Raw genomic sequence first — 70,961 nt, 5'->3', positions numbered from 1 at the left:
GTCTTTCTTGTAGTGAGGGGCCCAAAACTGGACACAGTATTCCAGGTGCGGCCTCACCAGCGCCGAGTACAGGGGCACAATCACCTCCCTGCTCCTGCTGGCCACAGCATTCCTGATACAAGCCAGGATGCTGTTGGCCTTCTTGGCCACCTGGGCACACTGCTGGCTCATGTTCAGCCGGCTATCTACTAACACCCCCAGGTCCTTTTCGGCCAGGCAGCTTTCCAGCCACTCCTCCCCAAGCCTGTAGCGTTGCATGGGGTTGTTGTGACCGAAGTGCAGGACCCGGCACTTGGCCTTGTTAAGACCTTCAGCTGTCAAGATCTTGGCACTGCTCTAACCAGATGTTTCTAGCCCTTTCCAAGCTCGCAGCGGATAACGTGGCAGGCTATATAAAATCATCGTCTTGCAGCCCACCCTCTAAACAAGTAATTCAATACCAGCTTTCCTCAGCAATTTAAAACTTCTCTTTAAGAAAAGGAACTCTGGACTGGCTGCCAAAATGTCTGTTAAAAATGACCTTGAAGAACGGCCTGGAGTGAGGGGAGAGTGTAACTGGTGGTTGGTTTGTTTGTTTTTTTTTTTTTCCCCCTCGTGCTGTCAAGAGGGAATGCGTATGGAATAGTTGCTTAGGAAAGACTTTCTGAGAAATAAAATCAGATGATCCTAGTTTTATTGGGATGATCATCAGTGATGCTACTACTTTATATTATCATTCACAGCCCATAAATGAAAATAAATAAAATCCCCTAAGAACTTAAACACTGTCAGATAGTTACTATTTTGAAAGCCAGCACTTGTCAACAATTACCGTACGGTGTTACTGGAGAAGCAGTGTCACCCATATATTTAGAAACTGTGGCAGCTGTTTGCAAATCTGGTAGTCATTTTTAATCACCAGTGGTTTACAGACTGGAGTTTTGTTACACCTAATACAAAAGCATGACTTTCTCCTACAGTCATTTGAGACTCACTTGAGTCTCTCCCTAACCTTTTCTCTCCCCGAGCTTTGCTAGAAAAGAAGAAATTAAGAAGTAGGCAATAGCAATAAATGTATTTCCTCCTGCCCCAAACCTTTTGCAAAAGGAGTAAATTTTGAAGTCTCAGGAATGTAAAGGAGATTGTCTTGTAGTATCTTTGCATTGTGCTTTGTACACAAACATACTAGGGCCTTACTGTAGCAGTCACTTAAATAAAAAAAAATAATAAAAAAAAAAAAGTTACGTCCTGCCCCTGTTCTCAGACTGCGCCCTAGCTAGGCTTTTCTATCCAAGAAGTCAAGTCTGCTGCAGGTCAGGATCTGGGAGCTAGAGCTACTTACTGCAGCAATAAGGAATGGAACTCCAAAAGAGTCTCTAAAAGTCAGTGAAACAGCAGGTTGATGAACACTGCTGGAAAAAAAAACCCTCCTTTTCTTTCTCAGGTAAAGACTGTGCTAATTACTACCACAGGCTGGACTGTGCAGTGACAGAGCTGAAAATCCAAAGCAGTTAATGCCCTGTTAGATAAGGAAATGTAACAGAACCAAAAAAACATGTGCACTACTCCCCGAGGGGAAAAAAAAAAAGGCAACCTTTATCATAACCAGGCTCTATGATATTATTTGAAAGCATTAGAAAGGTACAATTGTACAACAAAGTTGTGCCTAAGACCTGCTTCAGGACAAAGTATGGTGTAAGACTACAACTGGGTTAAGATTACTTTTGTTTTGGGTCTTCTCAAAGAACCAGCGTCTCTTTTCTCTTTAAATTAGGCAAAAGAAAATTATCAAAGTACAGCATTCAAATTAATCTTCAATGTGTATAGGAGCAACAGGATTAAAAATTGGTCTCTCCTTCTTTGATTGTATCTTACCATAATTGACTTCAAAATCTTTCTTAGTACCATTCAAGTTTTCTAGAGTTCCACTCTTTATATCATATCCCAAAGCAGAGAGTTTTTTAATTCGGTACTGAACAATTTGCGTTGTCAGCTCCAGCACCATTGGTGTGTCTCTGATCTGCGCTACAGAAATTCCTTCCTTCAGTAGTCCTTCAAGTCTTTCTTCCAAAACTGGAACAGAATAGTAGAGAAGGGCTGGGCATTTCAGCACTAGCTGTTTTAATTCTTGATCACTGCACTTAAAGACATTTTTGGAAAAAAGCATACTCTTCTGCATAGTACTAGATGTAAGTTGAAAAATGAAACCTTTAAGTTTGGACAGGAGCTGTAGGACTTCGTGGTCAGTGAAATCATTCTTCTGGAGAAATTCCAAGTTCTCCTGGATTGCGGTGGAGGTATTTAATAAAATAAATGGATTTTGGCTCAACAGCTTCAGTATCCAGATCTTCATATTTGCATCAGAACCTCCTAAACTTAAATAATTTCTTTGTAATGTCTCTATCACGTTCTTGTTTTTCTCAACAGGATTATAGAAAATACTGGGTGCGCTTGTCAAGAACCTGGTGATTATATTATTTTTAAGTCCCAACTCTTGAAAAAACAGTATGTTTGCCTTCTGGTTCTCCTGATACTCAGTAGTAAAAAAAGACTCAGGAAATTGCTCTATTAATTTAATCAACTGTTTTTCATTCTGGCATACTAATTGCCACAGAGCTCTTTGAGAGTTTATCTCTGCAGGGGTATGGAGAATTGCCTCTGGGCAACGTTCTAAAATGTTGGCTACAGCGGTCTCATCTGCTCCCATTTCTTGTAAGATACCAGCAATTTCTTTAACATAGGCCACATCCTGGAGAAGGACCCATTCCTTTAGTCTCCGTATCTTCTTAATGTCAACTGACAATCTGTATAGGCTCTCGATGGTTTTCTTATTTTCCTCTCTTGATTTTGTATCAGTTGTGTAAGTGGAATGTATTGGCAAGGTTCTGTTTGCTACTTCAGTCCATACTGATGAAAACTTCAATCCTGGGTTACAGTACTGAGATCTTGCCAACAGAAGAGCAAATGTATCTTTTGCACTGTAAGCAACTCCTCTCAACATCGTGGAATTCAGCCCTAGGGAGAGAGAACAACTATAAGAAAACACATTTAAGGTACAAGTTAATGCTCAGAGACATTGCTATTTAGACTAAGCTGGCATAAGAAATTACTCTCAACAGTGTTGTTATTAGCACAAAATTCAGCTTTCATGCAGAAGTGGGGGGGAGGAAATACTTTTGAAAGGTTAATGTTCTGTCGGATGCCTCACTGGAACAATAACATGCGGATGCAACAGACCTGATGTGGGGGCAGCGCTCTGTCCGTATAAATGCTTGCAGTCATACAAGAATCAAACTGTCAGCCGTTTCCTGCAGCTAACACTGTTAGTACATTACAGCTCACTCATAGTATACTAGAAAAATGTTTCAGGCAATTTAACTTGACAGTAATTCTACTAAATTAATTAAAAAAAAAAGGCAGCTTAAATATCTTTCTTAACCCATCTGAATGTATTTGCTTAACTTCTGAAGCATTGTTTGGAGTGTGACTTGTTCCTTCATGTGTCAGAGACCCCGCCTGGTGTTCCTTTAGCAGCAGCTCGTAGCCTAACTGCATTCTGAAATCATTCTTGTTATAATTAAGGAAAAAATCATCAAAACCTTTATGTATGTGTTTTTCGCTAGCTGAGTCTGTTAATTGGGTTCTGAATAAGCATGCTGGTATTTTGGGGGAGGAAGCAAGTACGCTGTAACATCTTCAGGCCTTCTCCTGCCTCTTCCAGTACCTACTTCGCTACAGCTGCCCTTTGCACTGCCGCCTTATTTCTGTCTCCAGGTCACTTCTCTCACTGACAGCCACTCCCCCGTAGGCAGAGTCCTCGTGCACCCCATCGAATAGGTGCGTGGCGGTGCTGGGGTCCACACAGCAACCATGGGGTAGTTGTGGGTAACCCCAAACCTCCCACCTTTGCTCAAACTGACTGCCAGGTACCGCCAATAGCGCGTGCGCTGCCACCTGCCCTGCAATGGCCAAAGGAGCCGCAGCGGTCAAAGAAAGATACCATCGAGTGTATCTTTAACTTCCTAGGTGCTGTTTTCATAATAACCTCTTGGAAGCATACAGTGCGAAAGGGAGAACTGCCGGTCTGTGAGATACTTGCACAAATTGCTGCTGCTGGTAACGTGCTTAAAACTACTCAAACTGAAAATGAGAAAAAAAAAAAAAAAAAACACCCCACAATTTGTGCGTTTGACAGTTCTATTTATACACTTGCTTTCACCTCTCCCAAAGTATAGCACGCTTCAAAAAGTACCTATGTGAGCATTAAATTAAATTATTTGGGTTTTTTTTTTTTTTTAGGAGAGAAAAGACTGTTAGGATCATGTAGTCTAATCTCCTACATAAGAGACCAAGAAGGCTATTGCAGGAATAGCTATACGAGTCCCCTAAAATCTTCTTTATAGCCCATCTTTGAAGAAAACACGTGGTTTCTTTAAAGAACTTAAGTGATAGAGCCTCTATCTAGTTGCCAGGTAAGGTTAAAGATTTTCCAGTAGTAAAATACTTTACCTCAAGAAAGTGTACCTTTGCTTTTAAGTTGATGTTTTTCAGCTTCTAAAAGCTGGACTCTTGTTAAGTTACATCATAAACTAACAGAGTAAGACATAATTTCCTATATGCAAGCTTATGTTAACAGAAGCTGTTTATCGGTAAACTTGTTTTTTAATATTATTTCCAATCTCTGAGGCAAAATCTGATTGCCTAATGAAGCTGCTTGTGTCATAACCCCACGGCTAATGATTTTATCTTCATAAACTCTGTGACTTGAGAAGCTGTCCAGCAAGCTCCGCCACAGAACAAGCGATTTTTCCCAATAGCCCTGAAAGCACTGTTAGTGTAGGTAAGTCACAGACTTCTTCTCTGCTGACCTTTCTACATCCTGAAAAAGTGACTGTTTCATGGGGACTGCAAACTAACGCCTCTCCTCCACAGGGAGTGAAACAACCGCCTGTGTCTGAGTACTGAGTAGTTCTTTTGAATTTAGTGGGTCCAGTCAGAGTAAGTAAATCTCTGGAGGATCAGGGCTTTCTTCATTAATGCTTCAGCTCAGCTGGAAACTGCCAGCAAAATATTGTTAAAATTGTTTGGGATGTCAGACAATACTTCCAGAGTACAAACTGGAAAAATAACTAACCATGACTTTTACTTCAATGTGTAATCCTGCTGTTAAAACAAAATTGCCTTGTGAGTAATGCAGTCACTTAAAATACAGTCATTTTATCTATTATAGAGCTTTTAAAAAATTCTGATGTAGTAAATTGTGCTCTTCCAAGATCTGACATGGAAACGATTGTTCTGTTCACTTAAAAGAAGCTTTATGTTGTCTGAAAATGTTTGACATCATAGTCAATGTTTTTTCCTGTTGTTAGTGAGGATCATCCATGCAGAAACACAGAATACTATAAAAGGAAGGAAAACTTTATTTGCTAAACAGCATTTGACTGCGGTCAGGAGCATTAAGTAAAATATAACATGCAAAATAAGATGAATGCATTTTAATGTCATGGTGTTCTACAGAAACTGAGAAGATGATTAAGAGTTGTGATCTGGTGTTTTTCAGAGCCCATAGATGACAGTATCACAGTTGCAGGGTATGTAACCTATTCCAAGAGTTCAGAGTTCTCTTAAAGCTCAGGCTGGACTGCTGTCCTAATATGCAGGACCCCACTGTAACTTTTTACATACTTATATTGCTGTGAGGCTTGTAAATCAATTGAGAGATTAAGAAGAAAACAAGCCAGCTTAGACGAGGTGCCTGCTCTTGCTGCCAGCAGCGCCCTCTTATCACCAGGTGTCGTAACAGCAATGAGGAAGTGAACTAATGTCTACCTGGATGTTATCTGTGATCCTGCTTGCTAGCACACTCACAGCGACCTGTATCTACAGACTAAAAGGATGTTACAAGTTTCATTATTTAATGAGGGCTCCCATATATATCTTCTATAGGAAATGGATACTAGCATCAACTGGCTGATTCATCCCTCATTTCATTCAGAAATTTTGAATTTCTGAATGTGTATTTTGAGACTCATCTCACTTTTTGAAAACTAGCAAACCAACCTCTTCCTCATGTATTTTTCACAAAATCTTTCACTAAAGAGAGCAGCAGTATGACTACTACTCTATGCTTGTCACTACTATTCTCATTACAGCAAACTGTAGCTGGGTCTTAGTAGGCTGTAGGAAAGTTTGCCGTAGGACCAACTGGCGGGGAAAACGACCGGCCTGGCTGAATAGGGAGCTTTTGTGGGGACTCAGGGAAAAAAGGAGAGTCTACCGCCTTTGGAAGAAGGGGCAGGCAACTCAGGAGGAGTACAGGGACCTTGTTAGATCATGCAGGGAGGAAATTAGGAAAGCAAAAGCCCAGCAAGAACTCAATCTGGCCACTGTTGTAAAAGATAATAAAAAATGCTTTTATAAATACATCAGCAATAAAAGGAGAGCCAAGGAGGATCTCCATCCCTTGCTGGATCGGGGCGGGGGCAGGGAACATTGTCACCGAGAACAAGGAAAAGGCTGCGGTATTTAATGCCTTCTTTGCCTCTGTGTTTAACAGCCAGACCAGTCATCCCCAGGGTACTCAGGCCCCTGAGCTAGAGGATAGGGATGGGGAGCAGAATAGAGCCCTCATAGTCCAGGAGGAAGCAGTTAATGACCTGCTATGCCACCTGGATGCTCACAAGTCTATGGGGCCAGATGGGATCCACCTGAGAGTATTGAGGGAGCTGGCAGAGGAGCTTGCCAAGCCACTTTCCATCATCTATCAGCAGTCTTGGTTAACAGGGGAGGTCCCTGATGACTGGAGGCTTGCCAATGTGATGCCCATCTACAAGAAGGGCCGGAAGGAGGACCCGGGAAACTACAGGCCTGTCAGCCTGACCTCGGTGCCAGGAAAGATTATGGAGAGGTTCATATTGAGTGAACTCAACAGGCAAGTGCAGGTCAACCAGGGGATCAGGCCCAGCCAGCACGGGTTTATGAAAGGCAGGTCCTGCTTGACCAACCTGATCTCCTTTTATGACCTGGTGACCTGCCTGGTAGATGATGGAAAGGCTGTGGATGTCATTTACCTGGACTTTAGCAAAGCTTTTGACGCTGTCTCCCACAATAGTCTCCTTGGGAAGCTGGCAGCTCATGGCTTGGACGGGCGTAGTCTTCACTGGGTAAAAAACTGGCTGGGTGGCTGAGCCCAGAGAGTTGTGGTGAATGGAGTTAAGTCCATTGGCAGCCGGTCACGAGTAGTGTTCCCCAGGGCTCTGTTTTGGGGCCAGCCTTGTTTAATATCTTTATCGATGATCTGGATGAGGGGATTGAGTGCGCCCTCAGTAAGTTTGCAGATGACACCAAGTTGGGTGGGAGTGTCGATCTGCTGGAGGGTAGGATGGCCCTGCAGAGGGACCTGGACAGGCTGGACCGATGGGCCGAGGCCAACTGTATGAGGTTTAACAAGGCCAAGTGCCAGGTCCTGCACTTCGGTCACAACAACCCCATGCAACGCTACAGGTTTGGGGAAGAGTGGCTGGAAAGCTGCCTGGCCGAAAAGGACCTGGGGGTGCTGGTTGACAGCCGGCTGAACATGAGCCAGCAGTGTGCCCAGGTGGCCAAGAAGGCCAACAGCATCCTGGCTTGTGTCAGAAATAGTGTGGCCAACAGGAGCAGGGAGGTGATTGTTCCCCTGTACTCGGCACTGGTGAGGCCACACCTGGAATAGCGTGTCCAGTTTTGGGCCCCTCACTACAAGAAAGACATTGAGGTGCTGGAGCGTGTCCAGAGGCGGGCAACGAAGCTGGTGAAGGGTCTGGAGCACAGGCCTTATGAGGAGCGGCTGAGGGAACTGGGGTTGTTTAGTCTGGAGAAGAGAAGGCTGAGGGGAGACCTTATCACTCTCTACAACTACCTGAAAGGGGTTGTAGTGAGGTGGGTGTTGGTCTCTTCTCCCATGTAGTTAGCGATAGGATCAGAGGAAATGGGCTTAAGCTGCGCCAGGGGAGGTTTAGGTTGGAAATTAGGAGAAATTTCTTCGTGGAAAGAGTAGTCAAGCATTGGAACAAGCTGCCCAGAGAGGTGGTGGAGTGACCATCCCTGGAAGCGTTCAAGAAACAGGTAGATGTGGCACTTCGGGACATGGTTTAGTCTAGTCTACCCTTGATTGGTTTAGTGTGGATTTGGTTGTGTAGGTTAATGGTTGGACTGGATGATCTTAAAGGTCTTTTCCAACCTAAACGATTCTATGATTCTATGAATTAAATTAAATGACTAAGTGCCGAGATTTAACTTTGAATTAACCAGGAAGAGTAGGTACCTAACCTCAAAGAAAGCAGCGTAGCTAGGATTTGAATAGCTTGTGAAGAAATCTGGAGCGGTAGTAAGTAGCAGTTTTGTAGATTAATGCATAGTAGAGTAAGCATTCACACTTCTGCACTTACAAAAAATGAATCTCTGCTTCTGCAGCGCTAGTGGAAAGGAGGTAAAGAAGGATTGCAAAAATACACTAGACCAACATAAAGCTTTCTTGAAAAAACCTATAGAGGATCCTAGGATAATCCAGGTTGGAAGGGTCCTCAAGAGCTCAAAGCAGGATCAGTTATGGGAAAAGACCAGCCTGCTTTGTCCAGTCAGGTCTTGCAAACCTCCATGGATGGCGCCCGCCCAGCCTCTCTGGGCTGCCTGTTCCACTGCTTGACCATCCTCAGGGGGAAAAGGCTTTTCCTTCTGATTAGGAAACACGTTAAAAAAAAAAAAAAAGCGTAAGGAAGCACAGCACTATTTAAGCCAAAGGTCATCAAGTGACGTTCTTAGTACAGAGAAAACGGAAAGCGAGCAAGCAATCGCCACCTGGCCGCGTAAGGCCGGCCAGCTGGCCGGTCCCTATCGGCACCCCGTCTTCCTCTCCCTTGGGACCCCGCGGCGGGGCAGTGGGGCGGCGGGGCGGGACGAGGCCGGTTTCCTGCAGGCAGCGCGGGAGCCGAGGCCGGGCCCCCCCATCCCATCCCATCCCATCCCATCCCATCCCATCCCGCCCCGCCCCGCCCCGCCCGTCGCTCCCGCAGCCGGCCTCGGCCATGGCCGCCGGAGCCAGCGGGCAGGGAGGCGGCTGGCGGCCTACAGCCAGGGCCGGCGCCCGAGGGTTTCCTTCCCAACCACGCATCAGTTGGAAAACACGCAGCTTCTCCTGCTGCACCTCGCCCCGCTTATCTTCAGGCCCTCGTCACCGCCACGACACGGCCGCATCTGCCGTCAAAGCACGGGAGGCCAGACGTAACGTCGGCCGGCCCCTAAGGCCTGCGCCTCGGCCGAGGGCCGCGCCACGGCGGGCCGCGCCACGGCTTGCCTCACCGGCCGGTGCTCGGCCGAGCCGCCGCCGAGGCACCCGCCGCCCCACAGCCCCGGCCGCCCCACAGCCCCGGCCCCGCGGCTGGCGTGAGGCGGCCGGAGCCGGCGGGGACCGGGCCGGCACCCCCGCGCCGCGCCTGACCTGGCTCGCCGCCGCCGAGCGCCGCGCCGGGCCCTACCACCCGCGCCGGCCGCGGGGGGGGCGGGGAGGAGGAGGAGGAGGATGTACCATGTGGCGGCCGCGGCGGGGAGGGGCGGGTGGCAGCGGAGTACGGCTGTTAAAGGCGAGATGGCAGGAAAGGATTTTGCCAGCCTGCAAATGGGAACCGAGCGTGCGGCACTTCGCGGCTTGGCGCACTCTGGTTTTAATCGGTGAGGTAAATGGGCTCGCACGGCCTCCTCGTGATGCAAAATCATAGACTCATAGCATCGTTTAGGTTGGAAAAGACCTTTAAGATCATCCAGTCCAACCATTAACCTAACGCTACCAAGTCCACCACGAAACCAATTCAGGGTAGAGTAGCAATTTCATATTTCCTGGCTTGGTGGCTGGATTATTTTTTAATGAAAGTAAAAACTAGGACTCATTAAGGTTGGAAAGGACCTCTAAGATCATCAGTCCAACCATCAACCCAACACCACCATGCCCACTAAACCATGTCCCAAAGTGCCATGTCTGCTCATTTTTTGAACACTTCCAGGGATGGTGACTCCACCACCTCTCTGGGCAGCCTGTTCCAATGCTTGACCACCCTTTCCGTGAAGAAATTTTTCCTAATATCCAACCTAAACCTCCCCTGGCGCAGCTTGAGGCCATTTCCTCTCATTCTTCCATTTGTCAAAATAGACTTCGTTATGATTAGATAAAGGTGGTTGCATTTAAAGAGCTTGCAAGAGAGCATTAGTGTAGTAAATCTAAAAAAATATAAAAATAATTTGAAAATTGATCATTTTGAAGTATTACAATAGCAAGGAAATGAGCATTAAAATTATAATTAAAATTAGGCTACTTGAGTGCCTGTGTTCTGATGGGAAGCAGATGCTCCTACTGATTCAGTAGGGGAAATGGCCTGTTCCTTGTATTTACCTAGAACCAAAGTTGAAATAAGGGTGCCAGGGAGGCCTTGCGCCCTGTACGGCACAACAGCTGCCGTATGCATGGCCCAGGAATCAAAGCCCTACTGCTCCCGATAGTAAACGTGTTAATCTCTGCAAAGATGCTTCCACTCTTTTTGAAAGCAGCCCCCTGAAAAATCTCTTCAGGGCCAAATTTGGATGAGAGGCAACACTGATGGGATGCTGGGAGGCTTGGCTTACATCGGTATATCTTCACTGCACTTATTACAAAGTAAAAGAACAAAATTCACACACGTAGTCACTGGATTTACAGCGTTTTGCTGGTGGTGTTTCACAAGTTAAATGAGCTGTGATGGTGACAATCATCTTCCTCTACCTCATTTTTTTTCAGCTGTATCTACTTGATTTCTCTTCTAAACTTAGAGTAACAAATCGGCAACAACACATAAATGATTTTTAGACTAGAAAGATTATTTTTCTAGGCGTGTTAGGATTTTTGAAACTAACTCTGGGTCTGCACAATCACATCCTTCAGAGAGTGAAAATCAGTACTGTTCTCTCTGGGAACACTGCTTTTGTCACCTGCATTTTCAATAGTCTGTATTAGACCTGTGAAAAAGATCTAATGAAGAGAACTGCCATAGAAAGAAACCCATGCTCTATGAACCCAGTTCAGGCTTGGTCTCCTACGTAACTGTTTCAAGAACTGCTAACAATGTTTGTGAATATAAATGACATACAATGATGTTAAAAACATGTATCTAAAAAATGCTTCTAATTTGTAATACACAATGTATTGTATACTTGCCCCTTTATGTTTTTGTCATTTCGTGCCTTCATGTTATCTTTCTTCCCCTTCTAACTCCTCGCCAGTCTCTTGATTTTTGCAATCACGGTCTGGGCTAAATTAGCTAGATTAGCAATAATGTTCTTTAAAAAAGTCATCCACAGGAGAACACAGTAGTGAGGTTTACTTGTACGAGTTCCTTGATTAACTGTGATTCTATTTTCTTTTTCTACTAACATGGAGAGACTCTTCCCTTGAGATTTGACATTTTAATTAATATATTCTTCACCTTCCTTCCACTTCTAAATCAAGAACAAACAGTCTAGCATGGAAGGTATGGCTAGAGCCGAATGCCGTTTTGACGTAATGATATGCTAATGATATACTACAGTCATTATTTAGTCTGTGGCAACAAACGGCTTACAGACTGATGGTTTTCATGGTTGTGATTTGGTTATGAAACTGTTAAGGTCTGGTGAGGGAGGGTTGCCTACTCCTCAGTATTCCCAAGAAGGCAGATCAGTCGATGCCAGACCCTATTCAGGGCCATCTTCAGTGTCACAGCCTTGTAAGGAGCTAGCAGGGAACACGAGGAGTACAAAAAAGCAGTTTAAACGTTTGACATCAAAACTATACTGTGAGGTGACTTTCCTTGAAAATAAGGAACCTATCTTCTTCAATGTGCTCAAAAAGTACAGAATTAAAAGGAGTTTGATGGAAAGTGGTCATCAACTACTAAGATTTCTTTTTCTGTTTTATTTCTTTGAAAATTATTCACCAAATATTTGGCATTCCTTAAGAATAAAAACAACAAAAAAAAAAAAAATCAATCAAGGAAGAATGTATTAATTGAGAAGACCAGAATGGTGAGCTGTGGAATACAATGTTCCACATACAACAAAGTAATAACTGAAAAACTTGTAATAATTTATGCTATTGTTTATGCTAAATCGGTGCTTAAGAACATTTCAGCCTCCACGCTTTTTAGAAAGAAAATTTGTTAAAACCAAAGAGAAATGGATTCCAATTATGGCTGGGGCCTTTGTTGCTAGCATGCCTTGATCACTAATGACATTTTATTAAGTCATTCAAAGTGAGTAAAGAAAAGCATCAAGGGAAACACGTGATGCATGTCTCCCTTTGTTGACTTTACTTTTACTTTCTGTGTATCTTAGCAGAAAAAATACTTTAGTAGAAAGAGCAACTACAATTCTTAAGAGTGCTGTCCTGCTCTGGAATTCTGGAAGTCAGGAAAGGTCAGTACTGCTGCTGTAAGTCCTCTGCCTTTTACTTGAGAGCCGTTATTTCTAACGAAACCCCTCTTGCCGCTGCTACCCACTTGTCTACGAACACTCTGGAAGCTGTAGGTTTGAGTTGCAATCCACAGGTGGAGGTTTGTTTTCAGATCTGCATCGAGAGCTGCCCTGCGAGGGCTCAAAATTGCTCTTCTGAGTCCTACCAGTGCCAGGCCTCATTCAGTAGCTAGCCATGCCCAGTGGCTAGTTCCCCCACACCTGCTATGCCGCCAGCAGGCAGACGCCGGTTTGAGCTCTGTAATTAGAAGACGTTAGCGATACACCGTGTACTTGGGCTAACAGCTCTGGGGAGACCATTTTACCTCATCCTGCTGCTCAGTGCTGGCTTGAAACACGCGTTTGCTTCCAGCCGCTCCCGCAGCAGCGGGCTGCGCGGCCCAGCCAGCTCGGCCTCTTGCTCAGCGGTTCCGGCCCAGCTTTTCTTACATCACCTCAGGACCGCAGCGGCCAGCGACAAAAATAAACGGAAAAAGAAGAAAACAAACCACCACCCACGGCCCGTTTCGTAAGCGGCAGCACGCACCTCAACCTACGAGCGGAGGGGAGAGGCCCTCCCTCCTCGGGCAGGGGGCCGGGGACGGTGGGCGGCGGGGGCCGCGCACAAACCGGCCCCCGGCGGAGGCCGGGCTCGCACACGCACACGCGTGGGTACGTAATACATTACTACGTAATGGGCGCCCTCGCCGCGGCCCCCGCGGGACGGGGTGCGGTGGGACGAGGTCGGCCTCACCGCGGGCGCGCGCAGGGCGCGATACATAACAGCTCCCCCCGCGCGCCCCCGCGGCGGCTCCCGCGCATGCGCGCAGGCGCCTCCCGACGGGCATCGGCGGCTGCCAGAGCCTCCTCCGAGCCCCGTGCTCATCCGGGTCCCGCCGCCCCGAGCCGGGGCGGGGAAAGGCGGGCGGGGGGGGGAGGGGGGCGCGGTCTCCGCCCCCGGCGTCCCTCCCCCGCCGCGGCCAGCCGCCTAGCGCGCCGTCCCGGTGGGTGGGATTCTTGCCGAGGTCGCGGGGTCCGCGCCGGGCGCCCGGCCCGGGGAGCGGGGCCGGTGGTGCCCTTCGCCTCCCCTCCCCACGCCGCCGCCCGCCCCCCCCGCCGGTAGTAAACACACTTCAGAAACGTGAGGGACGGCGGTCACGTGGCGAGGGGCCGGCCAATGGGCGGCGGGGGGCGGGGCGGGGCGGGGCGGCCGGCGCAGCCCCGGCGCAGAGTCACAGGGCGAGCGGCGAGGCGGAGGCCGCCGGCTGGCACGAGGCGCGCGCGGCCGGCAGCGACGGCCGCTTCCCGCGGGCAGGGGGGACACCGCCACCGACCCGGAGCCACCGCCGGATCCTGCTCGCCAGTCTTCCGCCTACTGCTCTCCCCGGCGCCGGGGCTCCGCGGGGTGATGCGTCCCCGCCGGGCGGCCGCCTCCGCCGGATCCTAGAGCCTCCCCCTCCCCGCCCCGAGGCGAGGCCCCGCGGACCCCGCGCCGCTCGGCCCCCTCTCCGCGCGGGGCGTCGGCGGCCGCCGTCGTTGCTCGCCCGGGCGCCGAGCGGCGGCGCCGCGCCATGAGCGGCCCCGCGGGCGGCGGCGGCGGCGGTGGTGGTGGTGGTTCCCGCTGAGCGCCCGCGTCCCCGGCCCGGCCCGGCCCGGCGGCATGGGGGTGAACGCCGTGCACTGGTTCCGCAAGGGGCTGCGGCTCCACGACAACCCGGCGCTGCGGGAGTGCATCCAGGGCGCCGACACGGTCCGCTGCGTCTACATCCTGGACCCGTGGTTCGCCGGTTCCTCCAACGTGGGCATCAACAGGTGGCGGTGAGTGCGGGGCGGCGGGGGCGGCCGGCGGGGGCCCCCTTAATCCCCGCGTTATGTATGCGGTCACGCTGCCTCCCCGCCATCCCCTCCCCTCGCCGCCCGATTGGGCCGCCACCGGCGCCGGCTCCCCTCGCCCGCCCTCCCCGCGGCGCCGCGGCGGTGTTGCGTGCCCAGCCCCGGGCCGGGCCGCGGCGGGGGAGGAGGGGGGAAGAGGCGGCGGGGGCTGTGGCGGAGCGCGGGCCCCGGGCGGGGCGGGGGGCCGTGGTTTCCCGGCGAAGCGGGGGTTCTGGAGCTGGGAGCGGGGCTGCGCCGCCGGCAGCCGCCCGCAAGCCCCCGGAGGAGCGGCCCCGGGGGGGCTTCGCCTCGGCACCTCTGGGCAGCCAGCGGCCCCGCGCCCCCGCAGGGTGACTCCCTGCTGGAAGAAACTTGGGCTGTTCGATTGGTGCAAAAGTAATTCCTCAGGATATCTTTCCTGCAGGGAAGGCTAGGCAGCGTCCTTTCCCAGAGCGTGCAGATGTGTTCCTACCCCTTCGAGCCAGCTGTGGTCCTGCCTCATTACAAAACCGAACTTTACTGTGGAGTTGGGCCTGACACTTCCATGCTAAACGTGTGCCATAATAAAGCAGAGGCTAGTGGGACTTCCGTGCACGCTTATCTTGTGAGATTACTTCAAACGTCACCAGGGATCTGAAAGTTGCTACCCTTTTGAACGGGCTGATAATGCGGTGGAGTTCTTGTATCATCTGTCCATCCAGTGTCAGGAACTTGAAATGCTCGTGAGTTTAGCCTGCCCAGGCTGCTATGCTGAGGAAGAGTTGCCTAATTATGGAACAAGCACAATGAAACTTGGCTTAATACCACGTCATGGAAGAATGACAAAGTTGAGATACTTTGGGTTTCAGTTCAGTCTACTTCTCTTCAGGGATTATTTCTTTCAGATTTAGTAATTTCTATCCCAGGCCATTAAATACTTTACCAGCAAAGTGACTTAACTTTGGAGGGTTCCTCCCCCCCCCAGGTTTTAAGAAGTTTTCCTCATGGTCGTATTTCTGATTTTCAGAAGATAGAGATACTAAAATGCTTTCTGTGAACTTTAACTTGATGGTTATTCCATTCACTGACAAAAATAATGTTCAAACCACTTAAGGGAAGTGTCTTAACTCTTATTATTCTTATCTGAGGTTCATGATGTACATTTCTTTTATAGAGGCTTTTTAACTTTTTTTGATTGTTTTGAAGGGGATACGTTTTTTTGAATAACAAATCCTGACTTTTATAAAGAAAGCTCAGAGGTCTTAGTTTTATGGATGAAGCATGGACAGCTACTGAAGTTTTAAAAGAACGTGGGCAATTGACAGAAGTCTCCAGTGTTCAGGAAATCATGTCTTAACAATACTTCATAGGTTTCTAATGTGTTTTGCAATTGAAATACTAAACAGTTTTTGGTTATATTCTCAGAGCTAGTGAATGATAGACAAATGTAAACTTTGATTCTAGCAAAAGGAGGTTCATGTCATCAGTGCTACTGCCCTGGTTCTTCAATGACTATCTAATATGATTGCTAGCTAATAGAGCCCTTGAGTACACTTGTGTGCGACACATTTGCTAGTTGGTTTACTTTAACAGTGTTCGCAGTGATCTAAAAGACAACTAGTCCCTGCACTGCATTTTGCATTTGAAGAAAACCATCTTTTTTTAGTTGCTGGTTAGAGGGGCTGAGTTTTTGGTGATGTGGGCTTATTTATTTATTTCAGTATTAGCTTATTTTTCTTTTAGTCCTTTGTTTTTGTGTGCTCCCCACCCCACCCGGAGATTTCCCAAAGAAGGGTAAATTATAACTCCCCTATCCAAAGCACTTCACACAGTCTCCTAGGACTTAAATACTCTCAAGGCACATGCTACATGTGGATTTGAGTAGGAAATCTCACTGCCTTCATAGGCTGGTTTTGTGAGATGATCATATTTTTTCAAGTTTAAAAGTACAGTAACTTTATAGAATAACTGGCTGCTAGACCTGTATTTTTATTAGTGATCTCAATAAATTCTTATTTAATGAACAGTTACTGGTTTGGAATGAATCCATTTTAGGTTCCAGTGGTTTTAATGAGTTACTTTTAACTGGTGGTAACACACACATTCACAGTATGCATACAGAAGAATTATAATGCCGTTTTTTGGTTTGCCAGTCTCATTTGGCACTTGCAATTAATAATCAAGCATTTGATCTCCATGGTCACTTGATGACCGTAAGCAAGATCCTTGCTTACATGCCTGTGGAGTAGGGTGTTGAATTAGTCAAAAATATTTTATTTGAGATTAGGAGCAGATGCTCTTCAGCATTTGGAACATGAGTCAAATTTAATCTTCTGGTGTGAATTTACAGTAGTCCTTCCTTAGTTTGAATTGATTGACACCGAGAGTTTATGTTCTGGTGAGTTTATGGTCCTGATGCCCTGGGCAAAACTCTTGTCTGTCAGAGTTCAAAGTGACTGACACAATGGATATGAGGAAAAATGGTGCAAGAATATGAGAAACCAGGATGTTTAGTTTCTTGTTAGAAGTAATATTGTCCCTCTGCAGAGTCACCAGTTACGTAAAAAACGTATTTTAAATCTGGCAAATAGCAGCCTTTAATACATAGGTGCTTTCTGATTAACTTTTCTCTTTAAACGGTCATGTAACACTCATGAACTAATATTTTTGTGTAATTCCACTATTGAGCAAGTCTAATTACTAAGCAGTCACATGGCCTTACTGACCTCCTTTCTCCTGGCATTCAGCCTACCTGTTCTAAAATCATGAATGCTACGTAACAAATGCCAGGGCCTTCTTCAGCTCACTTCTTTTTTTTTTTTTTTTTTTCCTGGTTCTGTTCTATTTCTTCTTAGTGTTCCTTCTTTCAAGCTGTCAAATAAATCAAGATGTGCTTCCATCGAGAGATGCTTTTTCTATATAATGAGTTTTGCAGTGTCGTTCACAGATCGAGGCTTGCAAGAGAGAGGTTATTTGGAGCAGTAAAAGGTGATAGAGAAATGGTGGAGGGAGATGCTGAATGGAAAATTGCTCTAACACTCTCTTAAAAGTTTTGTCAATTGCCCTTAAACTTTTGGCACCAGAATTAGCGTGCATCTAATTATGTCAACGGAGTAGACAAAGAATGTAACTTACGTACTCCAACAAGTAACCATTACCTACTTACGAAAAAATGTGTTTGTATGTGCTCACAGACTTTTCCATGTTAAGCAGAATGGGGTCTAACGTTTAGCAGTATCACTTGGGGAGGGTTTCATTTAGCCCTGGTTTTAGTAGAGTGGCAGTTGATCACAATGCAAACATTCCATTAGTTGCTGCCTAAGAATTTACTTTGGCTAATAATTTGCTTTTTTAGTTTGTCTTTTTGAGTGTGTATGTATGTTTTTGATATGCTAGTTAAGGGACTTGCTTGCAGCAATTGATTTAAATAGACGGATAGCCTAATCTTGCCAATACTTGTATTTCTTTTTTTACTCATTCCTGAAGAGAACAACTTTCACTTTTAAAATAAGAGTAATAAAATTTGTTATGTCTAGTAGATTTTGTGGAAATGTTGATGTGTTCAACGTCCTGCAAAGTTAGCTGCTGTTGTTACAGCAGATAGTCCTATTGATTTAGGAGAAAGAAAAGATGTGATTTTTTTTTTTTTTTTAACACTCATACCTCAAAGCGTATTAAAATTTTAAAACCTAAGGGGTGTGGGGGGGGGTAAGCTTCATTTCCAGGACAATCACTGCAATTCATAGAAATGGGAGCTTGTTTTAAAAAATTAATACTTGGACACCCTTCTGTAGCATCTGTTAAATTTTGCTATTCTGTGCATCTGGTTTTGAAAATACGCTTACAGTTTCAGGTTATGTAGGAAATGATTTGTCCTATAGAGACCTGTTTGTTGGATGTGGGATTGGTGAAGAAAGTTTGTCAATAGAATTATTTTATGAGTGATTTCGGTATTAAAGGATATCATATCTGTAAGTCAGGCAGGCAAAATTTGTGTATTATACTTTGTTAATTTTGGTGACATGCTTGGTATGTAAAAAGGAGTGTGCCAAAATAATTATGACTTCCCTGCTAAAAACATCCCTTTAAGTTTGTTTTCATGGTGTAGCCCTTAGGATGAAAATCTGTTTAATCTATGAAATATTTAACATGAAGCAAATCATCTAAAGTATAAACAGAGACTTGGCTTAGAGAATAGCTCTTGGTTTTTCATATACAAAGCTAGATGTACATCAGGTTTGGGAGTAACGTTAGTTTTGTATGTATTCTGTAGATATTTTGGGGTTTCTTTTACAGGGTAGGTAGCCTGTGCTGAACTGGGCTGCTATAGCCAGGGTGTAACAGGTCCGCAAGGGAAGTTCAGTATCCTGTGTTCTAGACATACCCGTCATACCGATTAATGAGTGGCTTCAACTCTAGCTCAGTGCGCAACTTGGAGCACTTTTGTCCAACCAGCCTACTAAATTGAGGGTGATTAATCTGTAAATTTCCAAATCTGTTATCAAAGAGCGGTAACTTGTTTTCAGAAGCCACGTGTTCAGATGGGAGTTCAGTGGTACCGGCAGTTAGATTGGAGAAACCCTCCAGTGCCACGCACCTAGGTTGCCCACCTGTCCTCTTTCACAGAAAGCCCTGGCCACCCCAAAAGCACCCACAGTTGAGCGATTCCCTGTATAGTTTGCGGTGTTACATGATCTAGTCCTATGATTTACAAAGTACGTCACTGAAACACGCTGACGTGCGTCCTCCCAGTTTTAATCCCGCAGAGCTGATGAAAGGGGTGGTTCCACCCTTTCGTGATAGCAGGCAGCCCTGTGGTGAGCCAGGTTAGCTCATCGGTCTGTCCGAAAGGGATGAGTTACCAGTTCTGGTGGGATTGGCTCTGTGGTAGATTGTGCCAGCAAAAAGGTCGCAGTAGCAGTAGCGAAGAGGCGACAGGGGGAAGGAAGGGCAGGTACCATTTCTTTCAGTGGCAGTATGGATTTGTTCCAGGTTAAAATGGCCATATAACTGTGGCCTGCATTGTTCATCTGTGTAGTAACCACCGTGTGTTTTTTGGAAGGTGATTATTGGTTTCTTCTGCGGCTTGCCATTTGTTGACACCCTTTGAAGTTACATCGTCAAAAATCCGTATTGGCCTTTTTACTGTGTTAGGGGAAAGGCCCGATTTATTTTTTGTCAGACTGTCAGAATATGAGAAATAACACTGCCAGCTGAGAAATTATGCTATGCTTGTTTGCTTATTTTGGTGAATGATTTTGTATCACCAGATTCTGTAATGTAACTATTATTAAATTGGACAAGAAGTCTGCACTGTTTGGTCTGGAGAGAGCATGCGGTACTGCAAATCCAATTTTATGCGAAGTGCTCAATAAGATGTTTTTTGCAAGTAGCAGTTACTATAGGCCAGAAAAATTTCAGTCAGCATTTATACAATTTGCTTGTTGACTGCAAAATTGATCTTGAAGGAATCTAATACCTCAGGTTAAGAGGTTTTGAGGTTTGAGAGACCTGGTTTTACATCACTGATCTCCAGGTTTGAGGATATCAAGAGAAGATCTGGGTAGAGTGTTCTTGATATGCAAGAGTAGAGTGTGGACTTTGAGAGAGTATCAAGGGACAAATGCAGTCTTGAAACAACTCTGTAGGACTACTTCAGTCTTCCTTCTCTTGGGACCAGAAATCTATTTTTGTTTTATTTTACCTAAGTATCAATAGATCGCATTCTTTATTTGAGCAGGGGAAGGTAATCTGTCTGCAACTTGTAGTGTTGCCTGCTCTGGTCATAAAAGGAGAGAGTGATAACCCCCAAGAAACACCATCTGTGGTGAATGCGAAAGCAGCTTTTTTTAGGCAATCAAGAATACAGATTTTTTTTTTTTTTTAACTGATCAGTATGTGGCAGTGTCAATGAATAAAGTATTTTTTCCTTCAGTTTGTGAAAATGCCTTTTTTCCTACAAATGGCAGATACTCTTGAAACGCATTTCATTATGCAAATGCTGCAGAAAAAACTGTTCGCCATTGTACCACCTGAACTCTTTGGTTTCTGACAGTTTATCTGCAGCATGGAAGCCTTTATTTTCAAGGGAAATGGTTCCTTTCCATACCCTCTCAATGCCTGGCAGGTTTTCAGGTTAGTTACATAACCCGTGATAGGAGGAAGGTCAAGCTGCCCGTGAAGTTGACCATTTTTTCAGTGTAAAAGTCACACTGAAGTCTGTGATGTATTAATTTGTGTATTGAAAGAAACCTCTTCGCTTTAGGGAATTTTGTGCCTTTCCCATAGTGACCTAAAAAGGCAAAAGTCAGCTTGAGCATGAAATAGTGTGGGAGTATGTGGCTTTGTGTTTTATAGGCTTAGTAATTTGCATATCACATGTTAGCAGATTTAATAGCTGTGCCTTTGCTTACCTCTAGGAAAGGATTGCATTTGATTACTGGGGTAAGAACTTTATGGCATTTTGGTGCAATACATTTTACTTAAATTTTCAGAACTCCCATTTAAATGTGGAGCAAGGTTAGTTTGTGTGCTTCTATATACTTCTGGCTTTCAAGTTCTTTGCAATCTAGGTCAACAGGTGAACTATAATTGCAATGTTCTTCTAACCCCAAAGCCTCCATATATTTTTCAGGTCACTGTTAAGCATTTGCTTTCACTGCTTTGGAGTTTTTTTATGCAGGAATAAATGCTTAGTGGAGGTGAAGGACAGACTGGAAAGGACTGGGGAAAAGAGGTCAATACTGCAATGTTCTGTTTCAAGTGTGTAAATGGAGGCAGCTGTGGCAAAAGTGCACATGTATATCTATACTTTTGGAACAGTTACGAATCTGAAAGCATACCAGTGACTGATGGAGAAATAATAAAAACTAACGCATGAGCTTTGTTAGCATTAGTTTAGACAGTAGCTGAGCTGCAGTGAACAGAGCTTCCTCAAATATGCATTTTTTTCATAAATTCTTTACTTTTTTATTAATTGCATTAGTATTTGGAAGGTCTGAAAGTCTATATTGGTAAACCTGGGTAGGAAATAAGAATTTTGTAATACTCAGGGTTTCAGAAGTAAATTCAGGTGTCAAATTATTGCTCATAATCTCTTTGAAAAGTGCTAACACAACAAGTTCCTTGCAATAGGATGGAACCTGTTCAGATTATCAGAGGCAGAAGGGATTTCTTCCAGCTGAACATTGGTCAGGATGTGTCCTGCAAGTCTAATTTCTGTGGTGACAGGCATGTAGTATCATGTACACCTGAGCTTTTGTGTTATGCATTGCTTCCTCCTGCAACTAAACTAGAGAAATTATCTGGGCCTGCTTTTGAAGCTTACTTTATCTCAGTGTTTCTTGATTTGTAGGAAAGCATTTCCTTTCCTGTTCAGTCACATGCATTCCTTTTTTGATATCTGCTAGTATGTTTGTGACTCTTGCACAGCTGTGAAAAGTAAAGGCTGCAAAATTCTTGTGCTGTAACTTTGATTCCTTTCAGAACACAAACTTCTGTCCTTTCAAAATGAAAACCAGAAATGTTGAAAAAAAAATCTGCTTAAGCTCAGATGGGGAAGATGTGAAGTATGAATACATGTTATTACTGATTCTTCAGTGATGGAGATGAAATATCTATAGCACAGGCTACTTAGAAAAATCCAAGTTTTCCTTACAGAAGTTGTTCCTATCTGTTACCTATCCAAAGTGTGGAATCCATGACCTAGGAAATGCTTTACTTTTTATAGTAAGGAACCTGTGGAGTTCAGCACTTGCAGGTGGTTTTTTCATTTTTCCTTAATGTCAATGCCATACTTACCTTGTAGGTAAAGGGTAAACTGTGCTGCAGTTTGGGGGGGGGCAAGAATAATGATTGAAAGAACAGAAACAGGAGGGCACCTTTCATCAGAAAGATGAGTAAATCAATAGGTAACTCGTTCATGTAGGTTGCTTGTTACTTCATGCTTTGTATAGTTCATAAAACATAATCATGGTCTGCATGGTTACAATTTTACTCTGCAGTAAAGATACAGAACACCATGGCAAGCTTTATCTCAGTTTTGCAATCTGTGCAGTTCTGAAGTACTGGAGAAGCGTATAGAGAATTGTGAGACTCCACTTTAGAGAGCAACTGGCGTTAAAAATAGTGCATGATTTGATTTCCAATACATTGGATTAATTGAAGAATGGAGTAAAATTTTTCTTTCTTATGTTCTCTTGTGAGTTTCCTCTCAGTTGAAATTTTCTGCCTGTAAATTCTATGGCATCAAGTGATTCCCCCCTCCCCCCTTCATATTTCACATTTTTGAGAATAAACAAACTCATTTTTTCCAGGAGTCTTAAAGTAGAAAAAGAGAACAATACAGCTTTTAGCAGAGATTGCCTACTGTTATGTTTTCCTTATTCCTCTCTCATGGGAGAAGCATGACTCTACATCTGTAAAACGGGCCTATGCATTTAAACTACAGAGTAATTTCTTCCATCCAGGTTTCAGAAGGGTATTTGATTGGGGAGGAGGTTATATTTTGGTTTTGTTCTTTGTTTTCCTAAGTCTTGCTAGTACTGAACTCAAGTTGAAACTATCCCAAGCCTTAACAAGGGTGATCAAGCAAATGATGTCATCTGAATTATTTGTTTTGTTTGGGTTGCCTAGGGATAATTTCTGTGACTTTCCATCATTATTTTTCAGTAGATGGCAGGCTTAATAAGATCTCATTTACTGGGCTTTATGTGTGTTTCTTTTTAGACAACATAGCTGTTTGCTGTTTACTCCTATTATGCAGTATATCCCAAATCCTGTAAATGCTTCTTTAAATTACTTTTTATAAGTGACTTTTTAATTTTTTTTTTCTCCAGCATACTCTTTAACTGGTATGACCTGGAAACCTCTACTAATGTGTAGTTTCGTCAGTTTATGACAAAGGAAAAAGTTTTAAATTGCTGTGATATTGATAGTTCAGTTTTCATTGTAGTATATTTTCCCCTTTTATTTCAAGGCTTTCATAATCTGAGGAGACCTGTATGAAGAGTAGTACTGATCACATAGTCCCAGTGGTTTTCAGTGAGCAGAGTTTTTTCATTTGATTGAAATTTCCTTTCTGTAAGCTAGTTGCCAATAAATTTACTGGTGAGAAGTGCTTTATTCTAGAGCTAGTGTGTTTTTCTTCCAAACCATGATGAAAATCATGGGTTTGTGGGGACAATGTGAATCTTCTTTTTCTTACATTTTAGATTTTGGCTTTCTGCTTTCTTTCAAATATAACTCCACCAACCTCTCCTTTTCAGTGCCAACTCTGAAACGTTGTGTTAGTTTGCCAAAGGAAAGTTCTTCAATGCTGCATTTACTGAAGTTTTACTCCAGTTCTTTACTACTTCCATATGAGACAGCACAACAGAGCTTGCATTTTTGGCACTGGAGGTCACGCTTTCAAACTGAGAAGTGTTACTAGTGATCAGATGTTGCTCTTGCAGCAGCAGCTTTTCTGGTTTTTTTTTTCATAATTCTATGATTTTTTTCTTCTACTTGTCCATCTTCCAGAATCCTACCTTTGCAGCTGCTGCTGCACAGCTTGTCAAGTGCCATGGTAAAGTAAAAATAATTTTTAGGGTGGTTTTTTTTCTGTTTGAGGAGTGTGAGATTTGGAAGAGTAATTATCTCATTATATATCCTTTGTTCCCAAGTGGAAGTGTGGGGGAAATTTCAAAAACTTTTCCACTGTCAGGTACCGTATTGTCATCAATTCCAGCATTTTTCCTGCTGAACTTACAAGTTTTAAGAAGACTTAAGGTAAAGTAAGCTTTGGAGAGCTTTGCTGTGTGTGCTTTGTTTTTCTGCTTTTGTAGTAGAGCTATATCTGTCAGAATCTTTCTGTTAACCGAAGTTTTAATTAGGATGTGCTATATGGTAATGCATAGCTTGCCTTTTGTTGGAATGAGGTGTCTTTCTCTTGGAAGTGTTAGTCTCCTGTGCTTGCCTCTTAAATTTTACCTTGAACAAAAGCTTTTGAACTTAGGGTTTGCATAAATTGATCAAAAAATACCTATACACAAGTCAGTGTGATTGATGTTTAAAGCTTCGTAGGCTTATTTCTACAGAGATAATCATGAGGTTAACATATAGTTCCATGAAAAGTTGCACTGGTAATCTTTTTTCCTTTGTCATAAGGTTAATGGTCATTAACAGTAACAGTAAACGGGAAATTAAGTAATTGTCAACGTGACTTCCTGGGTTTGTGCGGTACCTTTGTATGTCGCCACTCCACTGTCCATGCAGGGTTAAATAGGGTTTAAAAACGTGTTAGCTTTACCTGTCATTCACAAGGGTTTTCCTTTTATGTGGATTTAATGTTATTTAGACCTGTAATAAAGGATTACGTCCGCTAGCCTGTTCCTGGATGTAGCGCTGAAGCAGCGTGTTTGTGCTGACGCTTGCTGCCAGCTGTTGACTCGGGCAGGGGACGCGTTGTTCACCAGCTGCTGTTCGCTTTGACACCTTCCCCTTCTGTTTTTTTTTTTTTAATCAGTTCCTCCAGTTTTGAACACTGGCTTGGTACTTTTTGAACTCCGAGCACATATTAGGTTTCATTTAACCTTTAGCAGCCGACGCTTCTAGACATGACACAGAGGAGCTCTTGCTCTACCGACCCACTGCTTGTACCTGCTCGAAGCTTTTCTCTGTCCTGGTTAGGAATAAAGTTCGGCCGCGGTACAGGAATCCTCTCCCAGCGACTCCGAAGGGAAGGAGAAATTGGGCTCCTACTACAGTGGTTACATATTAACTGGAAAAGTAGGTCATTGTGGCAGGGAGTAGTCCAAACAGCTGCCGCGTTGCTGCAGCAACGACCTACTTTAGGAAACTATTTTTGTTGATTCATATTGAAGTGTTCTTTGTACAAATGATATAAGGAAATGATCAGGTTATGAGACATGTGGTAATGAAAGCTGCAGACTTTGTAGACTTCCCCCGCCCCCCCCGCTTTGGTCTTGCCCCTTGATGTTGGAGGTATGGGGGTTAAAGCAAATAAGGTTTGTTTTTCTTCATTTTGACCTCTAGCAGGGAAAGTCTCTTCTTCCTTGAAGGTTCTGCATAGCAATAATACTTAACCAATGGTGATTAAGTTTCCAGAGTTCAGAGCCTACAAATTCTCCCCTATCATTTTTGTCTATAGAAATAACTTTGGAGTTTAAAAAAAAAAAAAAAATCACCTTCTTTCTTAGGAGTATCTCTTTTCTGGAATGCTGACAGTTTGTCTTGATCTTCAACTGCTCTTACTTTAACCGCTTCATCTTCAACAAAGTTTATCCACCTTTAGGAAGGTGGGCTTGGTGCCTTCCTCTCCCCCCCCCCCCCTTTTTTTTTATTTTCCTTCCCCCCCCTTTAAATTAGCAGTGTTCCTGTCTGCATCTTGTGTTGCTATTAATTCTGATGCTGGCACAAGCAAACTGGAAAAAATAAAGTGATCCTGTGTAGGATGATGTCTTCCAGTTGCCTATCTTTATTCTTTCAACAATCAAAGTAATAAAAAAATCTGTGACTGGTGTTCAGGAGGTGAATTTTGGTAATCCATTGCCACCTTCTGAAAGGAATGGGTAGACAGGGAAGATGAGGAAAATAAAAAAAATACAGTTGTTCTAATAAAGAAGAACCTAATAAGGGTTTAATTCTTCATAAAATAATTCTTCATCTAAACTACTGTCAACTCTGCAGAGATGATTGAATATCACTTTTTAGTTATCAGAATGTTCCACTTAACTGTACTACGTAACTCTTCAAGATTACTTACTTACAAGATGAGTTACTTCAAGTGAGATACTTCCTGTTGGTCCCGACCTTCAATATTGCAGTGACCTGCTGTGGTTGTGGCAGATGAAGACAGCATGTTTATCTAGAGGTTATTTGAATTTTTTTCATCTATTATGTCTTGAGCTATATTTATATATATATTAGGACGAGAGGAAATGGGCTTAAGCTGCACCAGGGGAGGTTTAGGTTGGAAATTAGGAAAAATTTCTTTACGGAAAGGGTGGTCAAGAATTGGAACAGGCTGCCCAGAGAGGTGGTGGAGTCACCATCCCTGGAAGTGTTCAAAAAACGGGTAGATGTGGCACTTCGGGACATGGTTTAGTCTAGCCTACCCTTGATTGGCCCAGAGTAGACCTGGTAGTGTGGGTTAATGGTTGGACTGGATGATCTTAAAGGTCTTTTCCAACCTAAACGATTCTATGATTCTATGATTTCAGGGTTTTTTTACCGGGGCTTATGTTATTGATCTCCACGCATCTGTTTTGTCAGCTCTAGACTTTGAGATAGAAGGCCTCTGCAGCATGAACTGAACCATCACCTCCATTAGTTTACTTGTACACTAAGAAAGTTTGGGACAAAGTGGAATTTTTCTGGACTTAAGCAGCTTAATAAACAAAGCTGTGTTTCAGTTATTTGGGTTTTTTATGTTTTTTTTTTTTAAAAGTTGATTCTTTCGACATGATTATTACTAAAACCACTGAATACATTTTGTTCATGTTTGCCTTATATTCAGATACAAATGACTAATTTCAATTTTGAAAGACCAGTTCAGAAAATTTGGGCCTTTTTAGTTCATAAGCATAGCAGTGGGAAGTTAGGATAATGTGGAATATCTGACCACCATAAGCCAAGCACCATGGAGATGAAATCCACTCAGTTTTAATTAAGATTTTCAGGAATATCTTCAGGGTTTTTTTTCCTGTTTTCCAAACTTTCTACCAATTTCTGTGCTTGCTAGTACATTTCAGCTTTATCCTTAATTCTCTTCTATTAGTTGAATAGATTTTTCAACATGGAAGCCAGAGATGATGGAATTATACCTTAAGGACTTGCAATTTATACAGTGTAGTTGAGAAATACATTCATTTTACACAGTGTTTCATTTCTGGGAAACTTATAATTACTGCTAAGAAGATTTTGCACAATTTTAACCTTGAAAAGGTCACTTCAATGTAAGGAAAGTAAAAGGGCTTTGTTAAAGTAAATGAGGTGCAGTATAAAATTGGCCCTTCAGAATCAGATTGCAAGACTGTGTCTTGTTATAGTGCTCTTATCACGCTTGCTCTTCTGAAATGAGCCATAGCTGTTACTTTCTCATGGACAGCTTAGATTGCCGAAAATAACGTGGCTGAACTATTTTATTCAGTGGCAGGAAGAAAAAGCAGGCCATCTCTGGTTTAATTACATTGAGCCTTATGAGTAGCTCATTTAAATAAGAGAACTTGGGTGCATGACAGTAAGGAGGTTTAAATTTATTTAAATATGAGCATGTCTGTACTCTAACTTAGTCTTGTAATTTGCTTCTAGGTCCTATTTCCCCAGCTGTCCCCACGGCAAATACATCTCTTTGCTCTTGGGTTTTCCTTTATGGATCCAACTCGTTTGGAAAGAGTAGGCATAAGGAATTCAAGTCAAATAATAAGGACTTTGATTTATCAGATTGGAATTAGAGGGTTAGAGAAAAATAAACACAAAATAGATACATTAAAGAATGGAAGACACTGGGAGACAGATTTAAGAAGCTGTGAGCCTGTTAGTCTCATATCGCCAGCAGGCTGACCTTTGTAACAAGCAAGTAATTTGAGATGTTTGTTGCTAGTTACATGGGAGTAGTTTAGATGAATAATAGATGCCCTTTGAATGTGAAGTTGAGATCCAGATCTTGACAGAAGCTAAATACAGTGCTTGCTGTGACGTATGGTTGACAAAATAGGAGCCAAATAGAGACTGCTGTTTGGGAGATTATGAATGTCTTTTGAATAGGACAAAAATTGTGTGTTTCCTTCCTTTGGGGAATGCTAACCTTGAAAAGGTAGTTCAGTGGGAAATAAATTAATGAGGAATGGTATGTAAGGAAATGCTAGCTTTGTGTCCATTGTAAGCTAGGTTAGATTGAAATGATTTTATTGCTCTTAATAGAGCAGTAGTGCGTGCTGTAGTTGGTATTCTAGCCCCATTCCATATGTGAGATGGTCTTTACTACTTAGCTTCAAAGAAGATGCACCCAAAAGGACTCAGCTTGGAGAGATTAAATTTAAGTGCTGCTTTCTCTCAATTATTGTTCGAAACCCTTTCTTTCTTTCAAAGAGTTGAATTTGTTTTTTAAGAACCTCTTTTACAGCAATTATGAATATTTCAGCTGTACATGGGCTTGGGTGTATCTTGCCTTCTTCCTCCATCACCGCTCTGCTTTGGCTTGAAGATTATAACAGTAGTAAATATTAGAGGAAAAAAGCCAAGTGCCACACTTCATGGTCTGTTTGGTTTTGGTTTTGCATGTGGATCAGTTCTTACTAAGTTATGAAAGATACTGAAGTCCTGAGTTGCACTCTAAAGGAGCTGTTTTTTCTCCACTGACTATAGAGCAACCTTGCAGGAGATTAGTTAGCTCCCACAGCCGCTTCACTTAAGTATCTAGAGTTGAATAATGTAAACTTTTTTCTGCTCTTGTGTATAAGCTTAAAGGACAATACCTCTATGAAGCTTATTATTGTATACCTTTTTAGGATGTGGAAGTTGTATGCAGTATTTGCTGAAACAACGTAATATAATAAGGCATGCCTCTGTGACCTTGATTTGGTAATAGGAAAATATTACTATGGCTTGCTGCCAAAGGATGCTGTGGAGTGTACATAACACTTAAATCCTGTCTGAGCTTAATCTTCTTACAGTTTCATAAGAATATACTGCTCGCACTGAGACACATTGGTTGGCAGTCAGGCAGGAAAATATACTGATAAAATATTACATATTTGTATATAGCTATATCAACTTTGAGATACTTCTCAGTGTCTCTTACTCTGTTTCAGTATTAGATGAAATCCACCTTATGATTCCTGGAGAAGCTAGTATGAGGAATATATTTACTTAAATGATACTGGACTGTCATAATGACCTAACTGAACATATGGCAAAATAGCAGATACATATGAAAGAAAGGCTCTCTTTCTTTCCCTCTTCACATGAAGAGAAATAAATGTTGTATAACTTAATACAGTCAGGGTATAATGCTGTAAACTATATTCAAATAAAAAAATGTGGTTGATGTTATACAGTATGTAATACTCTTTCTTAAATCCAGCCCTACTAAACTCTGAAAGATGAGTATTTGATAGCAATGTTGAAAAGAATTTGAATGGGAAAATAAAACTAGTAGACGTTAGGCTGCTTAAGATAATTCTGATAGACAAAGTCTGGGTGGCGATCAAATACCCATAATGACATAGTCCCTTGTTTGACAGTGCTTTTCTTTCACTAGAGAGGTTGTAATCAATGGCTTGGCATGAGGACTAGTGAGTAGGTAGAAGGTATTTAAAAAGATTGGTTAAACAGAAGTTTGGATGGATTGCTGGAAGTTGACCAGTCATAGGTAAAAATGTTAAACTTAGGAATGAAACAAGTTTTAGCACTGTTCTTTTTCACTCAACTTTTTAAACTTCTTCCTCAGAATAAGGAAGCCTGACTAGGTTCCTTTCTTTTGTGTGGTACTGGCTGTGCAGTCTAACACTCCTGCCTTGCCTAACAGTTAGATTTGGAATTTGGATCAGTTCAGAAGAAAACTTAAGCTGAAGTTTCTTGATTCTTAATGGCTTAGTGCCACCATTTTCAGATGTGAATAACACCTGAAAAAGAAGTCATTGCATTTTATCTCCTCTCAATTCCTAGCAGCTGTCCTTATTCCATACTGGCAAGGATGGTTTTATGTGATTATGGTTTCTGGGTGTTTATTACTCCTAAAAATAACCCCAAACAAGACTTAAGGGTAGCTTTAAACAGTATGTCTATAAGTATCCTTCTTGCCAAGTCTCCTCCTAAATAAAAATGCTGCCTTTTTAACAAGTACTCCTGACTTCCTCCTTGGAGAAAATCTTTAGTCATGTTAATAGTGCAGAGCCAGGAAGGCTGCATGATGTACTGCTTAGTTTTGCTTATTTTGTTAATGGTTAACTGTGTTAACAATTAGTTATTTAACTTTTTGAATTTCTGCCTTGATGGTACCGGTTTATTTCAGCTGCATCATAGCTAAAATTATGATCTGTATTATGTGAACCGGTTTCTAGCAGTCACTAGTAAGATGTGCGGGCGGGGTAGAATGTTTAGTTTAGATTTCAGACCCCAAGCAGACTTTGCATGATTGGCAGCAGGGAAGATTGTGGAGTTTCCTGGAGTAAATAGCTAAGACTTTACGTGCATGTCTTGTAAAGAGCACGGTCATCAGAAACTTTCATGACAATTCTGAATATCATAATTAGATGACCCTGAGCAAAATGTGTGTAATGCCCTCTGTGTGAGCCAACACAGGCAGGATGCAGGAAAAACCACAAAACCACGGATGAAATGCAAAGAGTGAATTCATTTTTGTTACCTCATGAACTGGGAGATCACCGAAGCAGCACCTGGGCGGAGGCACACAAGCGGGGACGCAGGCGCCATGGAGCTCGGTCCTTGCTAGATGATCGCCGACCCTGTGGTTTTCACCTGTATATCAGGGATTCACGCAGGCGTAGTTTACCACTGTGCTTTGATCTTTCCTACAGCAGGGCAAGAATCTCAAGCATGTTCGATAGGGTGCCTCTCAGTCTATCACAGGCCTATGTTATCTAAACACAGATGGTCTACTTGTCAAGCACAAAAGACTAAACAATGATTAGTATGATACGTGTTTTTCTATGCCCCAGCTGCAAGTCACTTGAGGGTATTTACAATCCTTCTTGCCGATCTTCCGTTATTTTCCGACACCCTCTAAGAATGTTGCTTGAAGACAGGTATGCTTTGCATTGGCATCTTCCCTGTGTTACAATAAATAAGCCTCTTCTGCCTCCCTCGATCACCTCAGTCATGCATTTACCTCATACAGTTTGCTACTGTGAAATTAATGGTGAACTTTTCCTTCCTCTGGTTTGTCCAAGGGAAGTTGAAGACCAGATGCAGAAACCTGGGATGATGCTCTAATCTGATTTAAAAAAAAAAAAAAAATCTGTGCATCCTTCTTGTGTCTTTTTAATGATGAAGTCATGTCATGTAGTTTTTATATTTATTCAAAGTGCAAAAGAACGTGCTTTCCCATTGACTGTTGGGTTGAGAGGAAAAGGTTGGTTTAGATTGCAGACTCGGAAACATGACCTGTTACTGTAGGGAGAGATTTAAATAGCTCCTAATTGCCACACTTTGGTGTAAAGTATAGCAGAGTTCAAGCCTAGTAACACTTACTTCATAGCTGCTATGAAGACACTTTGCCTCAAGAGCTCATGTACTGAAAAGAAATTCTTTTTTATGAGATGGAGGTTTCATATTTGGTTGCAGTTCACAAACTAATTTACCATTCATTTTCATTTGTGTTATACTGTGAAAGGAGCATATTTGTGAGCATTTTGGCCTATCTCTTCAGAGAGAAAGCTCAGATAATTTTGCCTTGTCTGTTCTAGAATGCTGCTCTTAATTATGTTTAAATATCTGTACTGAGCAAAACACCTGCATGTTCCTGTGCTGCAGCAAGTGCGCTTGCATGGTGTTATTCGGAACTATTTTCACTTGCAAACAGGTGTTACCAGTCAAAATGATACCTTGGAAAACTAAAAACTCTCCTCTTTCAGATCCCGTAATAATTCACTATGACAGTGTGTTGAATGCTGAGAATTATTATTTTATTATTTTCCTATTAGTAAGCTTAATGTGTGTGGGGGTGTGCATGTTGTGGATATGTTATTATTCCTCCCTGACATACATGTGTATGTTATACATGAAACATTAATTTGCTAGGACAGGAGATAAATGCAATGCATTGTGATGCCATGCCAAAATTGGAGAAAGTGCAGGAATTAGAAGTTGTCCCCGAGAGCTGGTATAATTAAAACATTTCCTTTTGTGTAGGCCTATTCACACAAGCATCTGTTGACATATTAGATGAATGCAGGAGTTCTGAAAGGTAGAATTTTCCTTCCTTAAATTCAGATTAATTTGTATCTGGATATACCTAAAGCTAGATGTTAATTAGCATACATTTAACCACAGTAAAGATGCTGTGCTGCTTCTGCAAGTTTTAAAGGTACTCCTGAGAAAAAGAGGAGGTGAAAACTTTAGTTATGACAAGTAGTTAGTTCAACTGTTAAGTTTCTTGGTAGGGGTTGTATCTAAAAGCAATGATTTAAGAAGGTTCATTTTTAATTGAGCAAGGCTCATGGCAGGGGGGGTTGGACTAGATGACTGTTAAAGGTTCCTTCCAACCCAAACTATTCTATGATTCTGTAAATCTGTGTAAAGGCTCTTATGTTAGACAAATTTTATTAATGCTTTAATGCGAAAATGCCTTTAGATGTGGTATAGCACAAATACAGTTGGTGAAAACAAAATAGGTGATTAATTATTTGCAGTACGAACTGAAAGATTCAAATATGCTTAATAAACTGCATGCTTATTCTGAGTAACCCCTTGTAAATTGAATCTGTGTTCTGAAAGTCAAAAGCAGTATTTTTTTGCATTGCTGTTACTATAGATATTATAGGGTTGCTAGGGTTTAATTTGGTCTATTATTTTTGAACAATGTGCTTTCAGTGAGTCTTGCAACTCAAGCTGTGGTTTGGCTGTTTTTCATTTGTTCTGGTTTTGTTCAGATAGTGGAATGTGTGTGTACCCCCTGGCCACTCTCCTGCTCCGTTCCTACGTATATTTAACAATTTGAGTCTACACCATTATTTTTGTTAAACACATGAAAGAGTTTTATGGAGATTGAAATGCTGGAGTGTGGTAAGAGATAGTTGAGAGATAGTAGGGGGGATTTAGGGAACCAACAAAAGAGAGATTAAACAGTATTAAGGGCAAGTTTAGGGATCTTGGATGTGAATTGGAGACTGGGTTAGTGCATGTAATCTTCTTGAATAGGATTTTGTGCCAAGTCCAGACTAGAAGTTCTATGTTATGGCCAGTCAGGTAGGAAGAAAAGAGATTGAGAAATTAGAGGGAACTGAGATGCAAATAGGAAAAAAACCCTAACAATTTCCTGAAAGACAAATTTTTACTTTGAATACTTATAAGCATTTTATGTCACCAATTTCTCTTCACACTCTTTCCCTATATTCTGTGATACAAAGTTAAAAAAAAAAAAAAACAAACAAACAAAACCAAACCAAAACAAAAGCACACCAAAACCCCCACCACAACAACAAAACCCAACCAAACAAAAAAAATCCAACCTTTTACTGGACTGTTCCAAAGGCATCCAGCATGCTATTGCAGTTTGTTTTCGTAGCAATTTGTGAAGTATAAGTGAAGGCACATGGTGTTTGAAAGCAAGATTCAAGTGGATAAGGTTAGTGATAAAAGGTCTGTCATTCCAGGTTTCAAAAAACGTGATAAAATGAAGCTGTATTTTTCAGAGTCCATCTGGAAGTGACTTTGGCCTGGGAAACTGGGGCCCAAGTTCTCTCTGATAGAAGCATATGCAATTCTCATCTGATTGTTAAAATTACTCCTGTGTAGTTTCTAACTAAAGGAGTATACAGAAGTTTCTTTTTAGCTACAGCATATCCTTCATGATCTCGCTACTCTGGAGTTTTTTTTCAAAATACGGTTTAGCGAAGTGAGAGAATTAGACGTTTTTGGCTTGTTCCAGTCATTAAACACATAAGCATAGTTGCCAGCCAAGCAGCAGTTGTATTCTTGTACACTGGCTTCCTCTCAGACTTGCTTGCTTTCTGTTACCCTTTCAGGTTAAGTGAGCCATGCATTTTTGGCATTTAGTAGCAGCTAGGGGGTTTTCCTGCCAGCCTTCTATATGTTAATTTTTATAATTTTTTTTTCCATATAAAGTCGGAGGGAAAGGTGTGTTAGGTAGGCATCACTTCCATATTGCTAAATCCCTAGAAAATGTAAAAAAAAGTTGGTAGGTTTACAACAGTCACGTATGCAATACCCCTCCTAGAAGTTGCAGCATTTTCATGGTAAGGGGTTATTTTTTTAGGGTTCACCCTTAAAAACCTAGGTGTTTTACGAACTCCTGATTTTAGTAAACCTGGTTGCTCGGTGCCTTTAGCTCTGTGACGCTCTGGGTGCTTGCAGTTGTGCAGCCTGCCCTTGCCTGGTAGCTCCGCACCCTCTCACCCGGGCTGCGGGCACAGCGTCTGCAGGCCTCTGCGGCACCGCTTCCCCTGCCTTGGTCTCCGGAGCTTGCTCCTGTGGCGAGATCCTCGTGGCCTTGCATCCGCACATAGTGTCATTACAGCAGGTGCTCTCAGGAATAATGGCCTGCAGTGTGGGCATCTCCTCTTCTATTTTTTATTCCCTTCTGAAGAGGAGTCCCGGGGAAGGGCACTCATCTGGGGACCCCCAGCATCTCTCTTTCTGGCTGGCCGCAAGGGACAGTTTTCACTTTTCCTCTCTTTCCTTTTGTTTTTATTTCTTCCCCCAAACAATTTTCACCGGTGGAGTTATTTTTACTTGCTGTACCCACTAATAAATCTTTGCACGTGTCAACCTGTCTCAACATCCTTTGTGCAGCTACCTGTTTCTCGTGAAGACTTGCAGATTTGCAGCGCCCCATTCCTGCTCCCCCCCTCCCCCCCCCCCTTTTTTTTTTCCCCCTTCTGTGCTCATTAAATAATTCAGGTGAGGTTACAGCCAAGATGCATGAACCTGTTTGTTACATAGAGGGTTATTTTTATAAATGAAGGCCAAAGGGATAGTTATGAACACGTAGTCCCCTGGTATGCTCTTTTTAGTAACAGTTCAGGCTGCTGTGTTGTAAGAAGGACTTGGATTAAGTTTAGTAGCAGTATGCCAACAGCTGATTTTCTGCTTGTTTGTTGTTTGGTTTTTTTTTTTCCTGTGGTGTGCTTTTTTCTTTAGAGTGACAAGATACTTCTAGTTCTAGTTAAGACTTGAGCATGTTTTAGTCCATTCCAGAGTTGAGTAGTGTTGAGGTGAAAACTTAAGTGACAGCGCAGTTTGGTTTTCTGAATTATTTATTGCTGAATATATTATATGGTTTTGAACTACTGTAAGCTAAGTGTAATTAGGATGTGAACACGCATGCATCACCAAAATACGCACCAAATACTGAAGGTCTGATAATCTTTGTTGGATTGTTCCTCTTGGTTCCCATTTTCTATTGTAAAATTGTCTGGTTTGCCTCAGAAAATAAATGTTTCTTTACAATTCCTTGCAGATTCCTGCTTCAATGTCTTGAGGATCTTGATGCCAATCTACGGAAACTGAATTCACGTTTGTTTGTTATTCGTGGACAGCCAGCCGATGTTTTCCCCAGACTTTTTAAGGTAAATGCCACCTTGCAGTTGCTGTTTCTATCCATAAATATGACTGACAAACTAGTTTCAGCTAGGAATGTTTCTTGTACTATGTATTTCAGTGCAAGTTGTTATCCATGTAAATAGTTAACTATCCTTGCAGTTTCTCTTTAAGGTTGTTTTTGTTAGATTTGGGTTTTTTCCCTGTAATGTGCCTATCACCAACTGAACTGAGTTGCTTTTAGACTTTACAGTTTTTGGTTTCTTTCTTTCCAGAAATGGAACTGATTTCTAGTGGTTTGCTAAGTGTGGGTACTGTATATTACTAAATTTTCCTTTCCAGATTCCCTTTGAAATACTGAAATATAATTCTTTGCTTTTACAGGTCAGGCTTTGAACCTGGATTCATGTGCAATGTTTTATTTAGGCCAGATATCTGCTATCATTGCTTTTTGGCCATTGGAAGTGATTTAATAAGCTTTTTGCTGGTAGTAGGCTTGGTAAAAGCATAGTGCAGGTAAAAAGCAATTTCTCATTAAAGAAGCTTAAGGCTTTTGTGGGAAAGGGTCTTATTGAGCAAATCAAAGCTGTGAGGGATTGCTACTGATATTAATTTGTCTTCCATGGATAATAGTGTATTTAAGGTAACAATACTGTAATAGGATAGTAAAATGAACACTTTGCTGATTGAATTTAAAAGTTTTTATGGAATGACTGGATTGAGGTGACTGAGACAAGTGAGACTGGGGGAGGAGGGGGAATAAATATCTGTTTTGCCGAAGACGTCATCTGTTCAAAATTTTTATTCCCAAATCCTCAACACCAAGCTGAAAACTCAACCAAAACTCACATTTCCGTCTTCATTCTTGTGCTTTAGTTGTGAAATGCTAACTGGATGATACTCTGACTGGTCTTTTCTTGCTATTTTTTTTTTTTTTTTTTTTCCCCTTCAGTGAAGAATTTCCTGCAGGAGTACTGTGGCATTAGTTGCTGCTTGCAACCACCCAGATATTCAATCTTGTTATATCTGCCTGCCAAATTTGGTTTGATTGCATTTAAACAGGGGCAAAGATCTTGCTGTTGTATGTGTTGCGTTCTGGATTTGAGTGACCTGTGACAAGGTTTCTTAAATAATTTAATGGCTACTTTGACAAGTCCTGTTTCAGATCTTGCTATTAGGCTAATCTTTCTATGCCTAACAGCATTGGAGTGCCACATTTTCAGAATATTAATTTTAGTGCTGGGAAGGTAATGCAGATAACTTGTAATATAGTGTACAGCAATCAAAAAAGAACATTCACATCTGTCTGTTTTCTGGTTCTTCAAATTACCAAAAAGTCTCTTTACTGTATATTTGTTCACTGAGGGGCTTTTCAGGACATCATCTATCCTTGAACAAATAAGAGGTATTGTTGAAGCTTTTGAGGACTTCAGCTTTTGGCTGAAGACTACCTGGAACATGCATCTATCTTGTATCATTAATCTCACAGTCTCTTTTGCCAGAGCAGTAGCTGTAAATCAGGTGCTTGCAGTGCAGCGAAGGGCATGTAACACTGAACTAAGCTTTTCAGATCATCCTCATTAAATGTCTCAGAGGTGAGCGATGATCCTGACCCTGAAGAACACATGTAGATGTTTTTTGGCTGGGAAAAGACAACTTTAAATAATGGTTGGAGATAATGGAACTTATGTAGATCCTTGTGTCAGGAGCCCTATCACAGATGCCAGCATCTGTGGATTTCCTGGGGATGAATGTTGCAGAGCTGTTTCTTGGTAGGGCTCTCCTTTTCACAGGCTGAAGGGCAATTCCTTTAAAAGGCAGAGTACTGATCTATCTTTAGCCTTGCAAAAGGCTGTTGGTTAACTTAAACCAGTCAAGTTTTGGTTGGTTCTTGCCTCGTTCCTCGTTCTCTTCAATTTGTCCTGGTCTGCTCTGTATCTCTAGCTCTTTGGGACTGGCTTGATAAAGAAAATAGAATTGGAACAATCGCTAATTCTTTAAATGCGTCAGTGTTGCTAAAAGCATCCAGCAGTATGTGCAAAGCGATCTATGTCCATGCCTCTTCTAAGTGCCTAGCTCATGCTGATGTGATCTGGATGTATTCACATCACATAGCACTTGTCTCGGAGTTCCTTGGCTCCCTTGAGGATGTGGCTCTGGCTCTTGGACGCATTTTTTGTTTTTTTGTGGTTTTCTTTTCAATATGCTAGAAGAAAGAAGGATTTAGAAAAATATCTGCTGCAACTTGTCAGGCAGTGGTTTTACATTATGAAATGGGAAATAAATTTTATATGAGGGTGTAGGAGGTTGCTTGAGGATTCAGGGCCTGGTGGGTCAGTCTTGGAAGACTTAATGATGGAAGGAGCCAAGCCTTCTTTCAAAGAGCAAGCACTCCTTGGAATCTCCTATGCTCAGGGTTGTACCTGGGCCTCATCTAAGAGAGAGCTAGAGTTCAGAAGTGAAACAGCACCCTAGGTGCACAGTGGCCTGTGTCTCTTTGGTGAAAATCCAGTTCTCTGAAATAGTCTGGCTGGTGTATTTAAATGAACTGATTAAGATTCTGAGGGATTAGAAGGGTATTTCTCTGAGTTTGACTGGCAGGATGGCTTTCTAGGATCATTCTGTGCATACTTCACTTTTCCAATTTCCTACTGTTGCAGAAGCTGTAGCCATTAGTTGATCCCTTTCTTTGCTTTTTTTTCCCCCCACCTGCTACTGTTGGCCTTGTAACAGCATCTGTGACATAAAGGATATTAGACTTGAAGGCATCCTCTTCTTAGGAGATGGATTTTTTTTTTTAATTGAGAATTTGAAGATTGTCAATCCTGGTGGATGAGGGGTAGGGATCTGGAAAAGAGAAAGAAAGTGTGTGTGGTGTGTTGTTTGGCATGGTGGTGGGGCATTCTTTTGTAAACCCCTCCTTTCAGTTCTGCTGTTAAAGTTGACAGGCACATGTGAAAAGCTTTTCTGCAGAGCAAGATGCTGCTGCTGCTGAATGCCCAGAAGATGGCCTCTGTCATCTTTCCCTTCTCTTGTGTCTCTTAAGGTATATGGATCCTGAAGTTGGGCCTGAGTTTTCAAAATTCGTGCAGAAGGTGTCCTATTACTGTGTGCACCCACAGTAATGGGACAGTTAGAGGCTTTTTTTATGCCCGATTCCTACTTAGACGCCAAAACGTTGGACTTTATTTTTGTGAGTCTGGGTGTCTAAATGTATTTTGGGCCTTTGTGTATCTGACAACTATCCGCAGCTAATAGCTGGTGTTCTGTCTTGTCCCTGTCCCTCCAGTTCTCCTTTCCCTCATCCTCCATCAAGCAGCCGAGTTGCTGAAGGACCACACTTTTGTTTTGTGTTGCAGGAATGGAATATTGCAAAACTTTCTATTGAATATGATTCTGAACCATTTGGGAAGGAGAGAGATGCAGCAATTAAGAAGCTGGCTAGTGAAGCTGGAGTGGAGGTCATTGTTCGAATTTCCCATACATTATATGACCTAGACAAGTAAGTTACCATTACCTCTGATTTTAAAAAGAAATAAAAAGTATAAATTTTACGTAGTGTTTGGTTAGATACTGTGTGCTACTTTCTACACAGAGTACTTTATAGTTAGGAAGACGACAAATTTGTTTTCGGTTTCTCTTTTATCCATCCATCCAAATTTTATTACATACTGAGTAGAACTTTGCAACTCCAAAAAATGATGCATAACTGTATCTGAAATACAGTTTCAATTTGGGGTTCTTTTGAAAATAATGGCCCTGTAATTACCTGTCTTTCATAACGAAGTTACTCAAACATGCCTGTAACTTCTCCCAAATAAGATCTGTTGTTGTTTAGTTGTTTTGTTAGATTGTTTTGTCCTTATTTCACTTGCTGTACACAAGTTAGCTGTAAGTCCTATAATTTTCAGGAACTGTTTCCTATCAGTTATGTATCCAGTAAGTAATTGGGGATTGTTTGATATCCCTGTGTTGCCTTACTTAATGTCTTGTTTATATTTTGCTACAGATCTATTTAAATGGATTAGTATTAGCTCCCTATTATAGAAACATAATCCACAAACTAGTCAAAAGTATGACTTGGCTTCGCTTAATATTGAGTCATTTATTGTGGTAGATGCCCATTTTATTCTGTTACAAGCCAATGTATGAGGGGCAGCTAGACATATGGGAGGAAAGGGAAAAGGAATTATTTACTGTTTTGAAACCAATACCTGATTTTTTAATCCTAAATTGAAAATTTGTTTTCTTCCATCCCTGCCCAAGCCCCCCAAAATGAACAGTTGGTTCCATCTACCACTTTGTAAATTATTTCTTTGAAGTTTTCCCGTTTCTGAGATTTTATATATATTTAAGGTGACAATGCAAAATATAGAAACTGTGTGTTTTTACAACAGTCATTGTATATAAACTACACCTTAATTTTTCCCCATATTAAGAGAGTTGTAATATTGACTACGGCTCTCAATACCAGAATAGAAAAATAGGTTTTTTTAATGTAAATAGCATAGTCTTGTAGGTGACTTGGATTTATCTTCATGTAGCTATGGTCTCTCATGTGCTTTGCTGATCTGTATTTTTCTTTGCCTTGAGTTGTCCATATTACTTGTTCTTGAGGGACTTTCCTCAACCCAGGAATGAAGAATAATTGACTAGGTTGTAGTTAATTTATATGTCTCCCTAGTGGGGATAAAAGGATGGTAAAATTGAAGTTCAAACTGTCTGGGTTATCGTGTATATCTGTGATTTTTATATAACATGCTAGAGGCAGGTAAGAAGATATTTCTGTGTGTGTATAGATGGGTATATTTTATTAAAAAAATAATTGTTATGTACTATTCTCTGACATACTTCTTTTTTCTTTTCAATCCAGAATAATAGAATTAAATGGAGGACAGCCTCCTCTTACTTACAAACGATTCCAGACCCTAATTAGTAGGATGGAACCACTGGAGATGCCAGTGGAGACTATAACCCCAGAAGTAATGGAAAAATGTACAACTCCAGTTTCTGATGACCATGATGAGAAATATGGTGTCCCATCACTTGAAGAGCTAGGTATGTTCTAAGATTGCTTTGACATTGTGAAACAAATAAGATGTAATCTATCACTAAAAGCATAATACTTAAAATAACCATGAGAGAGGTTCTACATATGGTTGTTAAACTGATGCCAATTATGACATACAAAGAAGGATAATCAAGTCTGTAAATTTTAGTTGTTTTCTTTTAAATGGGAGGTCAGATAGATCAAACTACACTAAGTACTGTGTGGCTTCTTGTAATACAGCATAGCCATTTTCCCATGGTACCAAATAATCATTAAGCTACTAATAGTCTTTGATACTTCATTTTTTATTAAGTGCATTTGGTATCTTTGTGCTTCGGGTCATTAATCTGTCATTTTACAAGTTAATTTAAAAAACCTCTTGTCTTGCAATGCCAAAAAAAGGTAATAATAAGGCAAATAATAATTTTAGAAGCTTCTTAAAAGTATTACGTTTCTGTAAACTTAATTTTAAGAAATAGTATCAAGTTGTCCTGTGAATCCTCCCCTCTCTTTCCTGTTCCCCGTCCGCTCCACCCTGAAATACAAGCAAATGTGGTATGACCTCCAAATTACTAACAGAAGGATCAGGACAGATTTTGGCTAAGCTCTGGCTGCTCTGTGTAGTCTGTTTGAACTCTCATACAACAGACCATGCTTCTAAAGCCTTTTTGTGAAGATCTCGGTATACAGTGGTTAAACTATAGGCAGGCATGCTCTCAGGCACCTGGTGAACAACCTTGGGGGTGTGGAAGAAATCTTGTTACCTTCTTTTCATCTTTCTTTTGCAGCTAAAGTATGTGTTTATCAGCAAATTGACAATAATCCCTGTATGTTGTTTAAGCCAAGGTCAATGAAACCTAGGAATATTCTGAAGATAGCACTCATGCTTTTAAATTGATAGAAGAAGTTTTTAGACATTCTGTAAATTACAATAGCAATTGTTGCTTCTTAGTAGTAATTTAAAAAAAAAAAAAGCTGTGGTTTTGGGATAGCCCACATATTAGAGCTGAGAACTTGAAAATAATTTGAAAAATGATAGAAAGGTCACTTTGTGCAAAAAACAGAAATGGAATTGAAGTAAGACTATTCAGCATGTAAAACTTGAAAATTAATGTAAATATAAAAGTAAAAGTTGGATTTTGCTACAAGTTAAAGGTATTGAACATGCTTTGATAAGACTTGGTTGCATACTGTTTTAAAACTTGTACTTTGCCATGTGTCCAATTTAGAGTTATTCTCAAGATACAATAAAACATAGTCAAGTGTCAATATACTAGAATTTTGTTGCCCTACAGTATAAGCAAACAAGGAATTTCCTTGTTTCAATTTGTTTTTCAGGTTTTGACACAGATGGTCTGCCTTCTGCAGTATGGCCAGGGGGAGAAACAGAAGCGCTCACACGATTGGAAAGACATTTAGAACGGAAGGTATGTTTCAAGTATGACATATTTGGGAAATAGAGTTGCTCTTTGCAATGGAATGTAAAAGGAATTGGGCAAGTAGTTTTAAAAAACTCAGAACCGCAAACTTGAACTCAAGGCCTCGATATAATGGTATAAATCAAGTTGCTGTTTCTTAGTTTTAAAAGATGATAGCAGGTTGTCTTCTAATTTGAATTTTAGAGAAAGTCCGTTATACTATTTTCTACTCAAAAAATACTATTTTTTCTTTGGTGGTAATTTTACTTGAAACATACTTTTTATAACTTTGAAGGAGAATTCCTCTAAAAGTTAACGTATTGCTAGTCGTCCAGGTTTCCTCTGTATTTAAAAGAAAGGGATAGGTAGTTCTGGAAGACAGTTCATGCCTTCTGCATTGAGATGAATTACCTTCTAGAGATTCAGCTGATTCAAGAGGAACCCCTAGATACCGTAGGTAATGTGATCATCTGTCCAGTGTCTGGATTCAGTTACAGACAGTGTGTGATTTCTTCCTTTACGTTTACAAGTTGCTACCTAGTCTGTAGTCTGATATTGCTGTGTGGTTTTTGTTTTATTTGGTTTTTTTTGTTTTTTAAGGCTTGGGTAGCAAACTTTGAAAGACCACGAATGAATGCAAATTCCCTTCTGGCAAGCCCTACAGGGCTTAGTCCCTACCTCCGCTTTGGCTGTTTGTCCTGTCGTCTCTTTTATTTCAAGTTAACGGATCTGTACAAAAAGGTATGACTTCTGCGTAGTCAGCTACACATTCTTAGATGCCATGATTTTTTCCTGCTTCTCGTAATAAAATGTTTTCCTTGATCTTCAGGTAAAAAAGAACAGCTCCCCTCCCCTCTCCCTCTATGGCCAGCTGTTATGGCGTGAGTTTTTCTACACAGCGGCGACTAACAATCCACGGTTTGATAAAATGGAGGGGAATCCTATCTGTGTTCAAATTCCATGGGATAAGAATCCTGAGGCTTTGGCCAAGTGGGCAGAAGGCAGGACAGGTTTTCCCTGGATTGACGCAATTATGACGCAGCTTCGTCAAGAAGGTTGGATTCACCATTTAGCCCGGCATGCTGTAGCATGCTTTTTGACTCGAGGCGACCTCTGGATTAGCTGGGAAGAAGGAATGAAGGTATTGTTTCTTATTCTTGAATTTCTTAAATTGCCTGTTAAAGTTTCAGATAGTCATTCTAGAATTGTTGTTACTGCGTGGTGTAAGCTGAATTTTAAACCTTAAACTGTGGCCAAAATTAAATTGGTTCTGATAAACCAGTGGTGCTGAAGTTTTGCCTGTTGAATGCCCCCTTTTATGGGAATATTGGAGTGTTTCTTGCAGTCAGAATAGGTCTGCAAGCCTTTTAAATTTAAAAAAAAAAAAAAATTTCTTCCTAAATCTTGGCAAATAAACATGGATTGCTCTTGTAATTGAAATTTCTTTCCAGTCATACTGTGTGAACAGTTTCTGTTCACATCTCGTGTCCACTTCTCTGCGAAGGGAAAGCACCATGGGAATTAAAGGGAGAAAACTAAAAGCTGAGAATGTCCTTTCAGCAATTTCTGTCCCTTTGCCCAGTGTTAGAAGTGTGAGTATGGGCAACATGATTTGGCTGAAGTTTCAGTGCAATTAATATGTATGCAAGTATCCAAGAGATGCTGAAGTTCAAATCACAAACGCCAGTCTTTTGTAGAAGAGAGTGGAATAATTTAATCATAGAATCATTTAGGTTGGAAAAGACCTTTAAGATCATTCAGTCCAACCATTAACCTAACACTACCAAGTCCACCACTATACTAATTAAGGGTAGAGTAATAATTAATTTCATGTTTCCTGGCTTGGTGGCTGGATTATTTTTAATGAAAGTAAAACTAGAATAAAATTATTAAGGTTGGAAAGGACCTCTAAGATCATTAGTCCAACCGTCAACCCAACACCATCACGCCTACTAAACCATGTCCCAAAGTGCCACGTCTGCATGTTTTTTAAACACCTCCAATCTCAGCCTTTGAATCAGTTTTACATTTTTAGAAGGGTAGCACATCTTTTACTGAGCAATGATAATCAATTAAAAATAGCTTTTATTTTTGAAATCTAAAAAAGAATATACTTTTGTTTTGAGGATTGTGACCTCATATTTATGTATGTATATAATCTTACAAAAATTTCACCTTTCTTAACAAATCAGTTGTAAGCAAACATCTTTCATTTAAAAAAAAAATTCTCAGTTACACAACAACATAAGCTACTTTAGGAATTTTCCTTTTGCAGTTCATAGATAAAGACATCGAAGATGCACATGCATAGGTAACTCAGCCACATGATAAAGCTGTATATTACAGATAAACACCAACTTGTACTTACTTTTGAAATACAGATATATGGAGGGCCCAGACTTGTACAGTGGAAGGATGTTGAATTCATACATCTGTAGCTAGCAGAAGTTAATCTGGCCTTCCAAGGCCATGTTATTTCCAAAGTCTTATTATATGGCAGCATCTAGTGGAACAGTTGTGTGCTAACACTTAGTGTTCATTTAGAGATCTTGTTACATTATTAGTCACCTTCTATTTAAAATGTTTTTTAAAAATGTTCTAAGATAAATCTTACTTTTTCAAACCAAACCTTTTTCCAAATAGTTGCAGATATTTAGACAAAGATACTTTTGTAACACTTGTTCAGTGTATACTGTAGAATGAATGCCTTATTGAATATATGTAGAGAGAGATCCTTGTTTAACAGTTTTACCTTATTAGACTCTATATTGGAATAATATTAGTAGAAGTTGGGTGGCAGTAGTAAGATGTTAAGTTTTAGTGTCTTAGCGTGAAGAAAGATCATGGTTTATTTGGAACATTTGGAGATGATGCAATTTTGAAAGGAAAATCAGAACTTGCAAAAATATGTGTTAAATAAGTATTTGTTTTGAAAACTACTTCTCAGTGCACTATTTTTATAAAAAGGTACTTAAATGTTCTCCTTCAAAGAATAAGGCTTCTCTTTATTTCTTGTTAGCCTGTATTTTTAGTGACCTGACTGAGCAGAGAAATTCTTTGGTTTATGCTAATTAGTATTGTCTGTGTTAATTAAAAAACAGTCAATGTTGGAAACTTGAATGTTTCACAACTGTTGAGCTCCAGATTTAAAGTAAAACCCTCAAAAATCTTCAGCTGCCTCATGGGTTATTTTTAATATAATAGGGGTAGCAATTACCAGAGAAGACTTCTTTTTTTTTTTTTTCTTCAGACCAGAGTTCATTATCTGTCCCACCATTTTTCAGCATGCTTGGTGGTTCATATGCCTCCAGGAATTTAAGCGTGCATCCTCAAAACTGTGACTTACTAGATTAACTACTGGCCTTCAAGAATACAACTTCTGAATGTTTGTGCTACTCTGAAACTCTTGAATTCTGCTCTTGGGACTCTTGAAAGGTGCTGGGCAAGTTGAGGTATTCAGATGACAATTTGAGTTTGAAATGTGCTTTGTATGTTCACTGTTTCCTGGCAGTTCGCAAAGCTTACTCAGTTGTAATGTGATGAAGCAACTCTTCTGAAATCAAGAAATGCTACTTGCAAGCAGTCAGGCTCCAGCCATCCTTTGAGGATTTATTTTTTTAAGGATGTGTTTATGCAAGAATGTGTAACTCTTTGGTTGTAGCTTTCAGAGATGTCTACAAGGTTTTTTTACAGGATAAAAGCCAAACAGGCTTCACGCTTTTGTTATTGAGTTTGGCATTTAGGTAAGTATTTGCAGTTGCGTACTGAGCATTCTATGAATGTTGCCACGTAAGAAAGAGTGTTGCTACGTTGAAGAACCGTGTTTCCTCTGCTGAAACCAGAAACTCAGAACAATACCTGAAAAAGTAGGTGTCTCGAAGGAGTGCCATGTTCAGGCTAACTTGTTGCTCTAATTTCTTAAGGTCTTTGAAGAGCTCTTACTTGACGCAGATTGGAGTGTGAATGCTGGAAGCTGGATGTGGCTATCCTGTAGTTCCTTCTTTCAGCAGTTTTTTCACTGCTACTGTCCAGTGGGTTTTGGCAGAAGAACTGACCCAAATGGGGATTATATCAGGTAACTCACAATCCAGACATTGCAGTGATTCATGCATGTTGCTTAAACTGTCGAGTGGCTTTATACGTAAAATGACCTTTTTTCTTTTTTTTTTTTTTAAGACGTTATTTGCCAGTACTTAGAGGTTTCCCTGCAAAATACATCTATGATCCTTGGAATGCCCCAGAGAGTGTCCAGAAGGCTGCAAAATGTATTATAGGAGTTAATTATCCCAAACCAATGGTAAATCATGCAGAGGCAAGCCGTCTGAACATTGAGAGGATGAAACAAATCTACCAGCAGCTTTCACGATACAGAGGACTGGGTATGGTTATAGGCTATTGGCTTTATTTATTTGAAAACTTCTCTCACCTTCTAGCAATTAATAATTTTGTCCCATAGCAGTAGTAATCAGGTGTGAGCTCAGTGTGGTGACCAGGGTTGTGTATCCAAGTAAATTAAAATATTAGATGTAACCAAGAAAGGGAAGAAAGAGCTTGAGTGGAGTGCCTCTTTCCAAATCTTACCCAGAAATTTTCTTCTGTGGGTTTTTGGAAGTTTTTTTGGTTAAAGTGGGTCTTCCGTGCATTCTGATACTCTTGTACAGATAGGTTTTAATACCAGTGATTAGAGAATGAATGTGGTTCATAGCTTCAACCATGCAGTATTTGCATTTGCAAATGCTGATGCTCAAATAGAGACCAGTGCAAAATCTGGTAGCATCCTTCCTAGTTAGGAAAGACTGGCCCTTTGCTCCGAGAGGTAAACCACATGCACTTGCATTGCTCAGGAAGGTGTAAGCAGTCGGTGTGTTCAGATATTGGATATTGAATCAGGATGCGTCGCGCTTCAACGCAACATAGTGAATATGTGTACCTAATGAATATTGGAGAAGTTATGCAGAATATTATGTAGAAAAAGCCTGTTAAGTAATTGTGAACTAAAATTACTTGGCAAGATCCCAGAAGTAGGCAAGATGGAGAGATGTTCCTCTGTTATAAAGATAAACCACTCAGGGCGAGGATGGAGAATTTGCTATCATGAGGAAAAAGCATGCTACACTTAATCTTTTTCTGTTGTTGTTGTTGTTGTCTGTCTTTATGGCTATATATTTTATTTTGTTGTTTAGGTCTTCTTGCAACAGTGCCTTCTAATCCAAATGGAAATGGAAATGGTGGCCTAATGGGCTATTCACCAGGAGAAAGCATTTCTGGTTGTGGTGGTACAGGAGGTCAGTCAAAGTCTTTCAATACATAGAATTATTGGAACTGAACTGCACAAATGTCTTTTATAATGCCCTTGGCATTATGTATTACAAGAGCGAGCTGTTTTCACAAGACAGTTTTTAGTGCAAATCACAAACATTTTCAAATTTATTCACTAAGTTTGGTAGTATTTGTATGAAGACATCTTTAGATTTTTTTTTATCTCAAACATGTAAGAATTTTTTAACCTATGTTTTCCCCCTTGAAAATGACTTACTAACATGTATCAAACAGTTTGATTTCAAAAGCATTTGAATGTGACTTTCTTCTAGAAGTCTACAAGCATCCTGTTATTTGTAATAAGGACTGATTTGTGAATTTTCAAGTCAAAACTGTTAATTTGTAAAGTTTTCTAATGCTAGCATTAGATTGCTTACTGGAATTTAATTCTACCATAATGTCAACAGCAATATGGTGGACAGTGTCTGAAAGAACTTAATATAGAATTTACCATACAGTTTTGATGACAATTACTTGAGACTATTAACATTCTTATTGTAACATACAAAGACTATCATTAACTAGTTACTAAGAAAAATAAATAAAAAACCACAGTATTAACATTGTATAAATCCATGGTGCATCAACATCTTGAATACTATGTACACCTTGGACTCCTCATTGTAAAAGGACACAGCAGAAGTGGAAATTTACTGGCTTTGTGTTCTCCTTAGGCTTTAGTCAGGGTTAGAAGCAGACTGCGGAGGAAGATGGACCTTATTGTTTTCAGCCAGTACAGTTCCGCTCGAAGAATTAAAGTCTAGATTCCTTAAAGCTGGGTGCTTGAGCTTTTATTTCTAAGTTCAGAGATTTAGAAGACAGGAAGGGCTTAGTTTAAAAAAAATTAACATTACGTGCACTCTTTTCTCCTTAAAGTGTATACATATATACTTAAATGTATACATGTACTTACACTTTTCACATCAGAAACGTATCCATTTTGTGGGATGTTACTGTGTATTCATCTGAATTTGCAAGTGTGAATTTGGAAAGACAAAAGCATTAGAGCTTTGGAACTGTTCTGAGGGGGTTTAAAAAACACAAAAACCACCCACAATCAAAGTCTGCCTCTTGAAGAGGGGAAAAAATGCAAACATTTAAAATTCCAGAACTGGAATTGTATCTTCTGTTATGTTTAAGTCTTTTTTTTTTCCTGCCTCTCCAGGAGCTCAGCTGGGAACTGGTGATGGTCATACAGTTGTTCAGCCATGTGCACTGGGAGACTCTCATACAGGAGCAAGTGGAATTCAGCAGCAAGGTATTAGGGCACTGCCTGTCTGTACAGGATCTCCAAATCCTTGCAACTATGGAAAACCAGACAAAACATCACAATAACGTGGATAGATTTTTGGTGACAGCTGCTGTCTACAACTTGAACTGGCCTTGTTTTTGTTCTTGAAACACAAAAATTATTTCTTAGAGTGAACTTGCTTGTCTTGTCACTTTTATCTCTAAAATGCTCATCTAGAACAGTATTTGTATGTTTTGAGTGGGAGGGACCACAAGTGTGACTAAACAAAAATTAATAAACATTATCCTAGGTTACTTTAAATGAAAGGTACTGAAAGAAAGAAGTTCACTTTGTGTATTTGATAGCAAAATTTGCATGTTATCTTTTCCCTGATTTCACTACCACTCTTTCCGTATATAATAAATTTCCACAGTTTTGTATGGATATTCTCATATTGTGAAGGCAAATTTTTGTTACTTTATACAGAAACTCAAGCTGTGGTTTGCGATAGATCAAAGTTGCAATCAAATTTAGCACAACTGTTTCTTTCTTTGCAGTCTTAACAGAGGTTGTGTGTTTATTGATCATGAAAGACTGTAATCTGTGTTATGTTTAAGCATTCAGAACATAACCAGAACACCACGAGTGTTCAGAATAAGAAACCTTGCAACTGTTTTGCTAATTTGCCCTATTTATACAGAGGGCTCAGGGTCAAGGTTGCCGGTGGATAGGTTACATGAACCAGAAAATAGTTTGCATCTTTAAGTTACTTGCATTTTTTTTTTCCACAGCTTAGTTATGCTAAGGATTCATTAGTATTGCTATAAAAGAATAATAAAAAGGATAAGGAGACTTGGCAGAACCAATGTTAAAATTTATAACAACTTAGAGTTAAAGTGTTTGGATAGATAAACATTCTGCTTGTTGCAAATACAATACATAAATATGTACGCACTTAATATTGTTCACTGTGCATATGTAAGTGCATATATATTTAACTGCTGTAGACTGCCATGAGGCTTTTTTTGCATAAGAACTCTTCTACATTCAGGCTGGTTTCTGGCAGAATTTTTCTAGATGGTGAAAAATAAATTAATTGGCTCCTTTTTGTTGTTGTAAAGAATGTAATTGTACACTTGCTTGCAGTTCTGTGTTTTATTTATTATAATAAATATCTACTGTATCTGAACAGGTTACTGTCAAGCAAGTAGTATCTTACACTATGCTCATGGAGACAATCAGCAATCACACTTATTGCAAGCAGGTAATTTAAAGAACAACAAAAAAAATGAAACGCTTTTCCTGAATATGTAAAGGTGCAATAGAGTCTTAACGTAAATACTGGTTTTAAATTATCAGGAAGAACGGCCCTTGGTACTGGCATTAGTGCAGGGAAACGCCCAAATCCAGAAGAAGAAACTCAGAGCGTTGGACCAAAAGTCCAGCGACAGAGCACAAATTAAACTGGTAAGATCTGAGACACCTTAAAGTTATCCTGTTAATGAGTAAATTCCTGTACAGATTTTATGTCTATGATAACATTTATATCACTGCAATGCAAAGGATCCTAAATTATTGTTGTAAATATTTCAGTTCCAGGTACTGTACAAACAAACAATACAAAATCCTGGCTCTAGAGAATTTATGAAGTATGAGATAGGAAATAGTTATAAAAATAGAACCAGACCAAAGATTATCAGACACAGATCGAGGTGTCAGTGAAAGCGAGATGGATAAACTGTGGCTGCATATATATGAACAGAGCTGCGTATGTAGCTTCAGTTACACTCTGCTCCTGCATTTCACCTTAAGTTGTGCCAGCAGTACTGTTTGCATGAATGTATGGTGACCTGAATCAGAAGACTAATAGAACTTAAAAGGAAAGACTCAGGGCCTGGATTAGAGTTTTAAACATACAAGTGGACTAAGCAGAACATGTTTTAGAGAGAGACTGCAGAAAACCTGCAAAATGCTGATGTAGTTATTGCGTGCAAAGATGTAGGGACAAGAAAGATTTGAAGACTTGAGCATTTGTCATTGGTCTGTAACCTAAGCAGGATGCTCAGATTGCCAAAGTTTGTCAAGAAGAGCTGTGGTGAAAAGTACTTGAATTTGGAGAAGGAGGCATTGCTAGATAGATATACATGAACAGGTGTGAAAATGTGTAGAGAGCAGCAGTAAATTGGAGGAGTTTGATTTGTGCAAAATCAACATCGAGAAGACAACAGGATTTTGTGTTTTGGATAAAGTTACTTAGGAACAGCATAGAGAAAAGAGAGGCCAAAGATGTTATACCCCTTCCCGCAGTGAGCTTGATTTGGGAGGCATAAGGATGGTGACCTGAAAGACAAGTTAAAGAGTAATTGCTTAGGAGGAAAGCCAAAGAATGGAGGGCTGTCTGAAACAGGAGGGGACAAGATTTCAAGGCTAGGAGTGTGGCTGCATAGCTTAAGGGTGGTTGACATGTCATTCCATCCTTATCTTTTACCAAAAAAGAAAAAAGATTTGGTCATTATGGAGTTTGAAGAATAAGTAAGAATAGCACATAGGCGAGATAATAGCACACGGAGAGACTTTGGTGGAATTGGAAGATAGGGATTCCATACAGCAAGTAGAGAAGATGCATTCAGCATCTCTAGAGATAAAAAGGGAAATTCAGTCCACTTCATTTGGATTTGACAGCAAGATCTAATTTTGCTTGTTATGTGGTGTCAGCACTTTGACATTATTGCAGTGCATTATGAACAATTGTGTTGTACTGATTTGATTCAGTGAAGAATCACACCATTGTTTCCATAATGCCTGTCACTTGAAGTGAGCTGAGACCTTAGCGACTGGTCCATCTGCTATTTTCTCACATACTAGAAGCACTGTAAACTCTGCTTCTGTGTTCTCAAACTGATTTCTGGTACTTGGATGGGCCTGAGTGGAACATAATTCCAAGAGAGACCGTGTTTCAGTAGCCTGTCTAATCCTTAGTATGTGTAGATTCATTCAGCATCCATGTTTTGTATTGCAGAATTCCTTAGGTGCTCGTGTCTGTGTAGAAGAAGTGCCTGCAGAGCGAACGTCTGGTTCCTGTCTAAGCTCTTTTTCAATTCAGAGACAGGTTGGAGGGGTTTCTAGTTTGGCAGAGAAGACTGATTTTGCTAGGGGTGTTCAAAGCATGCTGCAAAAGCATTATAGTCAAATAAAAAAATCAGCAAGATCATACTCAAAACACTGCTGGCAAAAGGATGCGTGCCTTCTGAATAGCACTAAAATACAGAGGATGTTGGGTTTCTCTTTTTTTTTTTCTTTTTTTCCTTCCCCTTTTGGCCTCTAAGGAGTAAAATAAGAATTCTGAGTGTTTGGGCCAGTAGAAATGGGGACAGGGCTTCCTGCACTGAGAAGGGGGGAAAGAATATTGGTCCCTTGAATTATTTCTGCCTTCTTCACAGACTCAAGACAAACTGCTTAAGAATAATCTTTTTTCTTTTTTCTTGCAGCATCATTGGAAGAGAAGATTCCACTCCAAGAACACACAGGACAAAATTCCTGCTACTCTGTATTGGAACTAGAGTGTTGTGAGAGTACTTGTACTAAAATGACATGCTTTTTCATAAATTATTTTCAGTTGTTCTCAGCTGTTGTAAACAAGTCCAATTTTTGGAATGCATTTATTTCTAACTGGCATTTCTATGGTTTTTAACTTTTTAATGACTCTTTCACAAAGGGCAAATTGAGTTTTGTATATAAAGTATTTGGTGAAGAATTTGCTAACTTAATGTAAATATAAACATTCATGATTAGCAATAGACCCATCAATATATTTTTGATAATCTTTCATGTATATGGTAGTAGGAGAAGCTGTAGTGAGGTTATGTAAAATGGATGGACATAGAAGGTTTTAAAGTTTTTAAATTGTTGTTATTTTTAGATTCCAGAACTTGACCTCTGTGTGATCAACTTCATATTTTCATAATGTAGGTGCTTAGGACTGTGTTTAATCAAATACAGTAGAGTTGTAACCTTTACTAATCGCATCTGTATATAAGTCATATGCCAATTTTTTTGTTGAGTTGTAAAATTTTCATGTATATGCCCAGTCCTTGTATTTCCCAGTTGCCTTGTTCAGTAATGACATACGTTGTTAATAAAAGAAAATTGTGTATATATAGATGCTTAGGTCTGTATTTTGTGTATGCTATTGCTCCGGTACATATTTCCAAACAAAACTCTTTCAGGAAAAAAGAAGGGAAATATAATTTTTAGACTTAATCTGGAAGCCATGAACAGTGAACTATATTCCCTTTCACTTACCTTTCAGTTTCATGAAACTGAAGCAAAACACTATCCAAATTATTCAAGCCTTTTTGTTGAAATTCCATGCATATATGTATTCTTACCATTAAATGTTTTTCACCAATGTATTTATTAAGTGTTTCTTCAAAATCTAGGTTGGGGTATTTTTTTTGCTTTGTGATTTGCTTGAGAGCCCAGTAGTCTTTCCTGTACTGCAGCTAACTTGCTGCTCTTTGAGGATGTTGATTTCGAAAAACACATTGTGTTTGCTGACTACTCAGTCAATACTATCTCAAATGTTTAGAGAAGTTGTATCTAAATGTTTTCTCAGACCATTAAGGTTGCTAAAGAAGCAGTCTGAATTACTACTTTTTACATATAACTAGGTCAGTTACCTACTTGAGTGGGTGCACAAATTAATTCTCCTGTGGGAGGAGTTAATTATCTTGTTCTTAGTATCACATGGGTGACTTCCAGTCATGGGGCACTTCTGTGTGTCGGTTTAAAATTCAGACCAGATTTATGGGTTGACAACGTATCGAGGTACTTGCTACAGAATAAATTGCCATGGTTCTACCTGTTCCTAGATTTTAGATCATAATAGTTAATGTAAATATCTCTGCGTACTGATTTGGATACAATAGCAAAATCAAAAGTATTACTAAGAAAATACAGGCATGCTTACTGTCTTGAGGCAGAGAATCTTTGACTGATCTTGAAGGGGAAAAAAAAAAAAAAAAATCCCAACAGTGAGAATGGAGAAGCAGATGCTAAGTATTTTCCAGAGATCAGTCCAGGTAGAATGGAGATGTTTCCTAGGGACATACATAATCAGTAGAATAAACAATTCTTGTGTTCATTTAAGTAGTCTGGAAAAAAACCCCAAGACTCTAGGCCTACACTGTCTTAAAAAGTGTTTTATTCTGTCAAGACAAGATCATACTGGATTTTTTTTCTGCTGACATATCAAAAAGAAATCGCACCATCTAAATGAAATATTCCACCTAGCTTTTCTGAATGAATAGGCTACGAAAGTCGCACAGAGAAACTTCATCAAGGTAAGATACAGGCTTAAATATCGCCTTTGCCCCAACCAGCCTGGAAGTTCAGTAGGTGAAAGAAGAAATTTCCCAAGGAGTTAATTTCTATGGTGAGTTAATTCCCCCCTCCTTAAATGCTAAAAGGAGGATTCCTTTTCTTGGTGTAGGCAAGTCCTTAGATTAGCAAAGGAAAATCTGTGACGAAGATGCTGTTTTGCGTGCTGGCTCGAACGAGTCCTGGTGTCAGGACTGCAGTGGAAGAAACAGTCTGCAAGTAGGTTACTGTAAGAGAGGGGAGAAGTTGCCTTCTGAGTAGCAGTAGCTTCATAAAAGCCCTTTGCTTCATATTCTCCCCCCCCACCAGTACTTGCTGTGACCACAAAAATAAATAAAAAAGGCTGAGGCTTTGGCTTGCACAGAAAAATTGACCAAAAACTATTGTAACATGTGGAGGTTTTCTTCCCCTGCCCCCACTCCCCCCTTGTGCTTTTCAAGGAGGAGTTGGACATGGGTTATAAACCCAGTAGGGATAAGGGCCAGCATATTGTTTCTTATTAGACCTCTCCTCCAGAAATGGAGCTTAAAATATTCCTCAAGAAAGCTCTGTTCCCGAGGGATTTAGCTGGCCCTTCCCTGAGCTGGTAGGGGATGGGGAGAGGAGTGTTAGAGACTGACGATTTTTGGAAACCAAACCCGAGGAAAATGTACTCTGGAAGTGTGCAGGGACAACTGTAGCTGATACTTGTGATTGAAAAAAAAAAAAACCAAAACTTTCCAGTATCTTTAAGCCTTCAGAAACCGAGTGTTTTCAAGGGAACTTGTGTGGCCTGTCTGCTTACAGAGGTTTCTGAAAGGAGGAGAATGAGAGGAGTTAAATTGAGAGCAAACCTGTGAAAGCCCTGCAGAGTGGATCCTGGGCTAATTTGGATTGAGAAGCACCTGTCAGAAATCAGAAATGAGTTTTATGCTGGGCTTAGCAACATAGTTGACTAGTTTCTCTTGAAGAAAAGTGACATTCACATGAACCTTCCTGTAACTTAGAAATCCTGTCTGTACCAGGCAGGAGCACGGAGCGACGGCGAGCTGCAGCACACGCAAGCTTACCACTTGCCCACCTTGCCAGGAATCTGCAGTTTGGAAGCGAAGCCAGGTGCCCGCGCTGCTCCCCTGGGTTGGAAGCCTGGCTTCCGTCGCGGCGGGCCTTGCTGCAGCCATCTGCAAACGCCTGGAGAATTGTATCCCTGTATTGACAGGTAGTTTGGGCTACTGAAAGCGATGCACAGAGGTTTAAAAGAAAAAAAAAAAACCCCAAACCAAAAAAACACGTTCAAGTTTTTGATGCGTGTTTTAAGTAACGCTATTGTTGTTGCCTATTTATTAAAGCTCTGTGAGCTTTATTATTTTAAAATTATACTTTAAAATTTTGTGGTAAAGTGTTGTGCGCTGTGCATATACTTGAAGCAGTTTTTCCTACTTGCTGTATAAAGTCAGAGCAACTCGGTCACTTTTTTTAAAAACGAGACGGAAGGAAAAAAGGCATCATTTATGTAGGTTGCAAGCTATACAAGTAGAGGCATCAGGAGGGGCACAGTTGTTCCCCGTGTGTTGCGGCCTCAGCTCCTGCTTGTCCCTTGCAGCCGTGAGGGTGCGGTGTCACCTGCGTGTGACAGCCAAATCTGGGGGACACACACGCACACACCCCCCCAGCCTTCGCGGGCTTGCCCTTACAGTTTGGCCTCTCTTCGTGCGCGCCTGGGAGCAAATTGCAACCGGGGGGAGAGTATTTCCCCCTTCTCGGTTCCAATTTGCCGGCTCTGCTCGCTGCTTTTTTTGCTCTCGGTCTGTAGATGGTGCTGCGAGCGCTCGGCGCCCGGGGGAGGCGGGGGGGGGTGGCGGGAGCGGGTCCCGGGGCGAGCCCGCCGGGCCACCTCCCCGCAGGGAGCGGTAGCCACCGCCGCGGTGTGCGTGGCCTGCAGAGAAAGAAGGTGCGAGGTCATCTTCGCATGGAGATTTAAGACTGCCCTTGAGTGAGAACTTTGGTTTTGAGAAGGAAAAAAAAAAAAAAAAAACCCAACCCAACAGGTTTTAGTCATCCAAAATATTTAATGGTTGGACTGGATGATCTTAAAGGTCTTTTCCAACCTAAACGATTCTATGATTCTGCTAGCAGCTGGGGAAGGGGAAATACGTCGGAATGACAGCATGGCTGTATAGCTGCGATGGTAGCCACTGGGTTTTTCCAAATCGGAAACCAAATCTCTGACTCTAAAAGTTGCTTTTCAGGAACACTGACTGCCCTGTGTGCTTGACTGCATAAATGTATCTTCCCTTTTTAAATACACTTTTTGCCGAGAGATCACTTAAAAACTGGCTTTTGAAAACATCGTCAAGCTTTTACCTACCTGAAACATTTACTAGGCCGTCTCTGTCCCCTGGGGACCAGAGCATGGGGCCGGGACCCGTGAGATTTTGGTTCTTATCTCTGCTCTATCATGGACCTGCTAAGCAGCCTCAGGTGAGTCTCTGCCCATGCCTGAGGCCTGTGTGCACAGGCTCTTGCTGGTAGCCATGTTGTTCTGCTTTGATTAGATTAGATTGGATTGGATTAGATTAGAAGCCAGAGAGAAAGGGAACTTCCTCTCTCTTGTTTGTGCTCCTTATTTCCAATAGAAAAGTATTGTTTGGGCAAGAATCCCCTCCCTTAAAAGATCAAGCAAACAAAATTCTCACACTTTAGCCATTACCTCAGCTTTCAACTCGATTGTTTACTGCAATTTTTTGCCCCCAGAAATTCAAAATTCCAAAGGTGGTGAAAATTTCTGGGTAGAGGGGTAATTTACATTGATCCAAAAAGCACAGGGAAATCTTAAGCACACATAGAGAATTTTAATGTTGTTTTCAAGGGATCTAAGCTGCTGGTTTTGAATTGTGTGCACCGCAAATGCAAAATTAATTCGATATTTAATGTAAAAATGCAAATAGCATTGATTTCAGTGTTTTTTACAAAATCTCCCACAGAACAGAAAGATGGAAGATGCAGAAAAGAAAATGGAAAAGATACCCAAAAGCAGCTCCTCTCTTCAGGGTGTTGTTGCTTTGTTTGCTTGCAGTAGGTCTTATTTGAGTGCAAATTTCACAATCCAAAACTCTTACAAAAGAGCTGCAAAATGCCGAAGTGCAGCCAATGTGCAGGATCATGTCCGAAAACCTGCAGTTAGTAGAAGCTTGTGCACCTAATGCTAGAAGTAAATCACACTTTTCTCTGATTCTCTTATCTCTGCTAATTACACCTAGCACAAGAAGATAATCTTGTTAACTGCGATTATTCCGAGTGGTAGTAGCCGGTAAGCACATAAATAATTAATAAAAGAGCAATTTATAGTCAGCAATTAGGGAGAGGGAGGATTTTCTTCAGGTCTGTTTTGCTTTCTAGAGCTTCAAACCATGTGGTCATCGCACGGTCTTTAATTACCTGAGTTATATGTGTTTCTCAAGTGCCTTTTACCCCATCCACACTAGGGATATTTTTAAGCAAAGTCATCTTTATGTGGTGGTAGGTAGAAACAGAGCACTGCTCTGAGGAACAGCTTGCCCCAGCAAACTTCATTAATGTTGCATTCAGACCTCAGGGTGACTGCTACACACACAAGCAGGCGATTCCAAGGAGGCTCAGCGAATGGATGGAAGAAGGATGATGGAAGTAGGGAAGGATTTTACAGAAACCTTAGAGAGGGAAGAAGGAAAATTAAAGGGATGGTGTGAGGTAAGTAGCCAGCTGAAGGAAAGAAGCAAAAACTCAGCTAAGAAATGGAAGTGCATTGGCCGATGAGGGTGCATGGATAAATTTAGCATCCATTGTGTCTTGACTAACTGCATAATTAGCCCTTCTACAACATAAGCCTTTTCTGAGGGGGTTAGAAGGGGAAGAAATGATCCTTTGCAGTTATTTTAGCTGTTACACAACGTTATGATTTTCTGAAATACTTACAGTGCATATGGCTTTGGTTTCCAAGTAGTTGGGGATTTTGATGGTTTTGGTCCAGTTCTACTATCAGCCCCTCCAGGGAAGAGCATTATGAGGTAGAACACCCAGCTTCTCTCCCTTCTGTACCCGCCGGGAGCTTCAGCGTCCCCATTGTGCACTCTGCCAGCTCAGCAAAGCGTGGCTGGGCGCTTAGGAAGGTGGACCACCTCGTGCGAAGTATTTGCATGCGTGTATTTTTTTGTAATTAGCACAGTCAGGCCTTGATTTTATTTGTGACATCGAATGCTACTAATTACAGCGCTTACTGATGAGGGGACCCCTCCTCTGCCATGGCTCCTGTTGCTAGACTTCTGCCTCAGAAGCTGGAGCTCACAAGACGCTTTTTCTCTGTGCCGCACGCCTGTTGAGGCTGAACAAGCTGTGATTTTAGGTGCTTGCTGAGGCTGTGGCGTTAGGTGCTTACCCAGTGTTTTGGCAAAGTTCGATAGCTACGTCACCCAGCTGGGCTCCTGGGTAGCAAGGGGAGCATTGAGCAGAGGGGCTGCATAGCAAAAGCCATTCACGGGGCAGCAGACACCTTGCAGTCAAGCAGAGTAGCCTGGCCTGCACCGCTGTGGTCCGCGTCACCGTAGGGAGAATTAAGGACCATTCCTTAATTCCTTGTAGCTGCCTGGGCTTGAGCAAAGGGCTGGCTCACTGAGGGGCAGCTGCCATTAACAGGGCTCATTGTGGGCTCCAGCAAAGACTTAGAGCCTGTAAATGGTCACAGTTTGGAAAGCATTGGTTTAATCCTTTGGTTTAAGGACAAATGTGTTGAGCAGACATGTCAAAAAAAAAAAATCAACTTACAATTGGTAGCGGAAGAATTACCTTAGTGCGTGTTTGAAGGTAGTATCTGAAAGATTCATTACAGTTTTATGCTCCATACCATAAAATGTCACCCAAAGTAATGAAGTCTGTAGAGAGAAGAAAAATTGTTGAAATGTTATCTTTATGACTGTGTAGCATTTGCACTGCAAGGCATTTTGTCATGTGCTTACAGCCCTAATCAAACGTGTATTTGTGGATCCAAATAAAGAATAATGCAATTTTGAAACCACAACAGTACTGCTTGATGAACTCGCATTTAATTCACAGTTTACTACCACAGATGGAAAATCCTGGGCTGATTCTCAAGGCTGTGTGCGCACGTCCCTTGGAATCAGTGGGCACGTAGAGTATGCACTGGCGAGACAAGGTGCTCTCCTCTTTCTGCTCTCATTAACGTATGTGGAAAATCGTGACAAAAATGAAGCCCTGGGGGATGTTTTGTATGCCAAGACTTCCAAATTTGCATACCCAACCTCAGGATCTAAATCCGGATTTAGACGGTTTCTAAATAATTAATGACAGCAAAATGTAGTCAGAGTATCAGGTTTGACCAAATTAATTCTCATCTGAAACTGATATGATAACCTCTTTCCTACAGCTACCATGGGTCCGTAGCTCATGCCCAAATTCAAACTAGTACTCTCTCTACCTGGGCTTCAGCTGTTAGACGCACTGAGCACCTATAATCTCTCCAGAAATGAGCTAGCAACAAAATACGCAGGTGTGTGGGTTTATCTGTGTAGACTGTGTCCCAGGTTTAGGTCCTCCTCCCCGTGATCTGAGCAGAGCCTTGAGTCTTGCCTCCAGCCACCCTGGTGAATGCTCCAAGTCTAGACACAGTTCCCTGTGTGTAGAGCCAAGCCTCAATTTCTAGGCATTTTGCATTGTTTGGTGGGTCCTGTTACTAGTTAGTGTGATTTATGTTTTACTATCGCTCCTGCGAGGGCTGGCATCGTCGTATGGAGCATATTTACAATGGAAAGAGATTCCTGCGGCTTCACCGAGGTGGTGGTGGATTCCATTCCCCATGTATCTTAGCTATTTTTATCAGACGATCTGGGGTGAGTTTCTGTCTCTACAGCTATCATGACATGATGCATGTTAACGTGGCAGTGATTACGATCCGTACGTTTCTTTTGGCCTCCAGTGTCCCAAAAAGGAAACCCAGACACACACCCCCCCCATAGAAATCTTCCTTGTATGCAAGGGCACTCATTTCCAAACCGGTCTCTTCTCCCAGGACAAGTACAGATGAATGGGTCCTTTTTTCTCCGATGATAACTGCAGTCTGACAAGTGTGGCGTCTCCACTGGATGCTGGGGGCCAGACAGGGGTGGGATCTCTTCCCGCTGGAATCCCTGCTGTGCTGTGTGTTGCGACGAGAACCCGCTGGCAGAGTTTCCCTCCAATCTCCCTCTCTAATTTCTGTCCATAGTTCTTGTGCCCGTCTGTGCACAGCAGAGTAGGCTGTGCTGTTTCTAATTAAGAATTTTGAAATATCTCTTGAATCCTTGACCTTCAGGATTTCCTCAGATGACATCCCTGTGATCTAGGGAGAGCTCTCTCCCAAGTTGCCACTCTTCATGTGAAAATAGGTAGGGTGTAATTTGCAAACATTTATAAAGTTCTGTTCTGGCTAATTGAAACTGCTGTTAGTTGCTCATGATTTCAGTCCAGACAGCTGGTTTGTTTTTCTGCACCGCTCCCACAGGAGAAGTTGCATTACTTGGTGCCGCAAACCCCCAAAGGCCTGCTGGTTTGCATAGCATATTGTCTATCTACCGCATTTTCAGTAACACTTGACTGAGTAGTAAAGGCGACTGTGGGTTGTTCCAGGCATTGAGACGGAGAACAGACAATATGTAAAGCTCTTTGGCTTTGAAAATTTGGGAATGATTGCACTGGGAGCTGAATGAGCATGAAGAGGAGAGGAAGCAGAGCTGCCTGCTGGGGCTCTGAGTAACATGGCAGACCTCATTAGGAGGGTAGATGTTATAAAGCCTCTTAAACGGTAATCTGAGGTTAGTTAGACTTCAGCTTTGACTCAGACTTACTCTCCAAAGGTCAGGACGGATATACTTCACTGCTGAAGAGCACATTTCACCAGAAAACTATGCATGGGTGGGTAGATCCCACTGGACAGCTAACGAGCAGGAATGGCACAAGAAAGGGAACGACAGGAAAGCTGAGGGATATTATTCCTGAGAGACATCTATGAGAAGAGAGGGTGTTAGGAGCAACCAGGAAAATTCAAGCAGTTGCAACAGAAGAGGGGAGATCATTCGGGGCCCAATAAATCAATAAGGTAATCAACAGCCACGTAATTACAAGAATGTTACAAATGACTTAAACACAGCAAAGAACAAAAAGAAAGACAAAAGGAAAGGAATCTGCTGTATACACACATATGTGTGTATGTGTGTGAGTAGCCTTGTATATAATAAAAGGAATAGAGAATCAATAAAAGCAGCAGGGCTCTTGAAGGGAAAAGATTGATGAGTTGGATATTGCTGTGGAACCGAACGTCTCATTAAAGACAGTGAATGAAAAATGGTCTCTGAAAATGGGAAAAAAGAATAGAAGGAACTGAAGTGAAATCCAGGCAGCAGGGGATTCAAAGCACCTACATATAAGTAAAGACACTACTTCAGCTGCGTCTATGGGACCGTCTCGCACCCCAAAGAGATTTGTGCCGTTGCCTTCAGCTCACAGCACCGTGCAGGGGCCTCTGCCAGCCCCGTGACCCTCCCTGCGACAGCAGCCTCCTCCACGCAGCTGAGGCTTGGGCCCAGGGGAGACATCTGGGTTAGGCTGCAATGTAGGCGAACACGCGCGGTGGCATTCAGCAGGCAGGGCCTAGAAACCACGATGCTGCTGGCTCCGTCGCTTGCCCGTGGCTTCACTCCCGGACCCTCGCTGCTGTCTGTAGATCGGGCAGGATGAAGCTGGAGGCAGAGCCTGCTGGAGTCTTGTGGAGGGTAGTCAGTCATGCCTGGTTGACCTGATGAGTCGGTCGCCTTCCTTGGGCCTTGACATTAGGGCTTCGTTTTGCAGGCAGGGTGGGCCAGGGGGGCTCAGTTCCCCCCCTTCACACCAGGGCTTTACCAGCCCTGCCTGGCTGGCAAGCCTGGCAGCTCCCAGCCCTCAGCCAGCTGCAAGGACGCTCAGCTGTGTTGGCAACCAGGGCATGAGGAATAATTAGTTCAGACCAAGCGAAACCTAAGTAGTCTACAGCAGAAGCTAGTAGCGTGGGACCTCTCGGTCAGTTCGTGAGCGAAGGAATGAGTGTAAGTCAGATCCAAAGCCTCCTAATGGCAAGAGAAGATTCCCGGTGATTTGGGCTTTTGGCTATGCACTCTTCATGGCTGCACAAACTTCAGTGCATTGGGGTGTCTTAAGCACACACTAAACATGACATATGGGATTTAAGCTATTTTTTGTTTCTCCTGGGACTGCTAGTTTTGAGGTGCTTTTAGGAAAAACTCAGTAGGTTAAACTGAGAAAAAAATAGCCTGTCTCAGAACAGGGGCTTTGTCTAAAGGAAGCTGGGGAAAAAACAGTCAGATCAACAGAAGTGTTGGTAAGTTTTAATTGTAACACATAGAAAAACAATGGAATGAAAACGCTTTAGATGGAAAAGGGGTTTATTTGGATCATTCTTACTAATATCCACCCTATGCCTGTTTATATGTGATATATTATACAGGGTGAAATGTCCTTAAAAAATGGCTTCATGCACACAAATTGTACCATCCACCCTTTTTTGGGGGGAAAAAAAACACCCAACCCCCAAACCAAAAAAACCAGACTTTTGTAGCTAGCGGTTGTATTAATTTGGGAAGGATGGTGGGAGTCAGGGGAAGAATAAAATGCATACATCTGCTATGTATGAAAATCCTTGTATTGTCCATTCCTTATTTATTTCCATCTAACACTGTCTTTAATGGCAAATGCTAAAGACTGCACAACTACAGAAAATACCAAGGAGACAGAGTACATCCACTAAGACCCTCCGGCCAAACTGAAACTTCCCCGTAAGATCTCCATTAATTAAAATCTCTACAGATGGGTTCCCTTAATTGTAGAAAATGGAATACAATCCCTATAATTAACTCTTCACTCAAAGGCTTTTTCGCCCCCCAGCATCTGGAAAGAGCAGCAGTGATTGTTTGGCACCTCATTGCCGGAGGTCACTGCTGTCTCTCCAAAGCGACCTGCTGCCGAGGGCTCCATGCCAAAACCAGTCTCATCTCTTCACTCAGACTCCTCCAGCAACCCTGCCACGCTGCACTGAGATGTTTTTGTCTTCGCATGGATCACAATACCCGTATCCACTAGCGCAATGCCCATTTCTCTTTGCCGTGGAGGGAAATGTTTCTTCTCTAAGGTCATCTCTGCCTGGGCTGGAGGGTGAGCACCTCTTCTCCGCTGCAGCGCACGGAGAGATGCCCTGCTGTGGAGCTTATGGTATTGAGGAGTAACCAAAGAAAACTTGCTGTGCCCCTTGGAGCAGAGGTGGGTTTTGGGGCAGACCTTGTCCTATTTGTGAAGCATCTAGCAGTGCTGCACCAGCAGTCCATGAGGACTGCCAGCCAGTTTTGTCGGAATTTCTGCCTCTTACAGTTTCTTCCAGCACAGCTCTGATGTGCTGCCTTTTCTCTCTGCTCCTATAACTAAAAGCTTTCGACCAATCCCATGGCATTTCATGTCCTGGTTACTGCCTCTTTCTCCTCTTCCATCACACTGTCCCCTCTTGTTACGACCTTTCTTTGCACACTCCAAGTCCTATAATTGTCTCGGCCTCTCTTGCGCAGAGAGTCGTTTTCCCTCCATTAGCTGTATCCGCTATGCAGCACTGAATCCCATCTGCTGTCCTGCCTTTTCTTCTTCCATCTCATCAAGTCAGAGCCCCAGAGTGGGGCACAGCAGAGGAGACCAAAATGGCCTCCTCCCTGCAGCAGCTGTAAAACCACCGGTCTTTTTCTTCTTTTTTCCTTTCTGCTGCAGTGTGAGGCTCTGTGGCAGAGTGAAGAAAACTTCCTGAGAAAAGTAGTGCAGTGCCAGGCAAACCGAATATCATGTGCTCCAGCCCTAAGACAGAGCAGCTGGGGAAGGGCATCCCTGGTCTTCTGGGACAGCTTGTCTGCACTGCTGCAGGTGACACAAATGACCAAGGCATTGGCTATGGACAGGCCCTGATCTCTAAGGGTATGATAACTATTACCGGGAGCAGCTGCTACAGAGAGCACTTACATGCACTGCTTAGGTAAGGGTTAAGTCATCACCACTGGTCTTGAATGTCCTTGGGCTACGCCACAGGTGAACCACATGGATGAAAGAAGCAGTGGCACCTTGCACGTGGCGTATTTCAGCGCTGAAGCCTGACATATTTTTGACTGTGTACCAACTTGCCCACAGAGCTTTGCAGCTTTTTGTGAAAACCAGGGGACACCATCTGGAGAGAGGTCACATGGTAGGAGGGTTTCAGGGGAACCGTGGGCCTGGAAGTAAAGCGGACACCTGGGGTCACTCCACCAATTGCAGCCCTTCCTAATGTTGGCGTGGACCTTGGAAGATCCACAGCTTTTCATGCCTCCATGAACACAGGGCAGCTCTCCAGAGGGTGTGTGCCTCTTACAATTCCTGCCTGCTACAACCAACACGGGTCCTGGTATCTTGTCTTGGAGGAGCTTCTGTGGAGATCCTTGTTCTTGGGGCTCGCAGGCATGTTGGAGCCGTTCTCTGGGGAGCCATGGGGAGCGTGGGACCAGATGCAAGGCTGACGTGCACGGTGGCTGCAAAGGCTCCCCCAGAGAGTCGCATGAGGAGTGCTGAGTGCGGAGGGCTGCCTTCCTCCCCACCAAAACTGCGAAGATGAAGGTCTCTGCCGGCAGTTCAGACCACATCTAGCTCACAAATGCATGTGTCGCAGACAAACAGACCCAAGAGGAGACATGCTCATGCAGGAACCCGAGGTAGGGGCTACAAAGCCACATGGCATCTCGCCCATGGACTCAACTAAGAAAATGTACTTCAAGCAACATGGGCTCTCCGTGCCAGGCCTGACCAGGAACAGCACTTTCAAAAGGGAAGAATATGTACAGGGCAGGGGTAATATAAAAGAAAAAAAATCATCAGCTTTCCCTTTTTGCCACTCAGTATTTATTTTACTGCAGTATGTGGGTACCCACTCAGTACAAATCACTGTGTGCTTCTGCTGAAGGCATTTCCACGTTGCGCAGCACAGCACTGTACGAGGCAGATGTTTTACTGCTGCTTCCCACGCTTATCGGGAAGGAAAGCCAGTAACTGAAATAACAATCATTTAATTGCTCATACACTCTTGCTTTGTTCTGCAACAGCACTGTCAGAGTTTTCTATCTATGGCAGTTTTTTTCCCGATCTTTAGGATGACTTAGTTTTAGGAATGCAAATCTGCTTTTAATCAGTGTTTTAAAAAAGTAGTTTTTTCTAGAAATAACTCAAGCATTGGTGTCACTGGAGTTGCTTGCTCCTTGAGACAAGCTCTTGGCTGCTGTGAAATGCGAGGGACTGCTGGCTACTCTGCAAACAGTTTCAGACAGTAAAGAATGGCACATTTTGCTTCTTGTAGCCAAGCCAGGCACCCTTCAAACTGCAAATGTTTGCCTTCAGGATGGGCAGCAGCTGTCTGAGTGTGGAGTGGGATCCCTGTGCTTGTGTCCACGTAAGGCACCTGCATCTCAGGGAAGCTGTGTCTGGTTTCCCACATTCACATACTCGGAGCAAGTAATTTCACAAAAAATCTTCAGAAATTATGAAGGAAGCCTCAGACTACATCCTCAAAAAATACACAGCAGTGCCACACAGGGCCCCAAGATGCCCCTTTGTCACGCTCCTTGAAGAAGGTGCATCATCCCTTTTGCACTTGCATATAGCATCTACTTTCTGCTACGCTCTCAGCTCCTCTGAGGTGACTCCTCCTGATCCTTCTCTCTGAGAGCCCACAGGAGTAGCAGCCCAGTCCAAACTATTGCTTCTGAATCCAGTGCTCCTAACAAAAAGGGGTTCATTCACCTGGCAGAGGGATCCGTAGAGAAATGCAAAACAGCAAGTAGGTTCAGCAGCACACTCGAGGGTAGGATTTACTAGAGAGAAATTTAAGCGTGTGCTTAAGTGCACGGCTGAGTCCCTGCTCTAACCTCTCAGTCACCAACAGACATGCAGCTAGAGAGGCACCGGTCTTAGCTGCACACAATATAGGAGAAACAAGATGACACCCCCCCCATTTTTGGCTCACTAGCACTGGGCTGGCTGTAAGCTCAGCGTCCCACACCACTTCCCGCAGTCTGCAACAGACATAGTGCCGTAGCCTCCTATCCTCCGCATCGAGCCAGAATTGGTGTGGATACCCAGTTTACCTCCCTCCAGAGGGTAAACCCCGGTGTCACTGGAAGCCTTGTTCTCTGAAGGGCTTGAACTGCTCAGAGGGCAGGACTTGGGTCAGACTTGCTTCTCAGCAGCCTAAACAGAGCTTCTGCACATGCTTGAACTTGGGGCTGTGGCTAGGGAGGATTTTTCCTTATTCACTGCTAACAAGAAGACTGATTCAAATTTTAGAAATGCTTCTCCTTCTACCAAGGCTGTTTAATCTGCAGGGATACACCCGGCAAGTGATTTTTCTCTATCAAGTTTTGCTATGTATTTCAAGAGACTGCTTTGTGCAAATTGCTACCTCAATGAATGTGCCTTGCAAACCTATCTGATGACTTAATTCACTCCAGTAAACTCTCTTTAGCAGAAGCGGTTCCTACCTAAAGGCGAGGTACCCACTGTCACCCAATGAATTTTTAAATGCCTCTTTTTTTCCTTTCGCTTCAATGGTCTTTGTTGTTGAGCCAGCAGATACTATGATCAGAATACAGACGTGTTTCCCCACCGCATGTATAAGATTGTAAAAATACAAGCATTGATTCAATTGTACCTTCAGCTTGTAAGAGGCCGTCTAGTAGCCACAGTGAAGTTCTGCTTTTCTACTGCTTACCGAGTGAAAAGCAATTCTCTTTAGCTCTTCCTAGCCAGAAAGCATCCTGCTGGCTTTTCACACTACAGGCTTGTTCCCATGCCTCCAGAGTCAGTAGGGGTTTCGTCACTGATTTGATTTTTTATTTAACTCTTTATCTTGTAAGGTAGATTATAGGCAGTAAGATGATGTAGAGTCTGATCCTGCCTGTACTAAAGTCAATACACAATGCTTATGGATTTTGGTGGCACTGGATTAACTCATTAGTTGTAACTATGTTTGCAAGGAGGTGACCTGTGAAACATGCCTGGCTTGTATCTGCCCTGGGATAGACACAGATACAGAATCTAGTTTGACATCCGTAGCCATAATCGTATGGGAAATCACTAGATATTGACTCACCAACTCCATGAAACCAAAGCACAGCCTGGCAGATCTCATGATACTGGTCTTTCTAGGAGTAACCCATGCACGCCCAGGCGTCTCTGCTCAGAAAATAATTTCTTAGGTGTAAAACTGCAGGCTAAAACCATCCAGCATAAAAGAAAACATTGTGTCAAAACATGACAACCTTTGGACTAACTTATCTGATACTGGGGTTGATACCTGCCCTTTCCACTGATCTCTCAAGGGAAAGGAGACTATTGCTTTTGCTTTCCAGCTTTGGCCCATGCAGTACTGTAGTCAAAGGTAAATATAAGTTATCCAGATGTATTCACTTCTCATTTGAACAATGTCAACTTTAACTCCTTTTCATATACCAAACTAATTTTATAGTTTTAAACCTGCTTTCTGTTTTGCTTTCTACCATTGGCATGGTGCAGTAGGTATGAGCATGACAGAAATACAAAAACCAAAAGCCTCAGAGGGGCTGGTCCTTCCTGGCTAGTTTGATTTGTTGTTGCTGTTCTTCATCTTGATGGTATTGACTTGCCCTCCCCCTGGCAGTACCCAACATCTCTCACATGAGACTTGTTCCTTTTTGTATTCTTGTTAGGGAGAATTGTGTGCAATGGCATTTTTTTTTAGGAGGGCATGTTTATAAATGTTCATGTATACTAAATCAGCTGTTCTCAAACACAGGGCATTTGGTCTGAAAGGGGAGTTCGAGCTTGGGAAGAAGTGACAGGACCAGCAACACTGGACAACAGCAGTACTTGCCACTAGCTAAATGTAGTTGGGAAGAGAAAATGATCTCATGGAAATACTTCCACTGTTCTTACCTTTTTTCAGAACTTCTGGGGCCAAATTTGACCCAATAATATTTTTAATTTTGTGAACTTCCAATAGAAATATTGATGCACCGGGAAGGCATAGACTGACACTCAGTGACTCATCAGTCTTATTTTATGGACTGCCTCTGCCTCTCAGCTCTTCTGATTAAATATTCATCTCTTGGAAGTGCCCTCCCAGTGCATCCTTGCTGGTTAATTATAATCCCCTCACCTTGGCTCTGAAAACTCTCCTGCAGATCAAATGCAGCAAACTGCTGCTCCATACCTGGGCAAATCTTCCGCCAGCTCCCCAGGTTTGTGGAGGGTGACGTTGCGCCCCTGGGGTGCTGAGTACCAGGTCCTGCTCGCGTCCTCCAGGTCTGCTGTCAGCCGCAGGGAAGCCGTGGCAGCTTCTGCTTGGAGAGGACCCTCTGTCTTCATCAGCGCTCAGACTCTCAACCTGCAAACTCAGTGAAAACTGTTGAAATTAGAAGAGGACTTATCTCCTGCTGGTGTGAACTGCAGCAATGGCATTTAATTAAAAAAAAAACAACAAACCACCAAACAAAAAACAACCTACATGGCTTCTCCAGCTCCACTGATAACTTTCCATGTGGGTCTAGGTCAAATGTAACCAAGTCCACATAGACTAGATCTACCACTTTTCCCTGATCAAGACAAGCAGATATCCAAACAAGTTAGTCTGATGTGATCTGTCTTTCCTAAAATTATATTGCATTTTTGCCTCCATTCATTTCTGTGTCCTGATTATTGTTTACTCCTAATATCTGTTTTAAAAAGTTGTACATGAGGTCAATCTAATGAACTGTGCTTTCTAAGTTTTTTTTTTTTCCCCAGCTCAAGATCTGCCCCAAGTCTTTAAAACTCTTTCAGTCATTTAAGTGCCTGCACAATCTCCACTATTTCTTGTATGTTAACAACATTGCAGTACTCAGGGAAGATATGCATAACCTTGAACTGTCAGTATACACAGGTTCTCTGGCTGTTCAACATCAAATTAAGTTCTCAAAGAAATTGAACATGTTGCAGTTTAAGACTTTCTCTCTTGCCAGCCTTACATTTGTATATATCATGAAATAGCCTCTGCTCAGCACTGCCATCGTATCAATAGTTAACAAGTGTAGGCAAAAATGTTCATCTGTTTCATTTACTTAGTCTCTCAGATCAATAGAAAGAGTGTCTCTTTTTTTTTTACTTTCCTATGCAAAAATGTCATCAATTATTAATCAAAGCAGACTAGATTTCATTGAAGATCTGCCTTCCTGCAGAAAGATATGGTATCCTTAAATGTTAAAGGTGCATCTTTCTTAAAATGCTGCATTCTAGAGCAGCTTTTAATTGCAATATGAAATGGATCCAATGGTAAAGCCTAAATGAGTGTAAGCGTGAAATGTGGGCTGCAATGCTTTCACATGCAAAGAACTTTAATATGAGTACCGAAAAGTGTGCAGAACAGCATGCTACAGAAATGGTCCTGCAGGACTTCAACAGAAAGCCATCCGTTTCCCCATCCCTAAGGATTGCTCTGCACCTCTGGGGGACACAGTGGGGACATTCACCCCTGTGCAAAGGGCAAATAGGCCCCAAATCCAGATTGTCTTTGGAAGAAGAAGTGGCGGATGCCAAAAGCTGAATTTCAAGGCTGGGGGTTTCTTTCATGCACTGGTCTCTGGTGACCCTCACCCAAGCTAGCAAAGAGGTCTTGGGAATCCTCAGCCTGCCGGAGCCATGCCGGGGCCATACCAGGACCGGGGCTGCTGAGGGAAAGAGGGATGTTTGCTGGATTGGGACTTAGACCTTGCATCAACTTTCAGCAAGCAGCTTCCAGTATTTATTTTAAAGCTCTGTTGGCTCAGTTTAATCCATGCCTGTCGCGAGCATTATGTTCAAATGCAAGCTAAAATGACTTAAAAACACATTTAGAAGGACCGTGAACCCTGTCAGAATTGATAACCAAGGCCCCGCTTTCTTTATTATTTTCACATGCTCAATTTATTGAATATGTGCAGCGAACGAATTGAAAACAAAGTGCTGTATTTGCGTGACATATTTAAATTATGTATCAGTAGCCTGAGACACCGTGGTTAGCCATTAAATGAATCATCGCAAACAGACCAATTCAGAATGATCTATTTCTGTATTTACATTTGTGACCTAAGAGAGGAAATGGAAGCTTTTCACAGGGAAAAAACCCTCCATCCATCATGGGGTCCTCCAACTAATGTATCCAGTGCTAGTAAAAATGATATTTTAAAACATAGCATCAAATGGGTTTCGAGATTCTCCTAGGAGTGGAAGGCAGTTGAGTTTCTTTGCGTTACCTTTTTGGTTTTTATATGATGTATGTGTTCATTTTGAGAGAAATGTAAGAACAGTTTGTTGGCTGGGCTTTTTTTCAAAAGAAAATTGTTTTCCGTTAATTAAATTGGAATTCATCCCTTTGAAACTCACCTGCCACAGAGCTCAGCAGGCAGGAAAAGGCAGTCCTGCTGTCCCTGGAAACAGCAGCAATGCTCCAATTAATTGCAGTTGGACCAGAAAAAAATGGCACTTCTCACAATGGCCTCACAGATTCAATATGTGCGCTCAAGCATTTGTGCTTTTCTTTTTACGGCTGCAGCTCCTGGAGTCGTGAGATTCTTGTCGCATTTCAGTTGTCGTTTTCAGAAAAAAAAGAGGGGAAAAATTTCTACCTCTAATTGTGGATGAGATTGAAAAAAGGGACCCCTAGGGACTCAGGCATGAGAAGGTAAGTAAAGGCATCTCAGGCTGGCGTAGTAAACCCATCTCATGGGTGCTTTTTTGAGTTCTTGCCTGATGATTTTGAGAGACCAGACGCTGGTTATGCTGCAGCAGGATCAGGTCCTGTTGTTCAGAGCCATAAGGTCAATTTTGCAGGTGACTTACACAGGTGATGAGGACTTAAATGCACACCTGAAATGTATCATCCTCGAGAACATGGTTG

The 70,961-nt window shown here is 41.9% G+C and overlaps 2 protein-coding genes across 5 annotated transcripts; one reads left to right on the top strand and one right to left on the bottom strand.

The window, feature by feature from the left end:
• Nucleotides 1-1,651: 1,651 nt before the first annotated feature.
• MTERF2 (mitochondrial transcription termination factor 2) lies at nt 1,652-8,105 on the bottom strand. 3 transcript variants are annotated; one of them, XM_075723651.1, is made up of 2 exons: nt 7,877-8,105; nt 1,652-2,994 (listed from the first exon to the last, which is right to left on the bottom strand). In XM_075723651.1, the coding sequence occupies exons 1-2, from the start codon at nt 8,103-8,105 to the stop codon at nt 1,787-1,789; spliced, it is 1,437 nt and encodes a 478-aa protein (XP_075579766.1). In that variant the 3' UTR covers nt 1,652-1,786. The 3 variants fall into 3 exon arrangements, with proteins under 3 accessions (XP_075579766.1, XP_075579783.1, XP_075579775.1); XM_075723668.1 differs by lacking the exon at nt 7,877-8,105 and adding an exon at nt 7,050-7,065; XM_075723660.1 differs by lacking the exon at nt 7,877-8,105 and adding an exon at nt 3,704-3,859.
• A 6,023-nt stretch (nt 8,106-14,128) lies between these two features.
• On the top strand, nt 14,129-52,731 carry CRY1 (cryptochrome circadian regulator 1). Of its 2 annotated transcripts, XM_075704694.1 has the most exons (14): nt 14,129-14,286; nt 35,483-35,591; nt 38,922-39,064; nt 40,436-40,620; nt 41,951-42,039; nt 42,631-42,771; nt 42,860-43,171; nt 45,954-46,105; nt 46,207-46,409; nt 47,214-47,315; nt 48,515-48,607; nt 49,773-49,844; nt 49,940-50,047; nt 52,069-52,104. In XM_075704694.1, exons 1-13 carry the CDS (start codon nt 14,129-14,131, stop codon nt 50,041-50,043), a joined length of 1,863 nt encoding a protein of 620 aa, XP_075560809.1. In that variant the 3' UTR covers nt 50,044-50,047; nt 52,069-52,104. The 2 variants fall into 2 exon arrangements, with proteins under 2 accessions (XP_075560809.1, XP_075560802.1); XM_075704687.1 differs by lacking the exons at nt 49,773-49,844; nt 49,940-50,047 and having other exon boundaries at nt 52,069-52,731.
• The last annotated feature ends 18,230 nt before the right edge of the window (nt 52,732-70,961 follow it).

Source organism: Pelecanus crispus, chromosome 1, assembly GCF_030463565.1.
Source record: "Pelecanus crispus isolate bPelCri1 chromosome 1, bPelCri1.pri, whole genome shotgun sequence".
In the NCBI taxonomy this organism is placed as follows: Eukaryota; Metazoa; Chordata; class Aves; order Pelecaniformes; family Pelecanidae; genus Pelecanus; species Pelecanus crispus.
Note: the sequence above shows the minus strand (reverse complement) of the source record. Positions and strands in the feature narration are given on the sequence as shown.

What these genes read in the sequence shown, in the direction of transcription:
- MTERF2 (XM_075723651.1), bottom strand. Translation starts at nt 8,105, where the DNA reads ATGTCCCGAAGTGCCACATCTACCTGTTTCTTGAACGCTTCCAGGGAT. An exon ending in CTCACTACAACCCCTTTCAG is followed by an intron (nt 2,995 to 7,876) that starts GTAGTTGTAGAG and finishes CTCTCTCCCTAG; the next exon opens with GGCTGAATTCCACGATGTTG.
- CRY1 (XM_075704687.1), top strand. Translation starts at nt 14,129, where the DNA reads ATGGGGGTGAACGCCGTGCACTGGTTCCGCAAGGGGCTGCGGCTCCAC. An exon ending in GTGGGCATCAACAGGTGGCG is followed by an intron (nt 14,287 to 35,482) that starts GTGAGTGCGGGG and finishes AATTCCTTGCAG; the next exon opens with ATTCCTGCTTCAATGTCTTG. An exon ending in GCTGGGAAGAAGGAATGAAG is followed by an intron (nt 43,172 to 45,953) that starts GTATTGTTTCTT and finishes TAATTTCTTAAG; the next exon opens with GTCTTTGAAGAGCTCTTACT.